Source organism: Mytilus trossulus, chromosome 10 (genome assembly GCF_036588685.1).
Source record: "Mytilus trossulus isolate FHL-02 chromosome 10, PNRI_Mtr1.1.1.hap1, whole genome shotgun sequence".
Taxonomy (NCBI): Eukaryota; Metazoa; Mollusca; class Bivalvia; order Mytilida; family Mytilidae; genus Mytilus; species Mytilus trossulus.
The window spans coordinates 6,229,876-6,293,598 of record NC_086382.1 but is presented as its reverse complement, the minus strand read 5'-3'; the positions used below and the strand labels follow the sequence as shown (position 1 = coordinate 6,293,598).

General features: G+C 33.3%; 3 protein-coding genes across 8 annotated transcripts; 2 read left to right on the top strand and 1 right to left on the bottom strand.

Moving 5' to 3' along the window:
- The first annotated feature begins 3,304 nt into the window (after positions 1–3,304).
- Positions 3,305–37,083, top strand: LOC134686773 (agrin-like). 5 transcript variants are annotated; one of them, XM_063546520.1, is made up of 23 exons: positions 3,305–3,434; positions 7,514–7,602; positions 9,084–9,165; positions 9,859–9,981; positions 10,975–11,109; positions 11,454–11,585; positions 12,349–12,471; positions 15,921–16,067; positions 16,574–16,705; positions 16,929–17,066; positions 19,044–20,081; positions 21,246–21,773; positions 22,535–22,798; positions 23,985–24,116; positions 24,633–24,896; positions 25,268–25,399; positions 26,397–26,660; positions 28,988–29,119; positions 33,848–34,117; positions 34,251–34,382; positions 34,630–34,761; positions 34,965–35,096; positions 36,904–37,083. In XM_063546520.1, exons 2-23 carry the CDS (start codon positions 7,536–7,538, stop codon positions 36,941–36,943), a joined length of 4,539 nt encoding a protein of 1,512 aa, XP_063402590.1. In that variant the 5' UTR covers positions 3,305–3,434; positions 7,514–7,535; the 3' UTR covers positions 36,944–37,083. The 5 variants fall into 5 exon arrangements, with proteins under 5 accessions (XP_063402590.1, XP_063402591.1, XP_063402592.1 ...); XM_063546521.1 differs by lacking the exons at positions 3,305–3,434; positions 12,349–12,471; XM_063546522.1 differs by lacking the exons at positions 3,305–3,434; positions 34,965–35,096 and having other exon boundaries at positions 36,904–37,081.
- Positions 37,084–39,916: 2,833 nt separating this feature from the next.
- Positions 39,917–47,145, bottom strand: LOC134686772 (uncharacterized). Of its 2 annotated transcripts, none has more exons than XM_063546517.1 (8): positions 46,978–47,144; positions 45,890–45,992; positions 45,077–45,245; positions 44,235–44,420; positions 43,512–43,753; positions 41,932–42,138; positions 41,031–41,391; positions 39,917–40,265 (listed from the first exon to the last, which is right to left on the bottom strand). In XM_063546517.1, the coding sequence occupies exons 1-8, from the start codon at positions 46,978–46,980 to the stop codon at positions 40,109–40,111; spliced, it is 1,428 nt and encodes a 475-aa protein (XP_063402587.1). In that variant the 5' UTR covers positions 46,981–47,144; the 3' UTR covers positions 39,917–40,108. The 2 variants fall into 2 exon arrangements, with proteins under 2 accessions (XP_063402587.1, XP_063402589.1); XM_063546519.1 differs by having other exon boundaries at positions 40,113–40,265; positions 41,173–41,391; positions 46,978–47,145.
- Positions 47,146–48,330: 1,185 nt separating this feature from the next.
- On the top strand, positions 48,331–58,190 carry LOC134686665 (uncharacterized). Its single transcript, XM_063546339.1, has 8 exons — positions 48,331–48,345; positions 49,828–49,930; positions 51,043–51,211; positions 51,526–51,714; positions 52,359–52,600; positions 53,023–53,229; positions 56,445–56,829; positions 57,449–58,190. Exons 1-8 carry the CDS (start codon positions 48,331–48,333, stop codon positions 57,597–57,599), a joined length of 1,461 nt encoding a protein of 486 aa, XP_063402409.1. The 3' UTR covers positions 57,600–58,190.
- Positions 58,191–63,723: the final 5,533 nt, after the last annotated feature.

The window sequence follows — 63,723 nt, the reverse complement described above, 5'->3', positions numbered from 1 at the left end:
TGCCAAGGAAAATGTCCATGTAGAGAATCATGTCATTGCTCTACATTATACAAACCTGTATGTGCTACTGATGGAAGATCATACATCAATGAATGTTTTCCTAAATGCAGGTAAAAATAAATGGTATTGTTTAATTGTATGAATACCAAACAAATGAATCAGAAAAAGATGGTAAAAATTAAGAAAAATTTAGATAGAAATGACACGACATCAGCTGCAAATAAAACTCATATATACATCTATAAACCAACCGTCTCGGGAATCTAGTGGTAGCGTGCTTGCTTCGGGTACGGGAGGGCGTGAAATCTAACACAGTGCCCGACTAAACGACTGTTAATTTGATACTTGGTTAGTCTACGATTAGCACGCGGTACAAAGCAGTGCATTACGTTTGCGCGCATTAGCATTACATTTACGCGCAAAAGGTCGTTACATTTGCGCGCAGTTTTTTTTACAGGTAAACTCATGTAAAATACTGGTAATATTATTTAATAATTCATTATTTTTTTCAAATATTTACACGTGTAAGTAAACCTTCCGTTAGTCTAAGTCACCTGCTCAACAACGAGGTGGAAGAAGGATTTCGAGAAGTATAGTTTTATTATACACAGACACTAAATCCTAGAATTATATACAGATACAAATGTTTAAATGTTAAAACATAGCTAATCTAAATCGTAAAAGTACTGATCATACATGACTTTACATGTCGGTACGTGCCGAAAACTTGAAGCCAACTGCTTTTAGGAACGACAGTCTGTTAACTTCCCCATCCTGGTATTTTCTGAATTGCTCCATCTTCTGCGCACTACTGCTGCTGTGTGAAGCCCTCTTAGTTTGATGTGTGTGGTGGTCTATATTGCGATTTCAAAGTCAATATGCACGATCCTCTTCAAAAATTAATAATGGATAGTCATATTTATTTTGAAAATAATAAAAATATAGTCATGTGTAATTTGATTTGATTTCTATTTATATTTTTCCTGAGTTTACCTGTAAAATAAATACGCGCAAATGTAATCAAAAGCTGCGCGCAAACGTAAAACATTTTAATCCCCAAATGCGCGCACACACAGTGCGCCCGTACCAAGGGGTAAGAGCTTAGACAAGTTGACTCTGAGTCAGAGTATAGTGTCTATGAAGGGTGATATGTCTTCTTGCGAACTATACCTTTATAAACCAGCAAGTTAAAAAATCGAATCAATTTTTCGGTCGAGTACATAGTTGGGTTATTTATATAAACAGTCGTTTTTGACACACAGCTCTTAATATAAAAAAGAAGATGTGGTATGATCGCCAATGAGACACTTGACTATCCACAAAAGACCAAAATGACACAAACATTCACAACTATAGGTCACCGTATGGCCTTCAACAATGAGCAAAGCCCATACTTAAATCTGTGTCAATTCTTATACGACATAAAGTATTCAGCTTTCAACGTTCGTTTGATGGTTACGGCAAACTAGGTAAAGGTATTATCTTTGGCTAGAATGTTTGTTCTAGTTGAACCCTGTTGAACCCTGAAATATTTATAAGGTTAACTATATACTACCCTCCATTCAAAGGTCGCTAGTCCTAAAGGCAGATAGATTAGTTATCTGTCGGACTAGTCTATTATTTAAAGAGGTTAAAATATCTTACTTAATAGTGACTCCATGTTTCAGATAACAAGCAAGCTAACCAAGGCCCACCTTCACACTTAAGTCAGTCTGCTGTAATACAGAAAAGCGTTTCAGTCTCTGAAAATTTATGAAGTATCTTTTTTTTATAGATCAATAAAAGTAGAATGTACTGGTAGATGTCCGTGTAAAAGGCATTGCGCATGTTCGTATATATACAGTCCAGTATGTGGTGATGATTGGAAAACATATTACAATGCATGCTGGGCAAAATGCGCGTAAGTTAGACTACTGATTACTTCTGATATATTCTATTATTAAAATCAACATGCAGGGCAAATTTGGTACAAAGCATATCTTGATAATTGCTGGTGTATAAAATTATTACGTTATAAGTCAAGGTTTTGATAAAACATGCTCAGATTATATATATAGAATTATTTCATGCAGTGAAATCTTTTTAAATAACGTTTCAATTATATAAATGTATTACATTGATTTCATTATTCTTTAAGAATCTAATTTGGGATGTAAAACGTCTTCTAATTGGCTGTATAGATATACAGAAAAAATAATTTGTTTCACTTTTATTGTAATTTTCAGAGGTGTGCTTATTTCCTGTAATAAGCAGTGTCCATGCTGGCGGGATCCTTTCTACAAAAAATAAGATAAATAAAAATGTACATGGTTCTACTGCGTGTTTTTCATTAGAAATAAGAAGATGTGGGACGAATGCCAATGAGACAACTCTCCATCCAAGTCACAAGTCACAATTTAAAAAAAATAAACCAATATAGGTCAAAGTATGGTCTTCAACATAGAGACTAGGCTCACACTGAACAGCAATCTATAAAGGGCCCCGAAAATGACTAAGGTAAAGCCATTCAAACAGGGAAAACCAACGGTCTAATCAATATAAAAACGACAAACGAGAAACACTTTTCAACAAGCGACAACTACTGAACATCAGATTCCTGACTTAGGACCAGGGTAACAAATACAACTTGTTTAAACAATTAAATAGGTATCAACCTTCACCCTTATCTAAAACAATAGTGTAATGTTCTAGGTAAAAATTTGAAACATTATTGGTCAAGGTAAAAGTACGGTCTTCAACACGGAGTATTGGCTCAGACCAAACAACATGCTATCATTTAGGGTACCAAATGCATGACTAGTGTAAAACCGTTCAAACAGGAAAACCACTATTGTATAGTATAGATGTATGCCTTGGACATATACAACATTAACTAAATTAAAGAACATCTGTAAGATATGAATCCTTAAAATGTATATAAGTAAACCTTGAAATTCAATCAATATAAAAAGTTTGGTAAATGAGCAAGAGACAGCAACTTAAACAAACTCCCAAAAAGTATATCCTTATGCTAATCTAATGAAATATATCTACTTGACATGACACGAGCAATTAAATCTAACGGAGCACATCACAAAGCTAACATCTCTTTTGGTTTTGAATTGCATTTTGAATTTCAATCTTTTCCCACATATATCCAAGCAGTTCGTTTTGATGGTTTATCTATTATTTAAAATCAGCTTTCCGGAGAGAAGTTCACCTCGTTAATTGGATTATCAAGACCATAATTAATTAAGCTCACTTAATCCCTAATCAAATTAACACACAGAGCTGTCAGAGGGATAATAGTAGTACTACATCATCATGTAGGTGTAAATTATACTCACATTCAGAAAAAGTCAACATTAAAATATTCTCAATCCATTTAACCATAACAGTGTGTTATGATTTTAACGTTGTGTTCGGATATCTTTATTGTCAACAATAATAAAAAGGTAAGATTTAATTTAGTTTTTTTATGCCCAACCTACGATAGAAGAGGGGCATTATGTTTTCATGTCTGTGCGTCCGTTTGTCAGTCTGTCTGTCCGTCCGTTCGTTCGTCCGTCTGTTCGTCCGTCTGTCCCGCTTCAGGTTAAAGTTTTTGGTCAAGGTAGTTTTTGATGAAGTTGAAGTCCAATCAACTTGAAACATAGTACACATGTTCCCTATGATATTATCTTTCTGATTTTAATGCCTTGTTATATTTTTTATCAAATTTCATGGTCCATTGAGTGGGGCATCCGTGTACTTTGGACACATTCTTGTTTATGTGTATATTAAGGCTGGTAATGTTGATAGTTTTCTGGTCCTTTTTAGCTCACCTAGCAAAAAGGACCAAGTGAGCTTTAAAGTTTTCTCATCACTTGGCGTCCGTCGTCTGCTAACTTATACAAAAAAATCTTCTTCTTTGAAACTTCTGAGACAAACTCAACCAATTGTGAAACTTAGCCACAATCAACTTTGGTGCTTCTAGTTTGAATATCTGTTCGATGAACCAGCCCGCCTACCAAGATGGCCGCCATGGCTAAAAATAGAACATACAGAAAAATGTAGATTTTTGCTTATATCTCAAAATCTTAAGCATTTGGGGCAAATTTCACATTGTAAAATTGTTCATCAGGTCAACATCCTATCTGCCCTGAAATTTTCAGATGAATTCTACAATCTGTTGTTTTGTTGCTGCCCCTGATTTGTATTTTTTTAAGGAAATGTTGCAGTTTTCGGTTATTACCCTGAATATTATTAAAGGCAAAAATAAACTGCAATAGGAATAATGTCCAGCAAAGTAAAATCTACAAATAGGTATACATGACCAAAATGGTCAGTTGGCACATAAGGAGATACTGCGCTTTAAAATATTTTTTTAACAATTTTTCATATATTTTTGTAATCTTTCACAAATTTATTCTGACACTAAATAAAAATTATAACGGTTACATTTTTCATGTATAAATTGTACATAAAAATATCAGGTGAGCGACACATGCTCCTTGGAGCCTCTAGTTTTGACACAACCACCAGTCCAGTTAAAGAGACAAAGCCACCAGTCCAGTTAAAGAGACACAACTACCAGTCAAGTTAAAAAGACAATACCAAAAGTCCAGTTAAAGAGACAAACACAAGTCTAGTTAAAGAGACAAATACAAGTCCATTTAAAAAGACAAAACCGCCAGTTCAGTTAAAGTGACAAAACCACAAGCCCGGTTAACGATACAAAACTACATGTCCAGTTAAAGAGACAAAACTACCAGTCTAGTTAAAGAGACAAAGCCAACAGTCCAATTTAAGAGACAAAACCACAAATCCAGTTGAAGAGACAAAACGAAAAGCCTGCAGTTAATGGAGACAAAACCTGAAGTCCTTTAAAAGAAACGAACTTAAAAGCTTGCATAACACGAGAGGAAGATGTAAAAAAGAACAAAATTCGTTATACTAATTTAAAAGATTGTGCAGCATGAACCCCCACGAAAACTCTCATGTTTGGGTGAGCTTGATTGCTCTAAAAGTGTCTAAAGTTCTAGGTCCATCCGTGTCATATGCTATAACAAATTTTTACACTTATCACTTATTACTTTAAATAAATATGTAGAAATTTCTGATATAAACCTCCCCCGCCACCTCTTAAACATTAACAAACAAAAACAATATAACAAAAAACAAAGCAACCATTATAACTGTAAGCAGTAATTACTAGATTAACTAGTAAGTTCTGATGTGTGTATTTTTTTAGAAATATCTTTGCATACTTACACATAATATTTGTAGGTTTATTTAAACAATAGTCATAAAATACTATTTGAAAAACATTTAAGAACGAATTTTTCCCACGACCTTTTCAATGAATCATTAATACTAGATAATAAATTTGTCATTCTCAAGTACGTTTTTTTTTTATTTACAAAAAATCGGATGTACTGAGAGGTCCTGTTTGAGGTTAGATGAAGCCTGTCTCATCAATATCCCCTTGTCTCTGATAAATAAAAAAAGAATTGCGTCACATCCTTATTTAGACCATAAGCTACCGTTTTCGTTCAACGCGGAAAATTGTTTTTATTGTTGTATGTACATGTAATACCCGAATGTTCATCCTCATAGCTGCATATTTATAAATATAGAGCATTATATATTTCCGCACTTTCACTTTCACTTGTGGGTGGTAAATTACCTTGACTACCCATGAGGATCTCGCAAGGTCAGTTTTTACTTTTGTGTTAGTCTTAGAGAAAGGTTAATTTTGGCTTGCTTTAGTTGTTTTTTTCGTCTTTAAAGTTTTAGAGGGAGGGTCGATCTGATAGGACTAGATAAAATTTCGTACGATTGAACTTCACTGAAGAGTCGCAGTTTTTCTGAATGATAAATTCACACCAAACCATGTGCATTTTCTGAATACGTAACTTTCTGAAAAGAAAAAAAAGTCATCGAACCTTTACAAGGTTGATTCAATGATTTGTCAACCTAAACATTATAATTATAAGGGGAAGTCGTAGGATTGCCAATTAACTATTTGCACCAAAGCCCAAACGCAGAAGTATTGGTCACTTTGCGACCTTCAACAATGAGCAAATTCCACAACGTCAACGGTCAGTCTAGCTGCTTCACATGTAAACGGCACCGAAATGACAAAATGTGAAACAGTTGGAGTACAGAATTTCTGCTCTATAGCTTTACGCGTCCATCTGTATATGTACTACGTGAACCTTGCAGTAGCAAAGCCATAAACAAAATCGTAACTAGTAGTTAACTCATTCAGATTTAATTCGCACAAAACACTATTTTAAAATATTGATAAACAATCATTTCTTTATAATGCCCATAAATAACAAGTACTATAAACACCGTTTATTATATGTGGGAATGATATGACTAATGTCAGAGGTTTGGCAATTCTGTCATAAATAGGAAAGAAATTGTTTATCTTTATATTTTGGAAACTTTAAGACAAGGTAATGTATTATACAGTTTGGTGAAAATCAGGTCTCTCATTCGCCTCAGCTCGGCATCACAACTTATGCAATAAAGTGAGAGACCTTCTGGATTTATTCACATTTTTATATGTATTGAAACTTGCTTTTTATATTTGTAAGATATATGATTGCAATATGTTTGTCTTAATCAGTTAAAGAAATCTACTTTATAAAATGAATTAAAACAAGATTTAAATGAACATTTGTGTGTCAGCAACCAAACGACACAGACATCACAGGCTATCAACAAAAGACAGATGGCTAAACAGTATGCCGAGCTCTAAATTGTGTCTGTATAAAAGGACAGAAAGGTGCTAAAAAGCATCGAAAATGCGTTCCCTTGAACGTAAATAATTTTAATTGATGTATACAATTTTATTTCATGTTCTACCGTGTGCGTATCCCTTCCTCTCCCTAGAAATGGAGACAAACAAGTAAACGAACTAACATAATACAGAGGGGAAATCAGATTCCTGATGTTTCTCACAAATAGAAAAATCCATTGATGTATAGTCATGACTAGGACCGAGGAACGGGAATGTCGCTAAGAAAAATGGATTTATTCATTCAACTCCGACAAAGATTTTCCGTAAAAAGTCAAAATAATAACGTTTCAGAATTTTCAAAAACTTCAGTATTAAGAACCCATAAAAGTTGTATGTATTAAAGACTTCTGAGCATGCTTTATCTTAGCGTGCATTTATTCTTATAGTACTCAGAATTTTCTAACTTATTTTTCCGTATCAAATTGTTTAACTTTATTGTAATGCTTAGGGAGATTATAGGTTAAAGAAAATGTAATTGGAATTAAACATTATGCAAACTTTGAGGTAAACAAATTAACGTAAGAAAATTGAATAAAAGGTCACAACTTTTAAATAACAATTTGCTGTGATCCTCTTTTGTTTTATAAATCGTAGACTATATAGGTGGAAAACGCTTTAAATGAAGATAGTGAAAGTTTCGCCAAGTTTCCTGTCAGATAAGATTTGAAGTATTTACGTATATAAAACCTTCATAACTGTGGTTTATTATTTATAGCTTATTGATACATACTTTGTCCACAGGCTGACGACTAAAAACGCAAAGATGAGAATAAAAATATTGCTTGTTGTTCTTTGCCTTACGACAGTGCAATCTTTGAGGAGAAAAGCAGGTAAGGGGCTCATTTATTTAACACGTGGACGACAATTTGATATTCTAGAGGGGGACATTTTAATTTTTGAGTTTTGCTAATTTTTTGACGCGGCCATGTCACCCAAAAATTATTTTCACATTGGAATTAGTTTCAGCATTTCGTTCGATTTTTCTCTGGAAAAGTTTATTATTTTTGAGGATGCGTTATGTTAAAGTGTTTTTTAACGTTCCAATCGTTTCGAAGTTGCAATTGGGACTTATTAATAATTTCTAGAATTTTTAGACGGTACACATACTCACTGGCTCACACAATAACATGGATACATGTATAAGAAAACATTTTAACAAGTATGCAGTATTTTTGTACATGTATGTACATATATGTCTGTCTTCATAGTTTTATGAAATTCGAATTTTTATACCATAAAAACATGTATTTAGAAAGTTGATTTATAATTTGTAGCATTATTTTTGTTTAAACATATTCATTTATAGTAATGGATCAGGAAACAAGTTATTACAACTTATATTAATCCCTTTCCACTTTGCAAGTGCGAGTGCTGCCTTGTAGCGGCATTAGCCTGCTCTTTTTCGAAATCTACAAGGGTGTCTTTTACTTGAAAGAGATATTTCTCTCAACACAGGTCATCCATTTATCGCCCCCTTTTCACAAATGGTGTCAAGAGAGCGCCGAAAATTCAGTCCCTGAAAATTTTCTCCCTGTAACGGGGATCGAACCAGAAACCTTAATTTGTAATCCGATGCGCTTTACCACTACACCACAGCTCTCCTTATGAATTATGAATTCATGCTGTCATTAAATAAATTCAAAATGAATTCTTAAGAATTGCTTAAATAAAAGAGGATTCGAAAGGGGTCGTTCATTTCTTTATTCTTATATTTTTTTTATCATTTTTACCTATTATTTATTTATTTTTCTGATTAATAGTTATTCGTTATGTTTCAGCACCCATTTATTCTCTATTCTTTCTTTTTTTTTTGCCTATTTTTCTCTATTCTGTATTTGTCTAGCCATTTACTCTGCACTGTTTGCCCATTTTTCTCTATTCTGTATTTGTCTATATAAAAAAGAAGATGTGGTATAATTGCCAATGAGACAACTGTCCACAAAAGACCAAAATGACACAGACATTAACAACTATAGGTCACCGTACGGCCTTCAACATTTATTCTGCACTATTTTCCCCATTATTCTCTATTTTTGTAAAGCCCTTCCAGACCTTCATATAAGCTAGAGCAATAAAAGTCAGTTTGTACCCTCCGTTCCTCGTCCTCAATACGTAACAGTGATACATTGTAAACTGGAGAAGACCTTTTTTCGTCTCTCGCTATCGTAACTCGATCCCTATATGAATGTTTGTTAGCCGAACGTTATATATATATGTGTCATGTACTGTGTCATAAATTTTCACAAATACGTACAAAGTAGCAACAACATAATATATATATTACAGTTTAATAATAACATTTATTTAACAGGTCCAAAATGTAACAAGAAAAGTGGTCCAGTTTGTGCTCAAAACGGGAAAACTTACAAACATGAATGCGCTGCAATTAGGAGGTACGTATTCATACATGTATACGTATGATATATTTTATAAAGTGTCCGGAACACACTTAACAATTTAATGTCACGAAAAGGCAGAATTTGATGTACTCATGCATGATAAAGGATCCCTACACTTACTTGACAATATAAATGAAAAGCAAAGGACTCTTTTATTGCTGTTCTTACCTCATAATGTCACATTGAGGCCTTCAACACGGAGCAAAAGCTTTCATGCAACGGAGAGAGCAATTCAGTAAATGTATTGTGGTTCTGTGGTCATGTGGTCATGTTAGATACACTACTTGTAACTTTTTTTTTATAATGATTAAAGAGGCTTGCTCATGGTTTAAAAAGCAATGTAAAATACTTGTTAGGTTTTCATGATAGTTTTTTGAAAGAAAAAAGGTGCCGATGCTAAATGTTAGAAAAATCTAGAGAGGATTATTTCCCGCCAAATTTTTAATTGATAATTATATCTAAAAAAACAAACAAAAAACAACCATGACACTGATCTATCATTTGTTTCTTCTTTTCACGTTTATTTACTTATATGCGACCAATTCATAATGTTCTTAAACTTTAAATTACTTCGAGACAGACTAGTGAACATCTATAAACACGAAATACTGATTATGATTAACTTTTTTCCTTGTCAAGGAATGGCTTAGAAAACAAAATCGTAGTTATATTAATGTTATATTTCAGAGGATTAGAGATCGGCTGTAACCACGAATGTCCGTGTACACCATGTGCCTGTACAAAGAACTACACACCTGTATGTGGAGTAGACGGGAACACATATTCCAACATGTGTCAGGCAAGGTGCAAGTAAGTATGGAATCTGCACAAAATCATATTTTTATGTCCAATGCATTATGTTTTCTTGTCTGTTCGTCCGTTTGTCCCGCTTCAGGTTAATTTTTTGGTCAAGTTGCATGTAGTTTTTGATGAAGTTGAAGTCCAATCAACTTGAAACTGTACTGTCCCTTTGGTATCTTGAGTCCCTCTTTTAGTCATGTTCCCTTTGAAATGATCTTTTTTTTATTATTTTAATGCCAAATTAGAGATTTTATCCCTTTTCACGAACCACTGCACATAGAAAGTGATAGTGCGGATGAGGCATCCGTGTAGTATGGATACATTCTTGTTGTGTTCTCTGTCAACTTCCATTACTCCCCAAGCCAAATTTTACAAGCTGTACATGTTATTTTATTTTATTTTATTTTGGCAACCACTTTGTCGTACTGAATGTCAGAATTGAAAAACACGCATTATAGAGACGCGTGTCTAAACAAAATGTAAAACCATAGATATATATTCACAGGGAAATTTAGATGGTTTACGACCATTGTACAGATTTTTAGTCTTTCTGTAGCTAATACTAGTATAGGAATTGTTGAACATTTATATAGAAAAGTTGTTAGGAAATCAAATGCAAGAATAAAAAGTAAATTGTTTTTATTTGACAATCCAGCAACTCAAGGAATAATGTTGCTGCTTCGAATTTTCTTTTTGATTGTTTTTTTTGTTTTTATGTTATTAGGTATTTTGTAATAGTGTTTAGAAATTTGACTTTTTGCCAGTTTATTATGAAAATTTATTCAAAAAGTTAAAACGGTTCCCCCTTTATCAGTATAGAACTTGTTAGAAAAGGCAGATTTATATTATTATGAATTAAAAAGCAAAGGAAAGCACTAGTATTGCTAATTTCATCTATAACTTACACTGAGGTTTCACCATGCCACAAAAGCCCACATTAATTAAGCGCTGTTATTTTTTGTTGTCGATAATGCTACATCTTTGCATGTTTTTGATTTACAGAGGAATAAAAGCACGATGTCAGCGTGAATGTCCATGTAAGCCATTGAAGTCATGTGACACCTGTGGGAAGAGAAAAAAACCAGTATGTGGTGCCGATGGAGTAACTTACAAAAACGGATGTTCGGCCAAATGTCGGTGAGTACTTTTCCGTTTAAATTAGGTCGCTAAAAACTGTCATACTCATTATCTTCTTTTTTTTTCTTCGGTACTGGACGATTTGGTGCACAGTGGTTTAGATATTCACAATCGGAATTTTAATCCAGGTTTCAGGCAATTAAAAAGATAATTTTTTTTTCATTCTAAATGAACAACATTTAAATATGAACTACAATTTTATTTGATACATATTCTAACACTAAATTAATGATAAGAGCTTGTGATCCAGATATGTGTTCTATAAGCCGAATTGCACTGTTGGGATCGTTTTGACGGTGACAGTATACCATTATTTATATCTTTATCTTAATTATTTTTTATAGTGGCGTAAAGTTGACGTGTAAAGGTATGTGTCCGTGTGAAGGTCTTCCTCCGTGTGCCTGTAGAAAAGATTACAGCCCCGTGTGTGGAGCTGACGGGAGGACGTACGAAAATGAATGCTTAGCAGGTTGCAAGTATGCACTTTTATAGAATTAGATGATAAAAATGAAGTGCTGCAAAGTTTATAATAGATTAGTGGAAACGGAAATCATATAAAACCGGATAGATAGTCATGTACCCGTGACCTCATGAACACATTTTTAAGGTTATTTCGAATGGACAGAAAAACATAACAGTAATTTCTCAATTATATCATGTACATTGTATGTGCATGTCACTAAATAAAAGTTTTCAAAATTGAAATACTGAATACTACTGCTTTCGAATTTTAATGCATGTACCAACCTGAAGTTTATTGGCATGTTGAAACTAACGTTAATGATATCGCATGTTAGTTTTAATGCCCTTTCTTCTTTCAAAATGTATTACACCATATTCCAGTCTTACTACACAAACTGTCATATCAGTGTATTAATTATTAGTCATTTTAGTCAAGGACTTGTTTTTGCATGGCGAATGTTCACTATTGTTTTTTTTCTTTTTTTTTCTTTTGACCGTTTTGTTGTTTACCTTTTTTCACTAACTACTTTTTTCGCCTCTTCCGGTATTTTCCAAAAAGGGGTTCAAATTAACCTAACTCAAATTGTCATCGGTTATGATGTTTTTTCATATAAAGTTCAAACAGCTCAAGAAAACACCTTCTTTCAGTAAATTTCTTTAACAGAGAAACTAAACAAATAAGATTCAAACATGTGCATGGAAAGGATACCTTTTTTTAACCATTTCTAAAAACGCATGCTTTCTTTCTTTGAATGTCTTTTCTACGCTTTATCACAGAAATTCAACTGTTTCATGCAACAATGAATGTCCGTGTCTGGCATGTGGATGTAAACCAAGACGGAAACCAGTTTGTGGCAGAAATGGAAAATCATACATGAGTAGATGTTTGGCTAAATGCGAGTAAGTTAATGAAAATGAACGTTTGAAACCTTGTCAAACTCCCTAGTAACTTTACAAAAGCAAATGCCATTTCTTTTATCCTTTGTTATATTCCAATTACAGCGAGTTTGAAAATGCCATTGCATTTAAATTCAGTGTTTACAGATAAAAATATCTTGGGTACTATTAGGAACTTGTCACACGGTAGAATAGGTCTTGTTTCCTATCCTTAGTTGACCTTCAACTTGTCATCTGTATCTGTAGTGGTACGTGTAGAATCCTATTAAGGCTTTTATACACGGTGGAGAAGAGCGCCGTTGTTATGGGCGGTGTTCTTGTAGAGCGGTCTTAAATGCCTCTACAGAACCTGCATGCACAACTTTATCTGGTAGTTGGTTCCAGTGAATAGTTGTTTCCACAAAAAATGAATGTTTGTACTGTGGTTTGTTGCTATTTGGTACTTTCAGTCCTCTGGTGTTATTAATAACTTGACGTTCAATGATATTGTCAGTTTCACAGTTTAAGTAAGTTTTGGCTTTAATTGTTCGTTTCGGTCTTGCTGGTATGACAAAATTGTCGGCTGGTAGAGCCGGCACCAGACCCTCAACCACCTTGTAAATCAGGATAAGACGGAGGCTGTGTCTTCTTTCCTCTAGCGTCTCCATTTCAAGCTGGCGTCTCATATTAGTTATGGACCCTGTTTCCCGACTCCTGTAGTTTTTCTTTATGAATCGTAAGCCTCTGTTTTGGATACGTTCTAGTTTGTCAATATCCCCTTTCATATATGGGTTCCAGATTGTTGCGCCATATTCCATGGTTGATCTTACAAGGGATATATATGCTACTTTCCTACATGCTTCTGGTACGTTCCTCAAGTTCCTCCGAAGAAAGCCCAAGGTGGCGTTGGCTTTCTTGCTGATGTTATTTATGTGGAAGCTCCATTTCAGATCATTTGAGATTTGGAGTCCTAAGTAGGGGTTCACTTGTACTTCTTGTAGGATGTGTTTATTTAGCGTGTAGAATTTGTCTGCTTTTTTGTTTATGGATAGAACATAGCACTTTTTGGCGTTGAATCGCATTCCCCATTTGTCGGCCCAGATTTCTAGTTGTTCCAAATCTGTTTGTAGCTTTTGTTGGTCTTGGCTATTTTTAATTGTTCTGTATAGTAGGCAGTCGTCAGCAAATAGTCTTACTGATGATGTTACACTGTCTGGTAGGTCATTGATGTGGCACAGGAATAGGATTGGTCCTAAGACTGTGCCCTGGGGGACCCCAGAGTCGACTGTTGTTTCGCCAGATGATTCGCCTTCCACGATGGTTCTCATTGATCTTGCAGTTAGGAAGTTCTTAAGCCATTTGTGTGTATTTCCTTTAATTCCATACTGATCTAATTTATGTAATAATTTGTTGTGTGGTACGGTGTCGAAAGCTTTTGAAAAATCTAATATGCCTACGTCGATTTGATGTCCCTTGTCGTGTTCTTGTAAGAAGTCGTTGATGGTAGTTATGAGTTGGGTTTCACATGAGTATCCTGACCTGAAGCCGTGGTTTAAGTTGGTTAGGATTTTGTTTTTTTCCAGATGTTTAAGAATATGCCTGCATACGATGTGTTCTAGAATTTTGCTGATGACAGATGTTAAGGATACAGGTCTGTAGTTTTCTGCCAGGTGTTTGTCTCCTTTTTTGAAGATACTGGATATGTTTGCGTCTCTCCAGTCTTTTGGTAGTTCACCTGTGTCTAGCGAGCATTGCATTATGATTTGTAGAATGGGTGCTAGTTGTTCAGCACATTCCTTGAGTATGCGGTTTGGGATGTTGTCTGGTCCAGAGGCTTTATTAGGGTTTGTGTTTTTTAGGAGTTTCTCCAGCCCCTTTTGGTCGATCGTTAGAGGTGTTATATTGATTTTTGCTCGTATTCTTGTTGTTGGTAGGTTAGTGTCTGATGTTATTGTGAATACGGACTTGAATTGTTCTAGTAGGAGTTCGGCTTTCCCTTTACTGTCACTGACAAGAGTAGTTCCCTTTTTTAATGGTGCTATTCCTCCTGAGTCCTGGCGTTTGGATTTAATGTATTTCCAAAACGGCTTTGTGTCATTGTTGTTTAGGCCCTCAAAGATGTTTTGGTTGACATATTCATATTCTGCTTTCCTCAGTTGTTTCTTGCATTCCTTTTGGAAGGACCTATAATTTGACCATTTGTTTGTTTTCCTGGCTTGTTTGTATAGCCTCTGTTTTTTCTTTAGCATTTTTCTCTGTTTGTGTTTGATCCATGGGATGTTATTTCTTGATCTTATCTCTTTATTCGGAATGTTTGTATTCATTGTTTTTTGGAGCTGACTTTTGAAGGTGTCCCAAAGTTGATGTACCTCAGCTCCTTGGTGATGTTTTTCTTTGACCTCCTCTAGGGTGTGTTTAAGGTCTGTGGTGATTTGGTCCCATTTCGCCTTCTTGTAGATATAGCATTTTCTTGGTAAGCTTTTTTGATGGTGCACTTTTGTTTCCAGGTCGGTGATTATAATGTCATGGTCTGATATACCTGGTACGTTATTTGATGATTTAACTAGAGTTGGATTCGTAACAAATACAAGATCTAGGAGGTTTCCTTCACGAGTTGGTACAGTGTGTATTTGTGTCAGATTATATGTTTCAGCTATATCAATTAGTCCTTGTTGGATTTCTCTGTCTGGTCCAAGGGCTGTTGCAGTGTCCCATATGATGTCAGGGCAGTTGAAATCTCCCGTTAGAATGACATTGGTGTTCCCATTAGTCCTGGCTTTCTCAAGTGACTTTTGTAGTTCATTTAGGTGTTTTTGATCTCTGTGTGGCATGTAAAAGGATCCAACTAGCAAGTCTTTGTTGTTTTTAATTTTGATCTTTACCCATTCAATTTCTCCATCAGTAATTAAAGATGTTTGTTCGACTGATGTAATGGATTTCTCTACAAGTACAAATACACCCCCTCCAAGGGTCCCTCTGTCATTTCTGTATACATTGTAGTTAGTTGGGAATATTTCGCTTGACATTATGGCGCCTTTTGTTGGTCATGTCCTAATGAATTGACCAGATAACCGTTTTCTAGGAGTAGTTGAATCGCATTTTGAATCTCCACTCAAATGTCGCCTGTTTCATAAGGTCAATTTTCTCAGGGCCAGAGGTTGAGCTTTATACAGGTTTAACTGTAAAAAAAACACTCGTCAAACAATAACGGATAATAACATGAACGCACAAATTTACTTAATGTACCAGATGCGCATTTCGTCAAGTATTGTTGCGTCAGTGATGCTCGACGCCAAAATATTAGAAAATCAAAACTAATACAAACGCTGAGGAGTGGATCAAAGCACGAAGAACTAAAAGCTGAACAAATTCAAACAAGGAATCAGATATGTGTGCGCGAAAGAACTATAATTATAATAGATATAAATACTTGATAGTTATAAAATGAAATCTTAAATTTATTTTTATGACAGTGGAACAAAACCTAGATGTAAAGGAGATTGTCCTTGTGAAGGTCAAACGAAAGCACAGGATATAAGATGTCTCTGTAACCGGATGTTTCAACCAGTCTGCGGCAGAGATGGGAAAACTTACAATAACCCCTGCATGGCGAAATGCTCGTGAGTATTTTCGTAAAAAAGCTTCCGTTTGTCAATAATTTCTCTTTAATATTCGAAATTATAATCAAAATTACTAACTCTTAATATGTTTTTGAAATAGAAGAGTTTGATACACAAAGCTGGTGTTCATGAACCTTTGTCCGTTGAAAATTTCTGTTCAAGACAGAAATGGAAGCGAACATAATCAAAATGGAATGAACCTGGAGCGGGGAGAGATCATATTCAATTTTGAATAAATTGGAACTTGCTTTTGGGTTGTTGATTTTGTTACAGCTTTTTGGTTAACTGGTTTAGAAATATCTTACGATTTACCTTACGAATATTTTAGTATCAAAAGTATAGATGTCTTCATTTTCATCAACACTATATAAGATTTCAACACGGCGATTTGTCGAAAGAAATGTTTTAGAAAAAACACATAATCATAATTCTAATTCTAAGTCCTCTCCACCACCCACCCCCCAAATATTCCTAACTTATTAATTTTACCATTTTCGTCTTTACAGGAGAGCTAAAATACAATGCAAAGGCCAATGTCCATGTAGAAAAGAAAAGTTATGTAGGTGTACTAGAGAACGGAAACCAGTTTGTGGTCGTGACGGAAAAACATACAGCAACAACTGCATGGCGGAATGTCAGTAAGTACATGTATGCATTCGAACTGGTTCAACTTGTCTTTTATATAAGAAATTACCCTCATTCCAAGAACGTAATGTGCAGCATGTTTACCAGTATGGTTATATTGTACAAAGCGTTTACCTTAATACCAGAATTTATCTTTATTTAGATGAAAAGCAAAAGGAAACACTCGTCTTTGAATAAAATGAAGAACACAATCGATTTTTTTTTCGCATTTTGTAGAAACGTTACAATTGAATGTGAAGGTGAATGTCCATGTACTAGTAGATTAGACAGGTTATGTTTGTGTACCAGAGAACGAAAACCAGTCTGTGGAACTGATGGCAAAACATACAGCAACAAATGTATGGCAGAATGTCAGTAAGTAATTCATAAATTCAACCGATTCAAATTTAATTAAATTCCAGTCTGCAGAAGTTTGTGGCATATTTTATATTTTTTGTTTCATGTAAAACATATACTATTGATGAAATTAAGTCAATAAAGTAATAGTTTTCATGCACTTCAGAAGCCTTGCAACCTTCGTTTAAAGATCACGTTCGTCACTGATTAATGTTAGCAGGAGTTCGACCATTAAGGAGGTTCGCGGGTATAAGATTTTCAGAAAAAAAATAAACTTTTATTTTACATTACAAATTCTAATAACTACCTTCAGTAGTTGTTACTTTATCATATGGTACAAAAATTATTCCACAAAATCAATTCGTGTTGACCCCAGGTGACTTTTAAAATGTCGATATCATTGAAAAAGCTCTAAATTATCTCCCTTTGGTTCAAAAATGCCATTTTTTTGGCATTAGAATTGAAATATCTTTTTTAACTCATCGGTGACCTATATTTTTTATTGTTGTTTTCGAATAAACTGTACACAAACTAAATAATTGTAAAATTTAAGCGATTTCTGTAATTGAGTTCTTTTTTAATTTCGATATTACCGCTATTTCTCCTATTAGTTCAACAGAAAAAAAGGACATTAACAAAAATGTATGCTCCTTTCGATGGCAAATTGTGAGCGTAAATGAACGGTGACCCCATTTTTTTATTTCATTTTTCTATTAAGGATAAGATAAAGTTCATTTATAGAAAAATATAGGGAAATCTTATATTAAATAAAATAATTCATTTAGACACGCGAGCCCCCTTAAGGGCATACGATACAGTTACAGGGGAGGTAATGACGTCGCTAACGTAAAATGTTATTTTCGCGACGTCAAACTGTGGAATATCGTGAAAAGATGCATTTTTCGACTGATTTGTATCATTCAAACTGATTTAATTTGAAAACGAGTTCATGGACCCCTATTTTTCAAAACAGCAATTTGTTTCATTTTGCAGGGAGATTATGTGACCCAAATTTTATAAATCTGTAAATAGAGGATTTTTTTTTAATTTTGATAAACATGCAGCAAAAAATGACGTATTTTTCTCAATTCATTAACATTTGATAAATATGAGTTATTTCTGAATAAAAAATGCATAATTTTTTTGTTACTTATAAAAAACAGAAATTACCGAATTTTTAACAAAAAACAATTTGTGTTTATCTTTTATAACAAAAAAGTTATGTCTTTCTTTCGAAAAAGAAATTACGGCCACAAATCTGAATTTTAAGCAAATATACAAAATTTCGGCCTCATTTTACTCAAAAAGTAGCACATGAAGGTATATTTTTTATTCCATATTTGAGTTAATCAGGTAAAAAATAGCCTACATGCAAATTTTCACGAACTTGTAAATACAGAATCAAAACTGTATCGTATGCCCATAATGCTGCAAACACTAGTCGTTTTGAAAAAATCATTTTTTTTTAGTTTTACGCAATTTTGGCGTGAAAACTTTTAGTCTTGTATGTAACTTGTAATTGAGTTCCATAAAAATGCTATTGTATACTGAATGACAATAACAATTTAATAATTTCATGAGTTGTCAGATGTTCTTTTCTGAATAAATATCTTCTCCCGGAAAACTCAAACCTAAACATTTAATATTATAGGATGTATGAATCCAAATTAAGTGTAGATCTATATGTAGTATATTAAATATTTATCAAAATGTCAACTTTACGGGAGGAAATTGGAATCTCAGATTCTTAAACTTTTCTAATTTCATTAACGGAAAAACTGTAAAAACCTTGTTAAATATCATATAAGTACTAAAGCATGTGATAACTTAGTTTGCGATACCCTTGGAAAGTAATAGTTTACAAGCAGTTATATTGACCCAAATATACCACACAAAAAGAAAGTAACAATAACAAAATTAATTAATGCATCTATCGATCTCTGTGAATGTTGAGAGGTTTTAATTCACTTAATGATAATTATACTTATCTTTCAGTGGTGTAGCCATTTCGTGTAATGGAGAGTGTCCATGTACAAAACCTTGCATTTGTACAATGGACTATAGACCAGTTTGTGGCATCAACAATAAAACCTACAGCAATAAGTGTAATGCCGACTGCGAAAATGCTCAAATTGCATGTGATGGGGAATGTCCTTGCAAAAAGCCTTGTATATGTACCTTAGATTATCGACCTGTATGTGGAACTAACGGCGTGACATTTGGAAACCAGTGTAATGCCGATTGCGACAATGCTGACGTGGCTTGTAATGGCGAGTGCCCCTGTCAAAGCAAATCCTGCATATGTACTATGGACTATCAACCAGTATGTGGAACAAATGGGAAGACCTATGCGAATAAATGCAACGCTGACTGTGATCAAACAGAGGTTGCATGTAATGGTGAATGTCCATGTAAAGACACATGCGCATGCTCAAAGGAATATACTCCAGTATGCGGTACTAATGATGAAACATATTTAAATAAATGTGAAGCTGACTGCGTTGGGGTCGGTGTGGCCTGTAAAGACGAATGTCCATGCCGAAATACAACTGACCAGTGCGTATGCACAATGGATTATACACCCGTATGTGGAACAAATGGACAGACTTATGGTAATAAATGCGGGGCGGATTGTGCTAGGGCTATCATTGCATGTGATGGAGAATGTCCATGCAAAGACGTAAAAAAACCTTGTCTGTGCACGATGGATTACAGACCAGTCTGTGGAGTAAATGGACGGACATACGGTAACAAATGCCAGGCCGATTGCGATGGAGCTAGTATCGTTTGTGATAGGGAATGTCCTTGCGGAAATACAAAACGGCCTTGTATATGCACATTGGACTATAGACCTGTATGTGGTGTTGATGGGAACACATATGGTAACAAATGTGGGGCTGATTGTGCCGATGTTGAAGTGGAATGTAATGGCGAGTGTCCTTGCCGGAGGTTGTGTCAATGTACCAGAGAGTATAAACCTGTGTGTGGAAGTGACAAGAAAACATACAGTAATAAATGTTTAGCAGCATGCAAGTAAGTCATAACTTACATAATTTTCTAATCGATTCCGAATTATTCCATTTACATATGTCCTTTGTTCTTGTATAAGAGTCGGCGGGAATAACAAAAGCATGAAATGTCAATTTTATTTTTATTCTGCAAATCGGAAAAATAGGGTCGGCGGATCCGTAAACCAACAAATTAAAAAAAAAATGGTCTAACATGTTATATCAATGTATTTTTTTCTTGCATATATATGTGTATTATTCACGCAATTAACATAAGCGTTGTTTCAAACCTTTGTTATCATTTCGGAAAAAAAGGCTTAGGTTTCAAACATAGATAGCCACATTCCAAAGTAAAGTTGGCCATACACAGGATAAATTATTCGTAAGTCATTTTGGATGTGATCCTCACAAATATATTTACTTAAATTTGCATTCCAAACTTTTTGTCTTTCTTATATATACCTTTCGTTCGAAAACATGTTTTAGTTATATGGAAAGGCTTATCATATGTAATGTGAAGAACATTGTAACTTAAAACACCCAAGTAAAATAATGCATAATCTGGGTAAGGCTTTATATGCCTTTGATCTTTACTTTTTCCGAATGATTTCAGCATTTCATAAATACTTAGTTTACAAATATCGGGACCTTTTATAGCTGACTAGGCGGTATGGGCTTTGCTAATTGTTGATGGCCGTACGGTGACCTGTAGTTGTTAATGTCTGTGTCATTTTGGTCTCTTGTTGATAGTTGTCTCATTGGCAATCATACCCATCTTAGCTTCTTTTTTATATGTGCATTGTTTACATCAACATACACAATGATGATTTATGTCAACATTAAAGGGATGACTGCTGGGCGGATGATATTCTCAAGGACAAAAATGTCCTCCATTTGTGGCTTTGACCTTGTTCTTTTAAAAACTCGTCAAAGTATCGGGTTTAGTGTTTAATATTGCATTCCGTCTGCATCAGACACCTTATTGAATTAATGGAATTCAAATAAGTACATGTAGGTTTGGAACTATGGTATTAACTTTTGAAAATAGTGTATGCCCTTCGACTAATAATGTTTAAGGGCATTGGTATCTTTTATATTTTATCAGTCATTATCGGTAATTATTCGGAAGTAAAAAAATAGAAATGATTTTATCTTGTTCAACTCGTATTTTTATTGTATTTTTTAACAGTAATGCAGAGATCCTCTGTAACGACACATGTCCTTGTAAAGCCCCTTGTTACTGTATGGCTAGCTATGACCCTGTCTGTGGTGTTAACAACAGAACATATGACAACGAGTGTGGAGCAGGATGTGATAATACTGCTGTTGCCTGTAAGGGGGAGTGTCCATGTACAGGCATCAGAAAACCATGCGTGTGTACACTTGACTATCGCCCTGTATGTGGTGTTAATGGCCAAACATATGGAAACAAATGCGGTGCTGATTGTGCAGAAGTTGACGTTTCATGTAACGGAGAATGTCCATGTAATAAAAGTGAAGCCTGTATCTGTACAATGGAGTTTAGACAAGTCTGTGGAGTAAATGGAGAATCGTATGATAACAAATGTCAGGCTGATTGTGAAGGTGTCGAGATCGCTTGTAATGGTGAATGTCCGTGTCGGAGCAACAACCGATTATGTAAATGTACTAGAGAATATAAACCTGTGTGTGGTAGTGATGGAAAGACGTATAATAACAAATGCATGGCTGAATGCAAGTAAGTTTAATGTAAATCATACAGAGATACTTGATGAAAATCATTTTTTATTTGTGGCTTGACTGTTTCAGGTTTTTATAGTTCCTCTTAAAGTTGATGTTGTGTTTTCCTCGGTTTTAGTTTGTAACCCGGATTTGTTTTTATCTCTGTAAATTTATCAATTTTGAACAGTGGTATACTATTGTTGTCTTTATTTTATACTAGTGATGTAAGGAATAGTTTTCATGCGTTTTGTTACATATTAACACAACAATAAGTTGGCCGGTAGGACTCAAATGGCTTAACGAATCCATAAAGTCGACAAACGTTATGGATTCAATGTTGAACAAAACGTTCATCATTTTGTAAACAAATATATAACTAATGACAGACACTAGTGCAAATTTTGATACAAATACAGTTACATTATTTATCAGGTTGTTTTTTTTATCTATGAGTGACTGTCCCTTTGATATCTTTCACCCCTCTTTGACATTAGTTTTTTCATTCATATGTCAATTAAGTCGACTCTCATCCTGGCTATGTATATCTCGAATGATCATTGAAAGTAAAATAACCAAAAATACTGATCTCCAAGGAAAATTCAAACGGAAGCCCCATATCAAATGCTAAAAACAAACACCCAAACACACCAAACGAATGGAAATTAACTGTCATATTCACGACATGGTACACACATATCCGTATATAGAAAATTGTGGATTGAAACTGGTTTAATAGCTAGCTTGAAAGAGAATTTGACTCATGTTGCTATTTTATAGAGGTACACAGATCCAGTGTGACGGTAAATGTCCATGTACAAGATCCTCAGAAAACCTTTGTGTTTGTACACTGGACTATTCCCCAGTATGTGGAATCAACAACCAAACGTACGGGAACAAGTGTGGAGCAGATTGTGCCAGTACACCTATAGCTTGTAATGGTGAATGTCCATGTAGGAAGGAATGTATCTGTACAATGGATTACAGACCTGTATGTGGAGTTGATAGGACCACTTATGGGAACAAATGTGGTGCCGATTGTCAGTAAGTACACACATTGTAAAAACCTGCAGTGACAAATTATAATAACTGATGAATGTTTCATTTTTTTTGGTTTTTTAAACACTTTCATCTGTCTGTTAGGTCGTTTCCAGCCATGGCAAAGTTAGTTCGTTTTCTTTCATGGGTTGAAATATCTCGTTGGTATCTTTTTTTCTCTTTGTTTTGAAATGAAAGAAGTGTGGTTTTTTAGCTGTATTTGGCAAAATTTTTTAGAAAATTTGGCTTTCAATGCTCTTCTTATTCGTACATTATTTGTCCTTTTACTTATTTTGATTCGATGGTCACTGATGACTCTTTTGTGGATAAAACGAACGTCTGACGTAAATACAAAATTCAAGCTTAGTTTATATAATGAAAGTATTTACAACCACTGGGTTAATACCACTGCTTGGCGAGTTTTTATTTCCCGAGGGTATCACCAGCTCAGTAGTCAGCACTGTTGTGTTGATATGGATTATCTTTTGTATAGTGATAATTACATATTAACTGTTTACAAAACTTTGATTTTTTAAATACTAATACCCTCGAAATATATTACCTTAGCTGTATTTGGCAAAACTTTAAGAATCGGATGGTCCTCAATGCTCTTCTACTTTGTACTTTATTTAGCATTATTAACCTTTATGTATAACAGCGTCACTGAGAAGTCTTGTGTGGACGAAACGTGCGTCTGGTAATTTCAATCCTGGTTTGTATGATGAGTTTATTGTATGAGTAAATTTTTCACCCTAAAAAACATTATACCATAGATCCAATGGAATGTTGAATAAAGAATAACAGAAACACATATTTAGCTTCTTGCAGAAAGGTTCCGATTGAATGTCAAGGTGAATGTCCATGTAAGAAGGAATGTCTTTGTACAATGGATTACAGACCTGAATGTGGAGTTGATGGGAACACATACGGGAAATAATTGGCAAAATCTTTAGGAACTGTTGGTCCTCAATGCTCTTCTACTTCGAATTTTATTTGGACATTTAAACTTTTTGTTATTCGAGTGTCACTAATAAGTAGTTTATAGACGAAACGCATGTTTGGCATAAATAGAAAATTTCAATTCTCGTTCCATATGATGAGTTTAAGTAACTTATTTGTTTTCCTGAAAACAATTATACCAAAGAACCCATGAAAAATCGAATAAATAATAACAGATACAAATATTTTGCAGAAATATTTCGATTGAATGTCAAGGTGAATGTCCATGTCGAAAAGAAAAGTTATGTAGGTGTACGAGAGAACGGAAACCAGTCTGCGGACGTGATGGTAAAACATACAGCAACAAATGTATGGCAGAATGTCAGTAAGTTGATTTCACAGTAATCAAAATTATATGCATGTATTCCTTGCGTAAATCAAATTGCAGTTTTCGAAGTTAGTCGTGATTGCAATTTATTTTCTCGCGCTTTGTATTAATTTGATGAGTTGCGCTTTTTTATTGATATTTATAGTTTTTTCTTAAGTTTTTCTGTTATACCACTGTCCAAGGTATGGGGAGTGTTGAGCGCATAGCGGTTATAAATATGTTCAACCCCACCATTATGAGTCAGCTTTAAGTCAAGAGCCTGTAGCTCGGTGGTGTCGTTAGATCATGTCTGTCATATGTGTTTTTCATACATTGTTTTGGTATAAATTATGTCGTTAGTTTCAATTGAATTGTTTATGCGTTTTACATGTGTTATAGTGATTTTAAGGGGGCCGAATTAGTCAACAAAATGATGTTTTTTCCTCGTGGTTCCCTTGTTTCACATTTCAAAACAGACTTTTTGATGATATGATAAAATATTTACAACATATGAATATACTAACTTTTTTATAGAGACGCACAGATTCAATGTGAGGGAGAATGTCCATGTAAAAGTTCTGTGGTTAATTTATGTGTTTGTACAATGGACTATTCCCCAGTATGTGGAATCGACAACCAAACGTACGGGAACAAGTGTGGAGCAGATTGTGCCAGTACACCTATAGCTTGTAATGGTGAATGTCCATGTAGGAAGGAATGTATTTGTACAATGGATTACAGACCTGTATGTGGAGTTGATGGGACAACTTATGGGAACAAATGTGGTGCTGATTGTCAGTAAGTACAAACATTGTAGAAACCTGCAATGACAAATTATGATAACAAATAAACAAATGTGTTCCTATTTTGTTGGTTTTTTTATCATTTCTATTTGTCTTTTGGTCGTTTTCAGCCTTGGCATAGTTAGTTCGTTTTTGTTTCATGGGTTCAAATATCTCGTTGGTATCTTTTTTTTATCTCTTTGTTTTAAAATTGAAGAAGTGAGTTTTGTGAGCTGTATTTGGCAAAATATTAAGAAAATATTGGTCCCCAATACTCTCCTACTTCGTACTTTGCGACATTTTTATCCTTTTTTGTTCGATCATAAGAGAACCTATGACACTTTGAATAGAAAATTACAGCAACAAATATTGTTTTGCTTTTTGCAGAAATATTCCGATTGAATGTCAAGGTGAATGTCCATGTAAAAAAGAAAAGTTATGTAGGTGTACCAGAGAACGGAAACCAGTCTGTGGACATGACGGGAAAACATACAGCAACAGATGTATGGCAGAATGTCGGTAAGTTGATTTCCAATTATCGATATCGATGCATTCCGGGTGTAAATCAAATTGCAGTTTTCGAAGTTAGTGGTAATTGCAAATTTATTTTTTCATGAAAGTGTTGCATCAAAGTGTTTGTTGCTTTGTTTTCATCTGATTGGTTACGCCTTTTTTACTGATTTGGTTTTCTTTTAACTAATGTTGTCACCACTGTCCAAGGTATGGGGAGGATTGAGCACTAAGCGCGCTCACAAACATGTTTTACCCCAGCTTATTCGTTATGAGCCCAGTTCAAAGTCAAGAGCCTGTAGCTTAGCGGTTGTCGTTGGTTCATGTCTGTCATATTTGCTGTTCGTCCATTGTTTTGTTATAAATTAGGCCGTTAGTTTCAAATGAATTGTGTGGGCGTTTAATAGCTGACAAAACAGTATGCGATTTTTTTTTATTGTTTAGGGCTGTTCATTTGCTTATTATTGCTGACATCCATTCATTTCAATTTGGTCGGATGGTTGTCTCATTGGCTATACCACAGCTCTTTATTATTATAAATATAACCGTCAAATTCAAGTCCACTTTTTTGACACAACATTTTGAATATTTGATTTGTAATATACTGAATTCTATATTCATTTAACAAAATAAACAACAAACCAGTTTATAATGTATCAACATTTCGTATGTTTTCAATACTTGACGCCATTCAATTATCTATCGAGATGAACTTTGAATACTGCCGACATATAAACACACATATATATATACATGAATAAAACAAAAATCAAGCAGTTGCAAACGTATATTGACAAATTTGTTAAGGTTTGTTTGATTTCATATTTTGAATTAATAATATATGTATGTCATCATTTTACCTGTGTAAGAGTGATTTTTAGTGGGCCGAATTAGTCAACAAAATGTTTTTTTCCTCGTGGTTCCCTTGTTTCTTATTTCAATACTGATTTTTGTTTAATGATAGGATAAAATATTTACAACATGTGACTATACTTCCTTTTTATAGAGACGCACAGATTGAATGTGAAGGAGAATGTCCTTGTGAAAGTTCTGTGGTCAATTTATGTGTTTGTACAATGGACTATACCCCAGTATGTGGAATCAACAACGAAACATACGGGAACAAGTGTGGAGCAGATTGTGCCAGTACACCTATAGCTTGTAATGGTGAATGTCCATGTAGGAAGGAATGTATCTGTACAATGGATTACAGACCTGTATGTGGAGTTGATGGGACAACTTATGGGAACAAATGTGGTGCCGATTGTCAGTACGTACCTCCATGGTGGGAGGGACTTTTTTTCAATTTTTTTTCAGAAATTTAAAGAAATTTTTTTCAAATCTCATTTTTTTTGGCTAAAAAAAGGGGGATGGGGGTCAATTTGAAACAGCATGGTGTATTGCAAAAAAGCGGTAAATTGAATATAAATTCGAATCATATTACCAATTCTAAGTTATTTGACTACATTAATTCTATGTCAGAAACCTATTATGTGTCAATATCTGATTACAATCCAAATTCAGACCTGTATCAAGCGGGAATATTGGCACCATTTTTGTCCCAACTGTTCAGGGGTGAACCGCTGCGGTCGTACCCTTCTGGATTTAGCAAAGTAATGTATTCAAAACTGAATGCATAAGAATATCTTTATTAGCTAAGAAAGGACTGGCCGTGTTCTTGTATTTCTAATTCTTGATCATCAATCAGAACCATTATTGTAAAACTTATTTCTAAACCAAAAATGGCGTTTGTTTAGAATTTACAATTACTAGCTGTTGAGAATTAACAAACATAAAAAGACACTTTATAAAAAGCATGCTTCCGACGCTACGTCTTTTTTCTTCTTCATCAGGAACGCTAAAAGCCAAACAAGTTTTAAGAGCTACTTTACCAAAAAGAAAAAGACAAAAAATAATAGCCTAATCCTTCAAAGGTGAACTTTGACCAAGAGAGTTGAAACCAAATTTTTCTAATAACAACTTAATTTAAAAACGAAAAATAAGGAAAAGTTTAAGGTGCTATCAGAATTCAGTCGAAAGTGTATGTTACTACATGTATATCGTGTACTGTACTTGACGTATGAAATTCTATATGTATATGGTACTTCATTGAATGCCTTACCCCAAGGGTGACTGGGATATAGAAATATGGTCACTTGATCTTCTTCCGACCGGCAGTAAAACGCTTGCCGAAGTGGGGCGTCCGTTTGGCTGTGCGGGATGTATCAAGTTCGCAGTCACGTCCGGTCAGAAGGGGGACGTTAAATCCGATGCCTCTTGTAAAGAAAGTGCCACGCTCTTTGCACGATAAGAACCCTTGCAACAACTCTTTGAGGGGTCCGTAGGTGGCCTGTTGCAAGGCAAAATTTCTGTCCCTATCCAATATCCCTCATTTTCCAGTGGCAGTCCAAATTTCCCCGACCATCATCCCAGATGTCCTTTTTTGTGTCAACCTACCTATTGTATTTATTGTGAACTTGTTCTCGTCCTGAATATGCATGAAATATTTGCCACTGGACGTTAAGCAACCAACAATCAATCCATCAATCATTGAATGTCCAAGCACCTAATATTACGGATAGTGTACATGAATTTATTATTCAGTCCAAAATGGGCCTTTTTTTTTGTTTCTTTGGGATGTATTTTGTTTATGAAACCTAATTTTCGCTCCGAGAGAGGGAGTTTTTAACATCGGTAAACTAACGTTGCCTTTATTTGATATTGTATGTCCGTTTGTTCTTAAGAAATATACGGCAAATGCTTATACATTTGGTATAATAATAATGAACAGCTAACGGTATACCGGTATATTGTTCCTTCAAACCGCAACTACTGTTTTTGACACTCTGTCTGAACTTTCTTAGAGGTTGTGCATTCATATATGATACAACTATCCAGTTTAGTAGTATTTGCTAACGCGTTTCATATAATTATGTGTCACTTGTTTTTATAAAGTGAAATATTAAAAAGATTATCATGCAATCAGCATATTTTAAAGAAAATTGGTACCGTTAATGTTATTACTACCACTGGGTCGGTGCCTTTGCTGGTGGACTGTTAGTCCCCGAGGGTATCGCCAGCCCAGTACTGGCATGAAAATACGGATTATTTTTTTGGTGTTATTAAAATTTGCTTTCAATAAATGTTAAAACCTATTATAAATTAAGGAATGTATCTCCCTTGTGCAAAGCTCTGATTTCTTTCACGTATTTGGCTATACTTTTTGGACCTTTTGGATTATAGCTCTTCATCTTTTATTTAAGATTTGTATTTCAAATATTTCGGCCACGAGCATCACTAAAGAGACATATATTGTCGAAATGCGCATCTGGTGAAGGAAAATTGGTACCGGTAATGTTATTAAAGAAATTTTAAAGGTTAAACAAAACTTGTACTTATATCTGATTACATCGTCTTCGTGCGTTTGTGTTTAGTTTTCAAAGAGTTTTTCACAAAAACTAAACCGTTCTTTTATACGATCAATCAACTTTGTTTAAATGCTAGAAATAAATTTGTCTTGCGGAAACATGTAATTCAGGGAACTCGTAGACGTAGATTAAACCATTATAAAAACACAATATTTTGCTTTTTTTGCAGAAATGCAGAGATTGAATGTCAAGGTGAATGTCCATGTAGAAAAGAAAAGTTATGTAGGTGTACCAGAGAACGAAAACCAGTCTGTGGACGTGACGGAAAAACATACAGCAACGGTTGCATGGCGGAGTGTCAGTAAGTTCATTTCAAATTTATCATAATTACAAAAGTGTTGTATTTACGGTTTTTGTCGAGCCTGCAACTTTTGTTGCAGAAAGTACGACATAGGGATAGTGTTCCGGCGGCGGCGGCGTTAGCTAACTTTTTAAAAGCTTTATATTTTAGAAGGTGGAAGACCTGGATGCTTCATACTTTGTATATAGATGCCTCATGTTACGAAGTTTCCGTCAATTACATGTCAAATGTCCTTGACATCATTTTCATGGTTCAGTGACCACTTGAAAAAAAAGTTCAGATTTTTTGTAATGTTGAATTTACTCTTATTATAAGTAATAGGATAATTATATTTGGTATGTGCGTACCTTGCAAGGTCCTCATGTCCGTCAGACAGTTTTCACTTGACCTCGACCTCATTTCATGGATCAGTGAACGAGGTTAAGTTTTGGTGGTCAAGTCCATATCTCAGATACTATAAGAAATAGGGCTAGTATATTCGGTGTATGGAAGGACTGTAAGGTGTATATGTCCAACTGGCAGGTGTCATCTGACCTTGACCTCACTTTCATGGATGAGTGGTTATAGTTAAGTTTTTGTGTTTTTGTCTGTTTTTCTCATACCTTATGCAATAGATCTACTGTATTTGTTGTAGGGAATGATTGTAAGGTGCACATGTCTAGCCGGCAGATGTCATCTGACCTTGACCTCATTTTCATGGTTGAGTGGTCAAAGTTAAGATTTTGAGTTTTAGTCTTTTTATCTAATACTATATGCCATAGCTCAACTATATTTGGTGTATGTAAATATTTCATAATCTATATGTCAGTTGTGCAGGTTTAATTTGACCTCAACCTCAATTTCACGGTTCATTGCTCAGTGTTAAGTTATTGTGTATTGGTCTATTTCTCTTCAAACTATAAGTAAAAGGTCTACTATATTTGTTGTATGTAAGCATTGTTAGCTGTACATGTCTGCCTGGCATGGTTTATCTGACCCTGACCTCATTTTCATGGTTCATTGTTCTTTGTTTAGTTATCTTGGTTAATGTTAATTTTATGTGACAGTTTTTAATAAAGCTTTATCACGGTGGGTATGGTTGTCCTGCGAGAGAACGTACTGTGCTGGTGATTTGGTCCTGACGGGTGCTGGTGGGTCCTGATTCTGTGCTGGTGGGTTTGTTTACATTGTATTAGAACGGCAATAAAACGACTGTTTTGTTGTCTGATGTGTCATAAGTACCATGCAAAGTATATTACAACAATATTATATTGCAAAAGTCGTGCAATTTCGTTAAACGGAATTGTCCTGACGCTGTGCTGGTTATAAGAAAAACGGTCCTGGTTCTGTGCTCCTATGTCCTGGTTCTGTGCTTTTATATTTTAGTTAAAAGTGGCATATATTCAAGATCATTGATGCTGTACTGTTATTGACTAATTAGCTGTTGTCTGCTTTCTTGAAATTGACATTGTTGTGAATCTGTTTACTGTTATTATGAGAGAAAAAATACCCCTATTTTTTTTTTTTAAACTAACTGTAATCTTATTTATTGGCCTGTTAATGGAACCATTCTTGCCCCCTTTTAAGATAAGAAAATATGTTTACGATTTTCGGGATTACGATCATTTTGCAAGATCAAAAAAATACGTTGTAATTTATACAATACTTATGATGTGGTATGTTTGTTGTCAATGGACAAATTTCCTTAAGAAACCAAAGGAAGTATGTGTTAACAACCATATTTTATCGTATGACCTTCAACAATAACCCATAAAATAAAAATGTAAAAGGTTTTGCATAAAAATGGAGAGCAAAAATATAGAACAAAGGACTTTCTGAGCGTTTGAATCACGTCTTTAGCAGCTTAAAACACATTTGTTTGTGAACAATTGAGTGCTGACTGTAAAAATGACAATAGTATTGCGGGTTTGTTTGTTTGATGGTTGTTTTTTTTTGGGGGGGGGGAGAGGGGGGAGGGATGGGGATAAGTTAGAGCAAGGTTACAGTGAAAGCTTGGAATAGTTTCCCGTAAGATTTAAAAGTTGTATTGTAAAAGAAAAATGTATCCTATAGCTATTAAGAATCACTTGCTGTAAGATTTTTCCAACACATTTTTTTTTGTCTAAACGGTTATCAGTTTTTTTTTCGAAAATTCGATAGAACACTAGAAAAAAATCACTATTTTATGAAAGGGCAGGCTAGAATATGTCAGAGAATGAAGACGAGATAACATAGAGAACACTAATAAAATTAAGATTTCTTAGCTTTTTTCATTTCAAAATCAATATTTTTGATACAGAATTACGGGGGAGGAAGTGAACAATGTGTCCTTCTTTTCTATATATAAATATTTTTCATGAATAAAAATAAAATGTGCCTTGATTATAATTGAAAATGAGTAAATGGAAAAAATACCCAACTAAAATACACTTTTATTTTAATATTGGTAATATCACTAAGCTTTTTAGTTTTGTTTGTCAAACACACCATTTCTGTAGTAATGACTCCTTACTAAGATATTTCACTTCATTCATTTTTTTTTCTGCATTTTTTTATATTGTGAATTCATAGAATTATTATATGAAAATGTAGCCTTAATTTATATTTAAAAAAATCTGAATCTAAACTGAGTATTGTTATGCGTTTATTTTTCTACATTGGTTAGAGGTATAGGGGGAGGGTTGAGATCTCACAAACATGTTTAACCCCGCCGCATTTTTGCGCCTGTCCCAAGTCAGGAGCCTCTGGCCTTTGTTAGTCTTGTATTATTTTTATATTAGTTTCTTGTGTACAATTTGGATATTAGTATGGCGTTCATTATCACTGAACTAGTATATATTTGTTTAGGGGCCAGCTGAAGGACGCCTCCGGGTGCGGGAATTTCTCGCTACATTTAGACCTGTTGGTGACCTTCTGCTGTTGTTTTTTATTTTGGTCAAGTTGTTGTCTCTTTGACACATTCCCCATTTTCATTCTTAATTTTATGAATATATCAAACATTTGTGTTTCCATCTATCCGTTTTCAGGACTTTAGCAATCAACAATAACACCCCAGGCTCCTAAAAAATCAAGCCGGGTGGGGGTTCAAAGATGCAAATTAAGTACTTATATCAATATTTTATCTTTTCGTGTACGGTTTATGACCCCTCCTGTGGCCTGTCAATTCCGAAATGTGCAAACTGCAATAGTATCAAAACAGCACAGACAATGAATAATAGAGATATGATTTTGTACATATATCAAGGGGAAACTTCTTGCAAAGCATTATTATTTTATAGTTCATTGTTGTATTTAGTAGAAAAAGAGAATTTAGTGAAAATAAAATCACTATTTTTGAAGAAAATTCACAGACCTTTGCACAGAGATTTTTGTTATGTTTAGCATGGAATCAACACAATGGTTTATTACCGATGGTAAAAAAAATCAAAATGTCTATTTACCTTGCACATTTCAGAAAATTTAGATCAGATAACGAAACTGGTTCCAGCAACATTTATAAGCAATTTAAGATTGTGACCCTCACAGTTTCCATTCACCACAAATATTCTAAATTATTCTAAATACAAAAATACGTGTTGCATGCAGCATTTTGTTTATCTATTAATATATGTATACGGATAAAGTTATGAAAGGCAGCAGGGTCATCAGGGTGAGGAGTCCATGTCATCTGAAATAAATGCTAATCATAGATCTAGAAAGCGACGTATAATCATGACATTAAAAAAAGTATCTTCTTTTCGACATTTTTTCGAACAAATTGACACATAAAATGAATTATATAGTATTGTGGAATTTTTAACTTATTTTAGATACTATATATTGTTATCTGATATTTGACGAAAGATGTTGCCCTTTTATGTTATTATGTAATACAAGTTCAGATCATTTGAAAACACATATTAAACAGCCAAATGGATGCACAAGAGCTAAATAGGAGTCATAGATCCTGTTGGCAACAATTATCTGGCTTATTTTATTGATTTTGTAACATTTGTTTCAAATATGACCAACTTCTTATCCAAAATCACCAGCACCGTATCCGGACCCACCAGCACAATGACAGGACCCACCAGCACAGTATCAGGACATGAATAAATTGAGAAAATGCTAAATTTTAATAAATTGCAATGTTTTTTCACAAAATTGTTTTGTCGTGTGGATTGCGGTATAGAAAGCGGACTCTATGAGCATTTTTGTTTTATTTTTTCAATGCGAGATTTTCTGAAAATGAGCATTTTTGTGTTACGCTTACTGAAACAGTTTAGAGGGCCATTTTTTTAATGGTTTATATATGAACCCCTAAGAAACGAAATTGAAAAATCTCAACTGTTTCTTCCATTTTTTATGAGTGAAAACGTCAAAAATCATCATTTTCGTCTTTGTTTACATTTTTACATTGATCACCAGCACCCGTCAGGACCGAATCACCAGCACAGTACGTTCTCTCGCAGGAAAACCATACCCAACGTGTTTATACTTAGGACTATCAACATCATATCAATGATTAGTAAAGAAGTAGAGACATTTCAGCGTGTGCACTCTTGCTATATCTAGTTATAGTATACATGTTTATAAGTAAGGACACGTGATAATAACTATTGTATCACGTGACTGGTAATTTTCGCAGGTTAGTACCGATTAAACCAGCATCACCAACTTAGAACTAGGCAAGTCCTAATAATATGTGGACTCATATAATGGATACGTTTTCATATTTTTGCACGCTATAAAGGTATATTTTTTTGACAGAGGTGCACAGATTCAGTGTAAAGGAGAATGTCCTTGTACGAGATCCTTGGAAAGTTTGTGTCCTTGTACATTGGACTATTCACCAGTATGTGGAACCAACAACCAAACATACGGGAACAAGTGTGGAGCGGATTGTGCCAGTACGGCTATAGCTTGTAACGGTGAATGCCCATGCAGAAAAGAAAAGTTATGTAGGTGTACCAGAGAACGTAAACCAGTCTGCGGACGTGACGGAAAAAGCTACAGTAACACTTGTATGGCAGAATGTCAGTAAGTTGATTTCATAGGTATCAAAACTACATGAGTGAAAGAAGAAATAAGTTTTCAAAATAAGTCGTGAATGACCATTGTTTGTTTCTGTTTCTCGAGTATTTTCATTAATGGTGATTTTTCCTTCTTGCAGAAATATTGAGATTGAATGTCAAGGTGAATGTCCATGTATAAAAGAAAAATTATGTAGGTGTACCAGAGAACGGAAACCAGTCTGTGGACGTGATGGCAAAACATACAGCAACAAATGTATGGCGGAATGTCAGTAAGTTCATTTCATCAAAGTTGTTAAAATTGAGTACATTGCTTGAATGAAATATGCTACATAAGTTAAAGAATATTATACCAGTTTCAATTTGAGCTTCTCAAAGAATAAGGGAAAAAAAGTTCAAGCAATGAATGTAATGCTATCTGAAATATCATGCAATATTATTTTTAGCAAAAGGGACAATTAAATCACATGCAAGAATATGCTAAAGAAAAAGTCATTTCCATTTATTGTATATTTTAAGGAATGAAGATATCAAATGCGAAAAAGAATGCCCTTGCAGGAAACAAAAACTGTGTAGATGTACCAGAGAACGGAAACTTGTCTGTGGAAAAAATGGAAAGACGTACGCAAACAGATGCATGGCAGATTGCAAGTGAGTATATGATTTAATTTTATTTACATCATATCACCAAATTCACCGCATCTCACCTAAAACAGCATAAAGTAATACAACCAAAAACGCGAACAGGAAAATGTAGATGGTGTTGTCGACCACATTTGTGTTCGAAAAAGTTTAAAAGATAAAAGACATGATATGGGTAATGTATTAATAAATATTTATATTTTTTGTTCAAGGGCAAATGGAGTCGACTGTGAAGGTCGGTGTCCTTGTACAGCGTCCAAGGCATGTAAATGTACTAGGGAAAGGAAACTTGTTTGCGGAATAGATGGGAAGACATATAGTAATAGTTGTTTGGCTGAGTGTCGGTGAGTGCACGAAATACTTGAATAATATCTTTAATTTAACACCTTCGATTAACATTGCCAAACACAAATAAGTTTTGAACTGCACAAATTCATTCTTAAATACATTGGAGCTACAAAAAGTAAAATCACAAAAATACTGAACTCCGAGGAAAATGCAAAACGAAATCCTTAATCAAAAGGAAAATTAAAACTAAAAAAAATCAAACGATTGATAACAACTTTCATATTTCTAACTAAAAAAATATCTAAGCTTACTATTAGCAATTGGAGTTTTTTCTTGATATGGATTCTTCACGCTACGAATACGAATTTTGCTCACAAAAAAAAAGACTTTTTTTTTCATTTGGTAACTTCAGTAAATTTGTTGCAGCAAAACTTTGAAATTAAAACTACGAAATTACAAATAGCATTACCATGAAAATTTAAGAGTCTATAATATGACAACTAAAACCATCCACTTTTAGCTTTACTTGGGGAATTGAACATTAGCTTCAGCATAATAAAATTAGTATATGAAATGAAATTTACAGACAAAATGGATCACCTGAATAAGTTACAATCAAACATAAAAATACGTTGTGTCATGTGTACTCTTGTTTGTTTGTCTGTTTGTTCTTTTCATTTTCAACAATGGCGTTGCCAGTTTATTTTCGATTTATGAGTTGACTATACCTCTGGTATCTTTCGTCTCTCTTTTATATAGATTAGATTAGATCAAACCGCTGGTTTTCCTGTTTGAACGGTTTCACATCAGTCAATTAGGGGACATCTATAGCTTTGCTGTTCGGTGTAAGCCAAGGCTCCGTGTTGACGCCGTACTTTGATCTATATATACAATATTAGGTCAATGTTAGTAAATATAAACTTTTTTGTATGAGGCTGAGAAACTGGGGACAGTGAGGTTCTAACGAAACTGTGAAAAGGCGAGGTTCTAGCCCTTACCAGTTTTTCGCCTAGTCAAAAAAGTTTATATTTTTATGACATTGACCCAATATATTTTTTATTCTGCAACTTAAATTAATACATACTGATGATAGCTTTTTAAATCATAACAAAAATATCAATTTTATTTTCATCCCTTAATGGAACCCTGAATGTAGAGAAAGTGCTCAATGATAAAATTTACATTGCACAAAATATAGCTGTGTTATTATATTTAGGAAATAAACATACCTTGTTGCAGCATAAAATGGTTTACTTTTGCAAATTGTGACTTGGTAGTAGAGTTGTTTCGACGAGTTTTGTGACTTGACAGTAGAGTTGTTTCTAAGAGTTTTACCCGTTATTATATACAACATCTTCTTACACCTATATAGTCCATGAAACTTAATAAGTCAAAAAGTCAATATAATATAGAGACTTTCTTATAAATAAAAGTTTGGAATGTAAATCAGATAGACCCTTTTACCTCCGTTTACTACTTTGATGTGTATTTTGACTTTAAGACAGAGAAAAATAAGTCTGAGTTCAATATGATGTTTCTTGTGTATCAAAATGGGAAATATTTTGAAAAGCCCTTAACATCACTGCTTAAAGAGTACTGTAAATTCAAAAATTATTGCGTGCATTTATTATTGCGATTATGTCATTTTAGACTTAAATGCGATTTTAATTTTTACGATTTTGAAGTTCATATAAAGTATATCAAAATGCGAGTTTAAATAATTGCATTTGCAACTCAGTCGCATTTTTTGCAATAATAAAACCTCGCATCAATTTCTGAATTTACAGTAGTCAAATTTATATCAATGTAGATCATACTTCAATTGTAATGCCATCTATTAGAATGTTTTATTTTTCATTTCAGTGACGTGACCGTTGCATGTGAAGGACGATGTCCTTGTTGAGAGCCACCAATCAACATTTTTTCTAAGAATATTTCAAATACCTATTACTGTTTGTCGTTTTATCAACATATTTTATATTTTTATACCTCATTTTATAATATTGTTCATTGTTATAAATGTGCTTTTTTAAAATGAAAAAGGATTTTTATGTACCTAATTTTGTTATATTAAATATAATTAATAAAGCTAACAGAGCTATACGATTTATATGTTTCTTCCTTCCTTTATTCACGAAATGATAAATACCAGGAACGTCACATCATGCAAAAAAACTTAAAAGTTCATTTTCAAACTTCCGACATGGTCCCAAATTTCTAAGGATTTTTCAAAGAGAAACAACAAGGTGTGAGAAACAGTTCAAACATGATTTATATAGAACACATAATAACAATTATATGAAAATAAGTTTGACTGTAAGTGCTACACAACATATTAATGGTAAACGGGGTAATGCAAAAAAAGCAAAAGTATGAAAAAGTATGAAAAAAAAACACAGACATTTACCATTCTTTACCGGAAGGTGGTGTTTATTGTACCATAAATAAAAATATATGTCATCGATATTGTAAAACAAAAATATTATCACCCTAACGGGCATTCTAAACATTCAGAAACTTATTTCACAATTTTTTTATTGTTTCATTAACTGTATATCTGGAAAAATAAATGTTTCAAACATATATATTTTTAAATCAAATACATTGAAACGACTTCAAAATCATGTTTTTACAAGAGTAATAACCTATACCTTCCAGAAAATTGTAAACATAAAGATCTAATAAGTAAGGCCGTGTTCACACCAAACGCCGTGTAGAGTAAACATGTTTACAATTAGTTTAGTGTAGTGCACACTAGTTTCACATTACATTTGTTCACATCTATACACCTTGTTTAGCTACCTGTACATAAGATTTGTTCCCACTTGTAAACTATATGTCATTTAAATGTTCATTACGAAGAACTGAATTAAAAATTTGAGGAGAATTTTTCTAGCGGTAAGGGAACAACCATTTGACTTCAAAAGGGGGGTGGGGTGGGTATGGAAATATTCCGATCCCCAATTTGATAAAAAAAAAATGGTCAAACAGATGATAAAAACAAATATTTCTGAATCAAGAGTTTCCCCATACATTATAGTGTTAAATATTGAAAAAAAAAAGTATTTGATCACCAACATCGAAAAAAAAGAATAAAAACGTACGCGCAAAAAAAAATCTGACTCCGATAAAAAAAATAACACTCCCCATTTTTTTAAGTTGAGTGGTTGCTACTTTATGAAAGGCATTTTTATAATTTGCAGTAGTTTGCATATACAAGAGATTTCTTGATTACGCATTAGAAAACTTTAGCTGCAGCAGCGTGCTTACGGCCGAAAAAAGGATTGAGATATTAGGGATCACTACATTTTTATCTTTTCTGTTCTTTTCAAATGGTATTTCTTCTCCAAGGAGTATTTGGAAAAGGAATAGGGTAACGTTTTTTTTTTAAATTATTTTAAGTGTTATTTAACGGATCCGAGATACTAGACAAACATATCATTTACCTCACACTTTTTTAGTCATGAATTTATGCGTGAATCGTTGTTTGAGTAAAGACCAGTGGCGAATATTTCTGTGTACATCAAGCCGATTCGGGAAGACCCTTTCAAATGAATTAGGCAGCAACTATTTACTTAATTATTTTGTGGAGGGGGAGGGAGAGCGGAGGTATGGGACGGGGGCTTTTGATTTTTTTCTCAGGACAAATTTTGGTGACTAGTCGAAATCAATTTTAGCATTATATATACATGTATAGTAGCAGCTGAGGGTGAATCAAACAATTTTTTTTCAAAGCCAAAAACTGGAAACTTTTTTTTTTTCCAAAACAAAATCCATAGCTCACCTCCCCACCCCCTTGTCTTAATGTTTTATACTCAACTATAATAGCCCCCCCCCCCCCCCCCCCCCGAAAATCAATTGGTTGCTGCCTTATGGGTTCGGCAATGATGCTGCTTTGAGTCTTGATCAGCGGTTAATAAAGTACGTTAATTTTTTTTAACAAAAAAAAACTGTAAAATTTAGAAAAAAAATTCTGTAAAGAACTAAACTAATAATTATCAAAAATATCAATTTACTCAAAAATAGTTTCCTCCTTAAATATATACAAGGTAAAACTAATGTCTTAAATGTCTAGTTTTGTGTACACTTAACCTACACAAGGCCTATATCGACTATCGACTGTGTGTAGATAAAACAAGATTTAAACTACATGTAAACATTAAGTTTTATCGATGGGAACGCAATTGTGTTTAGTTTACGTGTGAGTTACACTAACACAACACCGAATTTAGGTCAATGTGAACACGGCCTAAGATAAATACAATTAGTACAATGAAAGCTTACACAAATTACGATTCATGTATAGTAGTAAACATAATAAACTAAATATAATTTTTCATTCTAAGTAAAATGTACAAAATAAAAAGTACAGCTTGTAACAGAAACTTCTACAAAAGTATAAAGTGTGCACACTGCATTTAACAAAGTATAATTAGTGATCACAAACCTATTTTGTTTATTAAATATCAATGAGAGGCGTTGTTCTCAGGAAGAAATATAAGGCCTTTATTTCCCCATACAAACCATTTCTTAAGGCTGGCTGTTCGCATTTTTTAAAAATATATCGTTTTCAAGGCTGTTCCACAGTGAAAGTTTTGAAAAGCGGAAATTGAAAAAACAGAAAAATAAAGGTTTGTGTCCTTGTTTTTTTAGTTATGCGCCTTAAAAAATTTGGCTGGAAACTGTTCTTTTTTACATTTAACGTTTAGCACTTTTCTTTATCTATCAAGAAATATGAAAAAATAACAAGAATTTCAAAAATGGCTTAACATTTTATATTACATAAAAGACAAACAATTGATACAACAAGAGGATTTCAAATATCTGACAAAGTGTTAAAAAAATCATCAGCGAACAGCCATAAATAATATGATTCTTCAAATATCAATTACAATCATTTATAACCTTGAATCTTTGCAGCCTAACTAGTTGTTAATCATTTGTCTTTTCAATTGATATTCAACGTATATCTTCTTCTGGTTTTTACATAAACCTTCATATACCTCTACTAGCTTTGTGTTCTCTAGAACTAGACACGGAAAAGAAAACCAATGGAGGTAAACGTAATTCATGTTCCTGCTCCTTGTAAACTGACATAACATGGAACGGACAAACTCTCTGGATTTGTAATATCAATAATGGCGGACACTGTTGCTGCCGTGCCCCCTAATATGCCAATTATTACTATCTTGGTGTTTAAAAGTTTCTGCCACATTGGAATAACGCTGAAAGTAGATACAAAATCAGTTGTGTTATCATCATTTTGAATATCATTCAATATAAGGATGTATACTGAATCATTTACAAGAACGGGAAAGTTGAGTATCGGACAAATATTTAATTGTGAAATTCTGACACGGGTGAATCATAATTTGTGAAAATTATACACTGGTAAAACATAATTAAGCATATAAATGGTTTCTAAGGTCATATTGATCAATTTATAATTTAACTTTGGATGTACCACGTCTTCTCACTGGCTTAATCTTTTTTTTCTTTCAGCTTTTAGACATACTTATATGAGCATCATTTTGTCATCATGTGACCGGGGCGTCATCAATGATTTTTTGTAATATACTCCTTAAAAATGAATTTAAGAATTATATTCTAAGGAACTAAATGTGTAGACTTGTTTGATAAAAATTGTCAACGCGTTTTTTAAATCTTGTATGCGGAATAATAAAGTCAAACACGGTGTAAGTTGAAGAATCTATTTCTCATCATTACTAAACATCTTAGCGTTATTGACGTCATACAACAATCACATTTCCATTGTGGCGTCAGATATTTCGCAATGTGTCGTCAAAATTGAACGGGAACCTGTGTGATGTCCAGCAATGGCGGAGAAATAGCATTAAGGTGTATTGCAAAGTTTCGGTAAATGATACAAGACAATTCAGATCACCATGTGGTTATTTATATCTTTTAAACAGGTACTTTTGTCAATACTCATTCACATCCGATGAAACATTACATGTACGAATACTCACATTGGCTCGCTGATTCTTGTTCTTGAAGACGCCGGTGAACTGGCTTCCGATGTTTCACATTCAAACGCACCCTCACTTTCTTCCTCTCCAGTCAAATGGTCTAATAACGGAGAATACTCGATTGATTTCTGAGTCAACGTACCTTCTTTGTTAATCACGTGATGTGGGTCAAGTTTTAGCTCCTCGTTTACATCTCTACAGAGTTTCATATAGAAAACACATGGGAAAACGTAGGCTAATAACGTCGTGGCAGAACCTCCAACTAAGGACAGGACCGTTCCAAAATGAGGTACACTTTCAGAAACGAAGAGGACTGCTAATACAATTATAGGACGAACCACACATCTTTTCCACGTGAACTCTGGAAATGAATAAAGGAAAAAATGTATATTCGACTGTAACTCTTATTATGCTCGAAGATATAGTCAGTTTCTGATTTTTTATAAGGAGAATGTTCCACATTTTTGTTTTCTAACATAAACATTACATTATACTTGAAAAATCAATACTTACTTTCCAATAACTCAAAAAGATAAAGAAAAAAAAACACATCCCAACAGAAAATAATTTGATAGGCATCTAATTAATTTGCAATATTAACGATAAGAAATACTGCCAACTTCACAAAATGCGTTAAGAAGCTTAAAGCAATTCACAAGTGCTTTCTATGCTCTATAAAATCGAATAAACACATTGTTATCTGGAAAATGATAGTAACACTTTTTACTTTGAAGATATTTTTTTTTTAATTTTGTCACTTTTACAGTTATCAAAGGTACCAGGATTATAATTGTGTACGCAAGACGAGCGTTTCGGTTTCATACAATTTAAGTCTCAACAGTGACGCTCATATCAAAATAGTTATAAAGCTAAACAAGTACAAAGTTATAAAACTCCTTACCTTCCGGGACACCAACAATAGCTTCAAATTGTTGACAAATAGGATTCATAAAAATGACAAATCCGAATAGAAGGTGGATTGTTATCAGGATTTCTGTAATGTGAGCAAGATTACCAACAGACAGGCTTTTAAGTACATTCACATTTACATCTCGTCCATACGCCAGGTATCCAGAGAGTGCCGTGGGCAGGTACATCAACAATACAACTGTAAACGATAAAAGAAGAAAGGAATTGAACGATCCAAAAAAGATAGCTATATTAACCCTTTGTTTAACTGATATAAAATACATCCCAGGTGTTTTACTGATATTCAGCCTGTCCTAAGTCAGGAGCCTCACCGAACCAAGATTGTATGCAAAATTTGAAAATTATATACACAGAAAAAAGTCCCAAAAAATCTTACTTGAGGAAAACCCAAAATCAGCATTTTTAATTTCCTATGGAAATTAACGGAAATTAACATTGGAAGGGGAGATAAAAAATTAGTCTTTCTTGGTCAGTTTTTTGGTTGTTTTTCTTGAAATTTATGTAAAGTATGATACTTCGATGGGGTTATAAGTTTGTATTTGACTAAATTGTATACAACAAATGTAATCTTCGGCTCATGAAATGTACAAAACGTTAGTGTTATGGGTAGTTTCATTTTTTTCATGCATTTTTCATTAAAGAAATTGCAAATTTGAAGCTTTGTGACCATTTAAAAAAAAAAATGATAATATTTGGTATTATTTAAACCACAAAAAGAAGAATACATGTTTAATTATTTTGATTAAGTTTGAGATTCTTTACCTTTACATGTTGAAAAATTCAATAAATGGTCAACTAATGAATTATGAAATCTTGATTATACATTTTGTAGCTTGATCAAAGATATGGAAACACCTTTAGAGTTATTTTTTATACTCTAAAGACCACTAAAAAATCAAGAATCAATACATTCTGATAAATAGAAGGGGTAAAGTTACATATTTGTATCAATTTTTATTGATATTTCTGCCTTTTTTGCAAGAGTTATCTCCCTTTTCAATGAAAATCTCCATAGGAATTTTAAATGGTGATTTTTTTAGTCTTCCTCAAGTCAGATTTTATGAGACTTTTTTCTGTGTATATTTGGGGTATAATGCTAAAGAATAAAACTTAAAAAATCTTCTGTTGCAATTACTTTCGGGTTAGGTTCAAATTTATGCTAGATTGATTGGACTATTACCTTGTTTTTATTGATATTATATATGTATTATGTTATATTCTATTATGACGTCCTGCTTTCGCTTTGAAAACAAAGTCATGTTTTAATTCTAACATACATGTAGTTTTAAAAATATATTAAGTAAAATTCCAAAAAAAAATAAAAAAATAAATACAGGATAGAAAGATCATATCGGATATATAACATTTTGTCGTGTGACATCCGTTAACTTTTCACTCTTTGAACTTCTACTTGAGAACCACTTGAAAGAATCAATATATGAAACTGTTATTTTTTTTCCATTGTTGAAGCATATAATATGGGCTGACATTGAACCTTGGGCTGATAATACATCTGATATGAAAAATACCATGTAATAATAGTTAACTTACTTCCATATCCTAAAAGAGCACTTTTGTAAAAATCTTTTTTCTTCTTCATATCAGTAATAATTGTAGGAAAAATTGAGTGACCTGCTACAGCAAATACCATTTTTCCGCAGGCTGTAAATATCTTCAATGTACTTGTTTCGGAATGATATACGGTTGTTTGTTTGTGTTTGTCCATGACTGTTTGGATAACTATCAGCACACAAGCTATGCCTGTAGATATAGTTGCACCTATTCCAATATACCTATAAATAGGATAAAAACTAGTAGCAAAACTACAAACACAATACTATCAAAAACGAAGTCGAAGATTTTGACTATGATTAATTTTTAAGATTGATCTATTATGTGTATTAGTTTTAGAAGTATGATCAATTGTCGATTTTCATTTATACTTTTCGCTGAATGTACGTGCATTCTATATTTAAATGCACAAGTGTTCTAAGAATACTAATTCCTTTACCTTTCAGATATGAAAAAAAGACAGATCTATTAATTCTCAAGTTTTAATTCAAGAGAATCAATATGAATAAGAATGTGTGGTATAAGTACCAATGAGAAAACTCTCTCATCCAAGTCACAATGAATTATACAAATTAAACTATCTGTTTTACAAATATTTTTAAAAATTCGACGTCTCCTTTTTTCTGTAACTTGACTTTAATTCAACCATCTCAATTTCATTTTCTAACCATGTCATAGAAATGTTGAGTAAATAAATCTTACCAAAAGGTTTTGGGCGTTCCAAGACATGTCATTGGCGCCAAGATAACGCTCAGAACCAGTAACCAGTAACAGAAAGAGACGTCTGTGTAGTTCGCTAGTAATGTTACGGCGTTATTTGCAGCAAGTACCATAAACACAACAGCCGTTCCAAAGTTGAAAATACTGTTAGTAACTGTAACTAAGTTCCTGGAAGAATAGAATAAATTTGTTTTACACAAAAATGAAGAAATTATAATAGTCTATTTCTATACAGCGGACTTTTATCTACAGAGCATATCATTTTCGACAGATTGTCATTCTGGAATCGATTTTGAAAAAGAAATCTTATGATTGAAACAATTCAGTTTACGATCAATCCCTAGTCACAAGTTATTTTTGTGAAATCGACTACTATTTTATTTTACTGAGAAAGGAAATGGGGAATGTGTCAAAGCAACAACAACCCGACCATAGAGCAGACAACAGCCGAAGGTACATACTCGGTCCGGTAAGATCAACTAAAAGAAGTACAGTACAACCATTCTTACAATCGATGCATTGGGCAAACTAATAGTTTCCTTATATTTTCTTTACCTGAAATATTTTTATCTGCACATTCGCGGACTATTTACATCGTCTGTTTGAAATTCCAAAATTGATTTTTTTTTCATATTTCATGTAGGAGTTGCAGTATGAAGAAGATAACTAAATATTGTCGCCTCTCGATCGAAACATGATAGAAATACTTGGCAACCCATCGCATTCTACATGAAACTGTTTTTAAGCCTTGTGCAAATAAATTTTATATTTTAAGACAATGCATATAAAATCATTCTCTCTATAAATATAATGTCCTTGCATACCTGCCGAAAGTGCCAAATGCTTTCTCTCCAATAATTGGGTAGGGGTCAGGCACGTGTGATCTATATTCGGGGTATCTGTCCTCGATCATCACCCAACATTTCCCTATCAGTGTAGCTGTGTATGCCGACTTCACTATGAATACGAAAATGAAAAACAGGCCAATCCATCCTAAAAACACAAGAGTATAAAATGAAAAAAAAAAAAAACACATTAGAAATATTTATTCTCATATATTGTAGAAAATGTATTACTTTAGTTGGGTGATTCAATCTCAGAGTAATAAATTTGTAAATGTATATGCTCAGTTAAAATATATTCTTTAAGCAACCTACAGTAGAGAAATTCATTTTCGAATCTATCCATGTGGGGTGGCGATACATTCAACGCACAGTGGCAAATATCTCATGCATATCAGGTCAAACTGTGATGATATGATGAGTCATATTTTCGACGTGATAGTTCACTACAAATAAGTCCGGCCCGACTCAGTCCGCAATAAGACATTTTTTTTTAAATCGAATCGGCCATGCTTTGCCATTATTTCTATATGCTGAGTAAGAATGGCCGGAGAAGCAGCAAATGCCATTTTACAAGTTAACGAATTGATCTAGCCGGGTATTGAATCCACGGCAATCCACATTTAGGGCGAGTATATTATTACGAGAAGACCGAGCCAGTTGTCTACGATTTGATCATAAGCAAGAGTGAAAAACAATTCATTATAAGGTAATCAAGCATTGTATTTTCTTAAATACTGTATTTACTTTATAGACTTATAAAGATCTATCCTGGAGGAAACATTTAGTACATACCCGTATCTTCTACAGCTTTAGGTAGGGACAGTACTCCAATACCGGCTATTGCTCCAATGATAAACATGGAAGATGTCCATACTGTCAACCCTTTTGGGCCAGTCTTAAGAACATAAAGAGAATAATATTAAACATTAACTTTTTTATTTGTATTTTCTTTTATCTGTATAGCAACGTTAAATTACTTTAAAACTTTATCAATATTGAATTTCACGAGAAGCTGATCAATCAATGGTATTTCTTTTTTTTAAAGTTTGTCAAGCAAAGTGACGATTTCCTCTAGCAGAATATGAATTGTAGAGTTCGCAAAAATACAAGAAAAAAAAGTAGAAATTTTAACATCATTCGGAGATATATTGTCAGTTTGAGTGTAGTCAACACCAGCTTTTGGAATAACATTAATTTTTGCATGATGATATTTATTTTAATCTTCCTTTAGAAAGACAATTTTATTTTGCCAGTTTCAATTTCAGTTTTAATTTTCAACTCCTACGAAGAAAGTTTCATTTCGTGTGCATCATTCCTAATTTTAAAACAATTCCGCAAGGGAGCTGCTATATTAGGCTGTTAGTTTTCTCATTTTAATATTTCACATTTTCCATGTCGGGGCTTTTTAGCCGACTATACGGTATGTTTTTCTTCCCGCAAGGGAGCTGCTATATAAACACATATATTATTCTTTGCCCTCCACCCAAAAAATAAAAAAATAAAAAGACATGACATGCCTTATTTGTTTTCGTATATTGTTTTGTTGTAAATTAGGCTGTTAGTTTTTTCATTTTAATATTTCACATTTTCCATGTCCGGGCTTTTTATAGCCGACTATACGGTATGTTGTTTTTTTTCTCAATGTTGAAGGCCTTTCTTATGCTTATAATTGCTTACATCCACTTCGTTGACACTTTGGAGGATACCTGTTTCATTGCCAATCATACCACATCTCCTTATTTTCATAAATTTGTGCATTTTATGCAGGCTTTGAATTGCATGAATTATAATAAAGATCCGATACTAAATCCTGTTTTGCCATCATTTACTTTGTCTTTTCGCGCGAAATAGCCCTTTTGAAAGGAGAAAATCTTACTTACCATTTTACTACTAACCGAGTACTCCTGAAATAATTTAAAATCAGAAGACGACACACCTCATCCTTTGATTATCTTCTCTCCTCTGGAACCAACGTTGATTCAGCTAAAACACTATGAACACTCTTTCGGCTTTGTTGTTTTTGACGTTATGACAATGATATGCTGTGACGTCGCCATTTTTCGCGTACTCTGCTAACTCGAAGTTTCATAAGCAAGTAGAACTCTATTGTTCAGTATCGACATACATACATTATATTAGGACCCATCGCTGGAAAATTTTATTTGACGTATTCTTTGGAGCTTTGTTAATAATCAAAGACGTCCCATAGATTTCAGAGAGAGATATTCACGCTGTAGCAAAGCGGGAAAAAATCCTTTTTACCGTTTCATTTTTTTTTATCGATTAAAAATGTAATAATTTTACAGATTCAGATTCAGATTCAATATGTTGCTGAAGTCTTATCACTTGTATAACATTAAGACAAACAAAAGTATACAAAACACAACATAGAAAACAAAAGACTGAGTAAATTGAACACCACCAACACACCAAGGCTGATCTTATTTGCGCCGGAAGGGTAACTAGGTTCTGCTCCACATGTGCTACATACAAGTATTTATATGGTAATGAAAAATGAATACTATATCATTGCGTCTGTCTCGTGATGGGGAATTGTCAACTGTATGTGTTAACGTGCGTTCTCTATTCAGGATATGCAACTGTAACGCCATACCTCTTGGGTATACCGTGGCCGACACGTGTACCACGAAACGAATGTAAAAAAAAGTATTACTGCATCTTTATCTATCAAAGTTATATTTATCAATGTCATTATGACCAGCATTTTGTCTCGATTCATATCTCAGTATACTAGATTAACTTTATTATATACATATTGATACATGTTGCTAGATAGATATCACCTACAACGTATGTATTTGCACCTGGTGTTCATTCATACCAGCAGGATGGCAAACTGATACACCGTTTTGATCTTATATTAAATTATATCAACTTCTGTTTCTTTCTTTCTTTTTTTTGTTTTTGTTTTGTGATTACGATGTTCCGTTTTACGTTAAATTCAAAATAGTAATTGAATATCCCTAGTTACGATTTTACTTCTAATCACTTGAAGTTATAAACAATGATTTACGTTTTCCGTCCTCCTAAATTATCATATATACATTTTAATATTGAGGTCCAACTTGAATAAGGAAAATATAAATTTAACAATGTCCAAAGTCGAAGGTTTCTGAAATGCATTTTGTTAGTACACATGTACTCTAAAGTGTAAATGCAAACGGTCATGTGCCCATTATCTTGTGAGGTAAATTAATCTATAAATTTGAAAAATGAGTAATGAACAGGTAAGAATTCATTTTTGATTGTATTGAAACGAAATATTTATAAAATCTCAGGTGCATGCATGGAATTAAACGTTTAATTTTGAATTATTAATTTAAAGTCTCCGTAGAGGACAAGAACATAAAAGATACTCTATATCTTTTGGACAAGAGTTATCTAAGTTGAAACGATGTTTCAGTATTTTGTACATGAATATCGTGTATATCCCCCTTCCCGATATTAGCTCTATTATTATAATTAGTAAACTGGTTCACTTCAATACCGAGCAACAGAAGAGTAGTAAAATCAATACCCTATTGCCATATGAATGTCTACAATGTTCTAGTTGTTTTAGTTGTTCTAGTTATATGTGATAAAGAAAGAAAAAAAAGAAACAAAGAAATAACGCTTCAAATTATTTTATTATTAGCACATGTATGACAAATTATGATATTAAGACTTCTGTCCTCAATTTGTAATGGCTGTTTTAAAAAGGGTTTGGTATTGCTTTAACTATTTTTTTTTTTTTTAGATAGACATAAGTAGGTAACAAATCATTCAATAGATTTTCAAAAGATTTTTGTTGATTTTTACATTCAATGAAGATATGAATTGCTTACGACTTCAATATGCAAATACATTCAACTTCACCAGGAGGTTGTTTGTTGAAAGAAGTATAATGCAAAGGAGTTTTGATGTAAACTTAAAAATGAGACAGCAACCCGACAACACATATATTGAGCAATAGACGATGTCTAAGATCTGCCAAGCTATAATAATATATTCACAAGGTATAATGAAGTTGCTCGCTAATTTTAAAAGGTATAATCACTGAACTAGTATATATTTGTTAGGAGGCCAGCTGAAGGACGCCTCCGGGTGCGGGAATTTCTCGCTACATTGAAGACCTGTTAATGACCTTCTGTTGTTGTTTTTTCTATGGTCGGGTTTTGTCTCTTTGACACATTCCCCATTTCCATTCTCCATTCTATTATCGAAGATCTGAAACGAACACCTAATTTTCAAAAATAAATATATTGAGAAATGGCGAGAAGAAAGAGCAAAACAAACATATAACCACAAAATAGCATCACTTAGATCTGTTTATAACGGTTAAACAGATAAACAAATTGTTGCATTTTTTCATGTCGGGGCCTTTTACAGCCGACTTCATACGGTATGGATGTTTATCATTGTTAAAGATCGTTTATATTTCTTGAATCCAATTCATTTGAACTTTGGTGGATATGTGTCTCATGACAATCAAACCACGTCCCTTTATTTTTATTTCAATTGCATACTTGTATTATTACTATGTGGAACGCTTCATTTGTTTGTTCGATTTTGCCCGGTTTGTAAATTGTCGTTTGTACTAGTATGCAGTAAGTATATATATCTTCTGGTTACAGTACTGTAATTTTGGATTTGTAACCAATAAAATATTTTGATGCTTACCCACATACATATATTTTGTTTATAGTTTCATCAGTGTTTTTAAATTTCAGACGAGTCATCATGGACTTACTATTTGGACAACAGCTGTTTTTATAATAGGAGAAATAGCAGGAGGTGGTGTTCTTGCTCTTCCTAAAGCTGTAGAAGATACAGGTATGTTATATACGGATATGGGGTATCTTGTCAAAATGCGCATCTGGTGCAGAAAAAGTGGTATCGTTATTCATATAAACGTATACATGTATATGTTAAAATTGGTGTATAACGATTTATATTTTTTACTGTTTGAGTGGCATCAATTCTAGACCGTGTTATATATATTGGTTTGCTGGTTGTTTGATTCCATAAACGCCTATATATTCTAACTAGAAACGACTCAATGATATTTTGATTTTATACTTCAGCTAAGCGAGATGAAAATGGGACGAGGATGTGGTTGGGATCTAAAAGAAAAAGCAAAAAACAATCTAATTAAAATATTGATCTCTGATTACGTTCTACTACATATATATAGTAGAACGTAATCAGAGATCAATATTTTAATTAGTTTGAGCAAAAATCCCCTTAATATTAATGAGAATTGGCCATTGTCAATGTTCTGATCTTTTCAATAGTGATAGCTCAGTGTTTTTGTTTGGTTTTGATGATTTAAAACTTGACAAATTGTTAAAAAAATGTTCAAGACTTAATCAAAAACCGTTTCTGAAAGAATTATAATGACCCTGAAAATGGAAGCTAGATACAAATATTTTATACGATTCTGGAAGGTCTAAAAAAACTAAACTTAAAGTTTACACCTAATATCAGGATTGTGACGAACACAAGCATCGTTCTGCTTGTCACTCAGTTTTGTCTTCTTTCGTTCGTTTCGCTATTTAACATACTACACTATTTATATGTGTATGTATATTATGCACTGTTATGATTGGATGCATGAAGACAGTTATTACAACAGACCAGACTAAAGAGTACGCAGTGTAGAAGATTAAATATATCAAACATATGTATACGTGTAGATAAAAGATTGTGTTTTGTGTGCGACAAAGAGACAATAACCAAAACATAAAAAAAAGCACAATACGAATTTAAGCACTGCATGGCATGACACCTGTTTACCATTGACCTGTACATGTTATCGTTACAGTCGTGTTGTTGTTGTTGTTGTTGTTGTTGTTGTTGTTGTTGTTGTTGTTTTGAAGTCTCATCAAGTTACGAAAACTGAACATTTTTATTTTATCAATATCTAATGAACTCTTTGGTTTTAGGTTGGATTGGAATCCCACTTCTTGTAGTATTTACTTTAACCTCATCATACACGGGAACAATTATTGCGAAAAGCTGGATAATAATTCAAGACAGGTTCCCTGAATACCGGAATCATGTTCCTGACCCTTATCCTGTAATAGGAGAAAAAGCTTATGGAAAACATGGACGGTGAGCAGTAATTTCAATTAAAGATATTATTTATGTACAAATACTTCTAAGTGATCGGTCCGTTAGAATTGTTTCCCCTGCTTCATGTTTCAATAAACCATATGGTGCCGAAACTGCTTTTGCAACCAATGTTAAGAGCGGTAAGCATCTATAATTTATTTCAAAGCTTATCGAAGTGTTAACTAAGTCGTTTTGACTTTTATCTAGGTTATTCTTATGTACAAATAAAAAAAAATCGACTGCCATCATCAACATACAAATTAGACACTAAATTGTTTCAATATAAAATGTGCTCACCATAATTTTGATTTCAGACATTTGGTGACATTTTCCATTAACTTCACCCTGTTTGGTGCATCTACTGTTTATTTGATATTAGCATCCGAGAATATCGAAGATCTTATGTCCGATGTTACTAAAGATATCTCGTTCTGTTATTGGTTGTTGATACTTGGCGCTATACTTACACCAATTACATGTCTTGGTACTCCTGCAGACTTTTGGTAAGTATATACATGTACTAGGGGAGAACCTAAACGACTCAATCCAATCCAAATAATTATATCATATGTCATCGCAGTTCAGATCCTTCCGTGTTTGTTTGTTATTGGTTAAACATTCTTACTCCAGTTGTCAACGTTTAGGGTTTGCATGCATAATTTAATTGTTATTGAAATCGTTATCGGCAATTTTGGTTCTTAATTTTCTATTTTTTGAACATATGTATACATGTACCATACATCTTTAAAATCACACTTATAACACAAAAGTGGTTCACATCGTATCAAAAGTTGAAATTTAACAATGCATTAAGATTTTGTTATTTCTTTTGTTTTCTTATACGTTTATTGTGGGTACGCAGACGATGTTTGATACATGTACGTCTATGAGACATGATTAATAAATCGTCAAAATATATTTTTGACATAATCAAAAGGTTTCACAGCAATGATTTTTAATCAAGCAAGAATTTCATAAAATCGGATACACTTCTTATTTTGCATAAAAATTCCACACTCGATCCGCTCTGCGAAATTAAAATTGTCATACTCCCGACCTCATATCAAGGGCGCTCCTATTGTAATATTCAACATGTTTCGCGAATCTGTATATTTAAACCGTTTTAACATTTGTTTTGTGTTTGAAGGCCTATTGGTGTTGGTGCGACATTGTCAACAGGAATAGCATGTATCTTGATTCTGATCCAAGTTTTACACGATAACAAATCTGCACCACCAGTAACACATTCGTCAACTGATTTTATGAAGTTTTCTGCAGCTTTTGGGACCTTGGTGTTTTCGGTTAGTGGTCATCCCGCTTTCCCGACATTTATAGCTGACATGAAGAAAAAGACAGATTTTAAATGGGCAATATTGTTAGGATATGTTAGTGAGTACTTGATATGGTCAACCGCTTTCAAGCTATTTGGTAAAAAGATAAGAAGAACGCCAATTGGAAAGACACATAAAACATATGAAATAACTCATAATACAATAAAACAAAAATTAAGCACATAAAAACACTTACCATGGTAATAAGAAGCGAAAACCACACACAACAAATGAGATGCTAACACAATGATTACATATAAAATACATCAAACCTTTAAAAAAAATCCACATATACAAAAATCAAATACATATATATATGCATACAAAATAACCACACAAAAACAAGAATTTCAATTTTTTTAGGGAAAACTTAACAACATGAAGTCTCTTTCGTTCAACATGCAAAATCGACAATTTGAGTAAAATCAGAATATTAAGATTTTCAACAGCAAATATTAACAAATAGTCTTATCGTTACAGTTGTCATGTTGATGTATCTCCCGACCACAACTTCCGGTTACTTCGTCTATGGACAAAAGCTGAATCCAAACATTGTAAAGAACATGACCTCAGGACCTATTACATACATCATAGATATTTTAATGACTCTACATTTAATATTTGGATACCTAATACTCATCAACCCTGTCTGTCAGGGACTAGAGGCTATGGTAGGTGTTCCTAAAGGTAAGTTTCGTAATTCTATAGAAAGTGAAATTTTGATAACGGAATCATCTTTCAAAAAACTAGACACCAAAGACATCAATATATCTTTTGTTACATGCTGAGAAGCACTTCATCATAGAAAACCTGAATGATAAGGTTGTTATAATTCCAGACTTCTGAACAAGAATTTGTTTTTGACAATTATTGTTATGACAAAGTTATGTGTATGTGTAACGGTTTATTTCTTCCTCTGTGATATTTTATGCTGGGGTTAATTTGTCCCAGTATTTTTTTCCAGGCATGGTATTTCACAGGTAGATTTTTTCCAGAGGAGTGAAAATCTATCTATGTTATACGGATAATATGTACCGGTAAATATTTGCCGTGCCATATATCACAGATCCTCGTGAAATAGAATCCCATTAACTACTATATAAATTACTCGCAATCAATATATACCTGACCATAATTTTAAAATGTTTCACAAAGGTTGAACAAATTTGCATAATTTATCAATCAAAGGGAGGTAGTTAAAAGCAATTTTATTTTACAGACATTTAATATAATATATATTCCTGAATCTATTTCATAGTGAAATTTTTCCTTGAATTTATCTTTTTAATATATAATTCACTTATATAAAGAGATAAGATGACTTGAAACATGATTTGATAAGACAGCTAATATTTCACAGATAAATACTATCCAGCTGTTGAAATTGCTTTTGTTCCAATACATTGTTATGCTACGATTTATCTGATTTCTATATAATCAACAACTGCATCTTTGTCTCCAGACAAAACTATTTATATAGTTGAAAATATCATCATACTCAAATTCTTCCATTACTGTTAAAAGTAGTAATGCAACTATATTTCTACCTTTACTTTTTAATTTATATTTGTATTGAGATCCGAAAACAACTCACTTTTACTTTTCACTTAGTACCTTATTGAATCATGATATTATTTCACAATCATGATCTTTGAAATTACTTCTGGTTTTCTTTCTTGTGTTTCATAATAATTTTCTTTATATAAAAGAATGATATTTACTTGAATATTTCCGGATATTATTATTATTTTTTATTTTTAATGATAATTTGTGAAATTATTTCCCATTAAAATACATTTTTTTTTAACAATTTAGCTTAAATTAATTCAAATACACTACTATTATTTCATAGCATTTGTAAAGATTAAGTTTTTTCTAATAACTATGCAATAAGTTAACTACCCAGATAGAATTTCACGACAAAGGAAAAAAATATCACAGGGAAATATTTTCCTCCGGATTAAAAAAATAACGACAACTACTGTGACATTTTTTCCACCGGATCAAATTTCACCCGGATATAATTTTGCTTTACATATGTATAAATCAGTGAAACGAATAGAAATGATAAACAGGTCCCTGTGCAGTCTGCAACTAATGACCAACATGGCACTTATTAAAATATATATTTATACTGATTTTAACTCAAGAAACGGTATATGAATGTTGTCGGAAAATATAAAATGTCTTTGTAAGTTAGAAACTGGACGAAAAGCGAGGCTCTCCCGAGCTTTTCACCTGTTTCGTAGCGAGTACAAATATTTTTTATATTTTCTGACAATATACATACATAGTGTTTATCCTTAAATTACTTCTAACAAATGAAAATTCAGTTAATAAAATCTAAATCATTGTCTCTTATTTCTCAAAGAAATCGACTTAGTTGAAACGCGGAGCGCGAAGAGGACTCCAAAATGAACTGATTTGGAAACAGAATTTTCATATTACCGCTTGCTCAACATGGAAGTGGGGTAACATGAGACTTTATTTGTACAATAGTTTGCTAATCGCAGGATAAACCAACTTATTGTAGTGAGCGACTTTGAAAATAACGCGAATATGAATCATCGCAAATTTCCCTTATATAAAAACGTCATGAAAATTTAAAAATCGCGAAATAAATCGCCGGGAATTGCTTAGAAATAAATTTCCCGCGAATATTCGTTGGTTTACAGTATACTTTACTTTAAACATATTTTATTTCAAAAAATCATGTACATGTACATGACACACATATAAATACAGTGATACAATAATACTAAGGGATTCGGAAACAAGGTTTCCCTTATATTTATCCGCCCCCCCCCCCCCCCTACAGTATACTTTCAGAGACAGCGTATATTTAACATTGAGATCTAATACAATCAGTCTTAGTTTAGAGACAGCGTATATTTAACATTGAGATCTAATACAATCAGTCTTAGTTTAGAGACAGCGTATATTTAACATTGAGATCTAATACAATCAGTCTTAGTTTAGAGACAGCGTATATTTAACATTGAGATCTAATACAATCAGTCTTAGTTTAGAGACAGCGTATATTTAACATTGAGATCTAATACAATCAGTCTTAGTTTAGAGACAGCGTATATTTAACATTGAGATCTAATACAATCAGTCTTAGTTTAGAGACAGCGTATATTTAACATTGAGATCTAATACAATCAGTCTTAGTTTAGAGACAGCGTATATTTAACATTGAGATCTAATACAATCAGTCTTAGTTTAGAGACAGCGTATATTTAACATTGAGATCTAATACAATCAGTCTTAGTTAAGAGACAGCGTATATTTAACATTGAGATCTAATACAATCAGTCTTAGTTTAGAGACAGCGTATATTTAACATTGAGATCTAATACAATCAGTCTTAGTTTAGAGACAGCGTATATTTAACATTGAGATCTAATACAATCAGTCTTAGTTTAGAGACAGCGTATATTTAACATTGAGATCTAATACAATCAGTCTTAGTTTAGAGACAGCGTATATTTAACATTGAGATCTAATACAATCAGTCTTAGTTTAGAGACAGCGTATATTTAACATTGAGATCTAATACAATCAGTCTTAGTTTAGAGACAGCGTATATTTAACATTGAGATCTAATACAATCAGTCTTAGTTTAGAGACAGCGTATATTTAACATTGAGATCTAATACAATCAGTCTTAGTTTAGAGACAGCGTATATTTAACATTGAGATCTAATACAATCAGTCTTAGTTTAGAGACAGCGTATATTTAACATTGAGATCTAATACAATCAGTCCTAGTTTTTAATACAGAAGTCAAGGATACAAATCGTAAAATTCAAACGATTTGTAACAGATTTATTATTTTTTATTGAATTTATTTCCATATATTGTTGAATTTTATTTTTATAATGTTTTTTTGCTTGCAGCTTTTACATGGAAACGCTGTATTGCGAGATCAGCAATTGTAATGGTTGTTATATTTGTTGCTGAAAGTGTTCCTCACTTTGGTGCAATTTTATCTTTGATTGGAGGTTCGACAACAACACTTTTATCATATATCCTTCCGTGTGTGTTCTATCTCAAGTTAGCTAAAGGATCAAACAATCAAACTAGTCACAAAAAATACGGAATTTCTTATCAAAATGCTGAATCAACAGACGAAAGCGATCTCTCTGAGCAAAATCATACAGAAAGACCGAAAAAGACTCCATTAATAAAAGATCTGAATACCACAAAACATGACATAAAAGACGTCAATGGTTCTCCTCAACATTCATATGAGGAACAAGACAGAGAACTTATTGAGGAAATGTAAGTTAAGTTATTTAAAGTAGTTGAGATAGGTCACATTACTTAACTACTATGAGTTGATGTCAAAGGTACAGCAACCCAACCAATGAACAACCAAATGAATTCTAGAGCGAAAAAAAAACATGTTTCAACAATTTACATTGCACGGCCTAAATAATATGAAAAATTGCAATAAGTTACACTGAAAATTGAAAAAAAAATTCTGCAAAAAAAAACCCTCAAAAAACTGAAAAATATCTTCCATCAATACCAAAAACTCTCCAAATAACAAATGACTGGCGTAATATTTGACGATCTAAAAAATATATAATTTATAGCACACTTGTTTCCGTTGCTTTTTGAAGGACAACATTTGCAGTTTTAACACAAATTCTTGACTTATTTTCTCGTTTATATAGTCTATAATAAGACTTTTTGTCACTCATTGCGCTGACTTAAAAATGTTTATAATAATAGTATAAAAACTGTTCTGTTGTTGTCTTCGTTGGTTATTCATTTCTCTACCGGTTCATTAGTTACGTTAAAAGTAATCGAATAAATGGATAAAATAACTGTATTTTTAAGAGACCCTGAGGAAACATAAAACTAAAAATGTAGCTTATTATTTATTGTTTTTCAGAGTTATTCCCCTTTGGGAGAAAGTATTGAATTATGAGATTATATTTGTTGGTACTCTTGCTGGAATAGCAGCTACTGCTGCAGCCATTAAAACTTTAGTGAGTCCAGATACATTCTCCGTACCATGTTATATTAACCCTGGTAGAATTTGAGAATAAACTTCTAAACACTTAATAAATGTAATATTTTTATGCCCGACCTAGGGGCACTATGTTTTTCGGTGTGTGCTTCCGTTCGTTCGTTCTTCCGTCCATTTGTCCCGCTTTCATGTCCAAGTTTTTGGTCAAGGTAATTTTTGGTGAAGTTGAAGTCCAATCAACTTGAAACTTAGTACACATGTTGCCTATGCTACATGTAGTTATGATCTTTTTAATTTTAATGCCAAATGAGAGTTTACTATACATCGAAAATGACAGTTCTCGCTTTAGGTTAAGGTTTTTTGTCACTTCCGGTTAAAGTTTTTGGTCGAGGTAGTTGATATTCTGCCGGTAAGGTGTAGTTGTGGTTCATACTGCATCTTTTGGAACAAGAATCGTCAATTTCCTATGGCTCATAGGTCATGTATGTAACCGTGTATCTGTACTCGGGACGAAATAATCCGTTCTGTAGTTTAATTTCATTATCTTGGACATGAAGTAAATGATTCATTGGTTAAACACGAAAATTCATAGACACTTCCCTGTGGTCTCTTTCACTCACAGGAAATTCAATTGATCGTCCCCTGAACGCAGCCACATATATGTCCGACCACAATTTTGTTTTTTATCAGCTATATTGAAAATCAAGATTGTGCTGAGGACATAAACAAATATTCCTTCTTTTCTGTTTAGAATTCGAAAATTTTAGTAAGCCCATAGATCTACACATTAGGTACCAGTCTTGTATTACAACGCCAATTTCCGGTGCATGTCAAAACATGGAGGGAAACAAAATAGTTCTGAATTTTTTTCTGAACTCAATTTTTTCTGTTTGATTATAGGTTTATGTTGAATTGAAACATATATATAGACTTTAAAATAAATCTTGCATCTTTTGGGGATATCAATCCAGGAAAGTGGAAGGATATCATGTTTACTGGAAGTGCTGCGGCCTAGTAAAAATAGCAAACAGAAAGTAGAAAAAAAATGTTTTGACTTCAGGATTGCGTAACTTTTTATTCTTCGTGGCAAGACCCCCTTTTTTTCTCGATTAAATCACAATTTCACATTAGTACATACATGATATGGACATGAAATATTTTTTCTATGTAGCATTTTTTATTTTTTTATTTTCAAAGATCAGCTGTTTAGCATGTAAGCCTATGGAGCAGTCAATTACAAGACTGCAACCTCAAGATGTATTGCATCGATGCCCGACATCTTGTCTGATTGGCATTCACGGTAAAAAGATGAATAAAAATGCAGGAGTTGTCTTTCGTTGAATTCTATAAATATTAAAGTCTCTTCAGCACTCTTTTAAGAAATGAAATTAAAACAATTATACATCGAAAGTTTAAATTTCAAAAGTTTAGGATTGTTTACTATATATATATATGAAACTCTTATTAAAAAAAATGTCGTAGTACCCCCTCAGTTAAGGGTAAAGCTGCTAGAAACTTTCTAATAAAACTATTCTTGACAGATAAATCTGGGACATCAGCCAAATGAACAACTTTTGATTCATGTGAGAAGTTTTCGTCTGGATAAATGTTAACAAAAAGGATCTTCCCAAAATATCAGATTGATAAATCTTATAAATGAACAATACGTTGAATTTTTCGTTTTTGAACGTAAATATTAAGCAGGTGTTAGAAAAGGTGTTTTCTTCATTATATAAAACCTGTCTAATTGGCAAGGTTGAGGAGGATTTCCTATTGTATATTATCAGGCGGAAAAATCATTAGGATCTCCACAAATTTACCAAGAAAACATAGTTTTCTAGATGAAAGAGCGATAGCATTTGATGTTTTCAAGCACGAAATGAGAAAATTTCTACGACAAAAGAAAAAAGTGAGTTCACCGCTTCAAAGACTCAGAGGGTTGTTTTGATTAACTGGAAAAAAGTGTTTCTATCAGAAGTTAAACATGTTAAATTAATTTGTTTACGTGCAAAACATTTAAACAACTCATTTAGAAGACGGTTTGTGATACGATCGAACAACGTAGGTCCGACAACCCGCTGGAATCCCGCATGTTCTCACATACTACGCTAAATTACTCTTCTAAACATATTTCATGCGCGCTGCAACCGTTAATAGGTCGTTTCAGTGTCGTAATAATAGACTTCAAAAGATTTTTACGAAATTGCAGATGTTGTATTTGAAGTACGAATAACAAATAGCAGAATGAATATTATTTATGAGACATTTATTGAGGATCTCTGGGTTTAATAGAGGATAGATATTAAGAATTATGAGGCTTTAATTGAAGACTGATTGGTCGAGAGTATGTTTATAGAAAAATATTCTTATTGAAACAAAGGAAGCTTATCATTAACCCTATCACCTGCTTTGAGAAGTAATATTTCTTTCTATTTTTCTCAATAAATGAGTTTCAAGAGCATTATGTAAACAAATATTGTAGTAAACAGCAACGTTAGGCTAATATATTATACTTTTTGGACTAAAAAAGTAAGTGCTATAAAACAAAGTATTTGAATACGTCCGAAAAGTATATAAAAAGAATATCAAAATTCATATAAGGTCAACGTTACTTGAGGAAACTTTTAACCGAATTAACAATGTCTAAATTTTTCAACAAAGAATTTAAGATACGTATCATATAACCAATGCCAGTCGGCGCTAATGACTCTAAATACTGATGATGATTAACTTAGGTTACAAGCAGTATCGCCCAAGTGCTAGAAAATAAAGTTTATTGCATTTCAATAAAAATTAAGAATGGAAATGGGGAATGTGTAAAAGAGACCACAACCCGACCAAAGAGGAGACAACAGCCGAAGTCAACCAATGGATCTTCAATGCAGCGAGAAACCCGCACCCGGAAGCGTACGCGTGCTTCAGTTGGCCCCTAAACAAAAATGTATACTAGTTCAGTGAAAATGGACGTCATACTCAACTCCGAAATATACACAAGAAACTAAAATTAAAAATCATACAAGACAAACAAAGGCTATAGGTTCCGGACTTGGGACCGGCGCAAAAATGCGAGGGAATTAAACATGGTGTTTGAGATATCAACCCTTTCCCTATACCTCTAGCAAAGGTAGAAATTACAAGTTTGTTTATACATGTTGCCTCTATAAGATGAATGACGACCTATGTCTAAGCTAACATGGTGTGAACTCAATTGGATCCAATGCAAGCATATATGGCGGGATACCTTACCCGAATAATTCAGTTGTTATCTTCTGCTGATCTGCAATGGCTGCATTACCTCGTGTCGGAAAAAATCGGGACACGGACAGGGATAGAGGTGTCAGACCACCAATAATAAAGGCAACCCCACTCTGACACAACATAGTGCTTTTGATGTCATTGTTTACATAAACTTACCAACAAATGTTCAGAAACGAATTTTTTGGTGAAAGATATATATATATATTTAAACCATTTTGAGCCAAATGCACAGGAGGTTAAGGATTAATGCGCTACATAGTATACTAATTTAAGATTTTCAGAAAACCAGGGGTTATTGTAGTAGTTATTTTCACAAAAGCAATTCTTTCTAAGAAGATTTTAAGCATGGGTTAAAAATTGGCATGTAGAAAGGTGATACATGTACAATTCAGGTTATATCTGGCTTATATGAAGAAGTAAACTTAAGAAAAATTTAGAAAGCTGTGAAAATTGCAAAATTTGGTTGAACAGATAGGCATTTTAATTTGATTGGTAGTCTGACACCTTAAGTAATTCGAGTTACTAAAGACCATCATTATTATCCTTCGTATTTCAGCAGTTTTCTGTACGAAAAGTGCTGATCTAGATTTAAAGTTTTCTTATACAAGATAAATGATCAAAGAACGATATCTGTCACCAGCAATATCATTTACAACGGTTAATTGCATCACTTCAGTCATCTTCAATAGCAATAGAAACGTTCCGAACATCTTTGTATTTTTGTCATCACCGTGTAATTGTACGTAATGATCTTAGTACGCATGACAGGACTACAAATGGTTTTAGCAATATGTTTATCATACATTACAATTTAATATGACATCCATCACTCACAAGCCTTTATAAATAACAATAATTAATGAAAACTGATTGATATAAAGCTCTATTAATGAGAGATTAATCATTTTAATATATTCAAATATTAAAAATAGGGAAATGTCAATTGCGTTTGATGTTTTCTAATGCGGTGTTTGGATGTCGACTCACGTTTTACATAAAATCAATGCAGATATCAATTTTGATGAGATGAAAATATGTTAATATTAGTATTGTCAGGTAGCGAACTACTTCACCTCGGAGATCGGTTGATAAAAATGGCGGGAAATATAACTACTCCATTTCGAGTGGTTGTCTCCCTTTTACCAAGTGTGTGTATTCTATTTATGATGAACTGGAATAAAACCTAAATTCTTCTCCATATAAGTGAGAGGTTAAGCTAGCTATAAAGCCAGGTTTAATCCACCATTTTCTATGTACCAAGTCCTACACCAAGTCGGGAATGTGACAGTCGTAATTCATTCGTTTGATATGTTTGAGGGTTTTGATTTTGCCTGATCATTAGGGTCTTTTCGTTTTGAATTTCCCCTAGAGTTCGGTATTTTTGTTATTTTACTCATTAAGATAAAAAAAAAAGTTCAAAACTTATTAAGGAGTGCAATTAAATATTTTCTTAAGAAATATTTCACACTGTTTAAAAATTCATAATAATGCTAATCTCATTTAAGGCCCCCTCAGTCAGTATACTTCCTGTTCGGTGTGAGCCAAGGCTCCGCATTGAAGACCGTACTTTGGCCTTTAATTGTTTACTTTTTACACAGTTAAACTTAAATGGATAATTGCCTAATTGGCACTTATACCACATCTTATTGTTCCCATTATTCTGGTTGAGTCCTTCATTGACAGAGAAAAGGTTTATTCCTTGACCTCTATCGAAATATGTGTGAATAATATATTATATGTTGTAATATAAAATAATTTATGTGCATATAGATGTAAGAAGATGGTGTATGGGTGTTTGTTTTTCATAATAAGTAATGAGGGTCTAGGAAGGGGTGTCCTTCATTTCTGTCTTCTTTAATCTCTAAAATTGGAAATGGAAATGGGGAATGTGTCAAAGAGTCAACAACACACCCATAGAGCAGACAACAGAAGAAGGTCACCAATTATAGGTCATCAATGCAGCTAGAAACTCCCACACCCTGAGTCGTCCTTCAGCTGGCCACTAAACAAATATAAACTATAGGTGATTTTCTCTATTCTTATTGTCCATTATTGATAATTTAAAAATAAAATTTGAGAATGGAAGCGGGTAATGTGTCAAAGAGACAGCAACCTGACAAAAGATCAGAATAGTCAGCACCTCGCTATACTATTTATTTTATATGCTTCGTCTTTTATTCTCCATTATATAATCCCCCATCTCAGTAATGATATGACCAAATATATTATTATTATATACTTGGTCATATCATTATTAATTGTCTTCGTTAATTAGGATGTTCGCTGATATTCAGAATCATAGAGTGTATTAAATTAAACCCTCTAACCCAGCTCCCATTTATTTTCTACAATTTTATTACATTTATTTTATAAAGCATCTTTTTCTTTAATATGTTTAACAAAGTAAACAATTTTATAACTTAGTACTGCAATCGTTCTGAACATGCATGTAATATTTGCCACTGGACGATAAGAATTAAACAATCGATTAAATACTGTTGTGTATTAGAAAAGACGCACAAAATAGCAATTTAAAAGTTTATGAGTTGGAGTGCTGAGATACAAACCCCCAAAACTTCCGTACTGGAAGCGAGCATGCTATAACGAGACCGTCGAGGCAATTAGTACGTAATTATGAAATTACGTGTAAAGACAGAATTTCCTTTCGGTTTAAAGTCGCACCCTGAATCGTAATTCGTAAATTACCATTAGCGCCAAACAATTGTAAAACCGACCCACCGCAAAGTCCATTAACAAATGTTATCTTTAAATAATGAATCATTTAACTAATTTCCTTATCATTTCTAAAAATTACAGGAGTTTTTAAAATTGAAAATGACCAGGAATAAAGTATCAAATTAAAATTGTGATTGAAATCTGAACCTATTTTCATTTAATGTTTATTTTTCATCAGCGATATTGGTATTTGAAGATAGCTG

Coding starts and splice junctions, on each gene's coding strand:
- LOC134686772 (XM_063546517.1), bottom strand. Junction 41,392..41,931: donor TATTGTTGGTGTCCCGGAAG/GTAAGGAGTTTT, acceptor ATTCATTTCCAG/AGTTCACGTGGAAAAGATGT. Junction 40,266..41,030: donor ACAAGAATCAGCGAGCCAAT/GTGAGTATTCGT, acceptor ATCTACTTTCAG/CGTTATTCCAATGTGGCAGA.
- LOC134686665 (XM_063546339.1), top strand. Junction 49,931..51,042: donor TAAAGCTGTAGAAGATACAG/GTATGTTATATA, acceptor CTTTGGTTTTAG/GTTGGATTGGAATCCCACTT. Junction 56,830..57,448: donor AGAGAACTTATTGAGGAAAT/GTAAGTTAAGTT, acceptor ATTGTTTTTCAG/AGTTATTCCCCTTTGGGAGA.
- LOC134686773 (XM_063546520.1), top strand. CDS start 7,536: ATGAGAATAAAAATATTGCTTGTTGTTCTTTGCCTTACGACAGTGCAA. Junction 11,110..11,453: donor GGATGTTCGGCCAAATGTCG/GTGAGTACTTTT, acceptor TATTTTTTATAG/TGGCGTAAAGTTGACGTGTA. Junction 17,067..19,043: donor AAATGTATGGCAGAATGTCA/GTAAGTAATTCA, acceptor CTTATCTTTCAG/TGGTGTAGCCATTTCGTGTA.